We start from the raw sequence: 70137 nt of genomic DNA, 5'->3' as shown, positions 1-70137 counted from the left end.
GATTCTGGCTGTGGAGAAACTACACCATAGAGCACCAGTTCAAAGTATTTCCCTCATCCTCTAAGACAGAACCTCCACCTTTCAGCATATTTTCCCCCAACCGCAGGCCCTGGGAGCCTCACCACTTAGTTGCAGATTCCCTTAACCTTGCTCCCACCTCTGTACAAAAAACAAACCCTCATGCTCTCCTCAGTTCAACCCACTGAGTCTACCATTCGCTTCCCTCTGAGACTCTGACCAATATACCTAGTCATGGACAACTCCCTACGAGGTTACAAGTCAAGGAAAAGGTTGCCATACAGTAGTAGGGCCCCCAGAGATGGGAGCCACTTGCTCGAGCAACTTTCTTATACCTTCCAGACCTGCTTGAGTCTGGTCTCAAATACTCCACTTGCCCTGGATGATCAGTTAGCACCCAATTTATCAGGGACAGCTAAGGTTACATGGTTCCTTGGTGCTCCATGGCAAGGCATTCAGACTTTACCGCAGCTGCTGATCCAAAGGAAAATACTTCTTTTGTGGTAGAATGTATTGTTTGCTTCAAAACGCCGGTGGTCCACTGAATGTTTCTCCTGTTAGGACTGGCCAGAGGCTCCATGTAGCCTGCCAGCGTGTCAAAGGCTCTAGTTATATTGGATCTACGTCATCATAAAGGTCAAGTGGCCCGGACCTGCTACGGAGTCTTTCCTTGCCCTCTGTGCTGCTGAACACACGCAGCCTCACAGATTACTTGTTCAATGCATTGGTGTACAACAGTTTTGCAACTTTTGTTTTTTTTAAGTAAATGCTACCCCCAACATGGGACTCGCATTCACAACCCTGAGATCAAGAGTCTGGCTCTACCGACTGAGCTGGCCAGGCACCCCAGGCGTGGAACAATGAAATGTAGTGTATGTTGCCTACAGAATCCAAAGAACCGCAGCAAATGCTGTGTCTCTTTTTGGGTGGTCGGTAGCATGAGGTGCAGCAACCTGTTGAATACCCAACATGGTCCAGCCCATCTCAAAATGTTACCGAGGGCCAGGCTTTTGAGTTTTCATGGGCTTTATCTCCCGTCCTCTGGCATACATGTTTATTAATAAAGTAACTACTACCTCTTGATCCACCAGGTCCAGTAGGCATAATGTCTTCAATATAATGGACCAGCCTGATGTTCACCATGATCGTTGCAAAAATGGAGTTCCACTCACCCTGGATTAGGGCAGGGAGCCCGAGGAGAGACATAGCCCTGAGGCAAGGCACTAAAGCCGTACTTCTGTTCCCGCCAGATGAAGGCAAACTGCTTCCGACAGCCTCTGCTGATTGCAACAGAGAAAAGAGCATTTTTCAGGCAAATAGGCACTTACCAGGTACCAGGGGCTGTGTTGATTCGCTCTAGAAAAGCAACATCATCTGGAATAGCAGCTGCAAGTCACAACCTGATTAATTTTACAATTACCCGCTACTCATCTCCAGGCTAACCATGTCCATTAAATAAGGGTGTGATATGGACAATCATTCTTGCATCTTTCAGGGGGCACTGTTCTCTCTTCCAGACGAATCAAAATTGCTTCTACAAGGTTATTCCCCCTAAATTTCTAGGGAGAGATGACCTGTTTGTATTGCAACTTTTATTTTCGTTTCATCAAGCCCCTTCCTAGCTTCTTTGCACTCCAGCCTGGGGAGAGGAGATCCATTTGAATAACAAGTGGTTTTCAGCACCTGGATTCCTTAGCGCGGCTTCCCCATTTATTATTTTAAAATAGGTTTGGCTTAGCCTTTCATTAAGTACTATAAATCTTAGAACTAGAAGGATTTGCGAACATAAATATCTACTATTAAGAGTTTTTACTTTAGGGGTGCCTGGGTGGCTCAGTCGTTAAGCGTCTGCCTTAGGCTCAGGTCATGATCCCAGGGTCCTGGGATGGAGCCCCGCATCACATCGGGCTTCCTGCTCAGCAGAGGGAGTCTGCTTCTCCCTCCCCCACTCCCCTTTCTTGTGTTCCCTCTCTCGCTGTCTCTCTCTCTGTCAAATAAATAAATAAAATCTTAAAAAAGAAGAGTTTCTCTTCTAGGGGTGCCTCGGTGGCTCAGTGGGTGAAGCGTCTGCCTTTGGCTCAGGTCATGATCCCAGGGTCCTGGGATCCAGCCCCACGCATGTTGTCCATGTTGTCCGGCTCCCTGCTCAGCGGGGAGCCTGCTTCTCCCTCTGCCTACTGCTTGCTCTCTCTCTCTGACAAATAAAAAAATTAAAATAAATAAATAAATATTTTTAAAAAGAGTTTCTATTTTAATTATGTTATGATGGGCAAAATGGCTGTGAATCTTATTCTCTGTGAAAAGAGAAAATTTGAGGGATGCCTGCGTGGCGCAGTCGGTTGGGTGTTTGCCTTCTGCTCAGGTCACGATCCCAGGGTCCCGGAATCAAGTCCCACATCGGGCTCCCTGCTCAGCAGGGAGTCTGTTTCTCCCTCTGCCTGCCGCTCCCCCTGCTTGTGTGTTCTCTTTCTGACAAATAAATAAACAAAATCTTAAAAAAAAAAAAAAAAAAAAGAAGAGGAAGAAAATTTGAAAAGAAAATGCCTCTCTCGGGGCGCCTGGGTGGCTCAGCCATTAAGCTTCTGCCTTGGGCTCAGGTCATGGTCCCAGGGTCCTGGGATCGAGCCCCGCATCGGGCTCCCTGCTTGGGGGGGAGCCTGCTTCTCCCTCTCCCACTCCCCCTGCTTGTGTTCCGGCTCTCGCTATCTCTCTCTCTCTCTCAAATAAATAAATAAAATCTTAAAAAAAAAAAAAAAGAAAATGCCTCTCTGATTTCTGGATCAGGGACAGCCACGAGGGGGGATGACTGCACATGCATGTTCAAATCATCTATGAAGCACGTGAACTAAAGGCCTGGAGTGCCATGGTACAATTTCAGATACAGAAACTTTCTTTTTTCCTCTATGGACCTCTGTAAAGTGCTTCTCTGAAAGTGAAAGCAACCCAATTTCCACCTAAATTTGAAATTTGACTTTAATATTACCAATGATAGTCTTTTTCATGTCTTACAAAAAAAATCCTGACATCATATCCATTATTGTTATATTTAAAATAGTATGAAATTATCGTTACAAGTCCAAATCAAACACTTCTGAACTCATTCTATGAGGACAGTGTTACTCTGATACCGAAACTGGAAAAAGACAGTAAAACAAAAAAAGAAAAGAAAACTACTGACAAATATGCCTCATGAATCTAGACATACAAATCCTCAGCAAAATACTAGCAAGTAGAATTCACAACTACATTAAAAGGATTATACACCATGACTAGGTGGGGTTTATTCCAGAGATGCAAGGCTCATTCAATATATGAAAGTCAATCAAGGGCCCCTGGCTGGCTCCATCGGTGGAGCGTGTGACTCTTGATCTCAGGGTTGTGAGTTTGAGCCCCACATTGGAGGTAGTGGTTACTTACAAAAACAGAAAAGAAATCAATGCAATCCACCATGTTTGTTTGTTTTTTTTTTTTTAAGATTTATTTATTTATTTATTTGACACAGAGAGAGAGACACAGTGAGAGAGGGAACACAAGCAGGGGCAGAAGGAGAGGGAGAAGCAGGCTCCCCGCGGAGCAGAAAGCCCGATGCAGGGCTCGATCCTAGGACCCCAGGATCATGACCTGAGCCGGAGGCAGACGCTCAACGAGTGAGCCAGCCAGGCGCCCCTGCAATCCACCATGTTAACAAGCAAAAGAAGAGGGGCGTCTGGGTGGCTCAGTCGGTTAAACGTCTGCCTTTGGCTCAGGTCATGATCCCAGGGACCTGGGATGGAGCCCCGCATCGGGCTCCCTGCTTGGCAGGAAGCCTGCTTCTCCCTCTGCCTGCCACTCCCCCTGCTTGTGTTCCCTCTCTCACTGTGTCTCTCTCTGTCAAATAAATAAATAAAATCTTAAAAAAAAAAAAAAAAGCGAAAGAAGAAAAGTCACATGCTTATATTGATTGATGCAGAACAAGCATTTGACAAAACCCAACACCAATCTGTGACAAACACTCTCATAAAACTGGGAATGGCAGGGGAGCTTCTGCAACTTGAAGAACGTGCACAGATGTTCCCTTAAGATTGGGAATAAGGCAAGAATATCTGCTCTCACTGTTCTTATTCAACATAGTGTTGAAACTTGTAGAAACAAAAGGCACACAGATTGAGAAGGAAGGAATAAAACTGTCTCAATTTGCAGATGATATAATTGTCTTCGTAGGAAATCCCAAGATATCCACAGAGAAAAACTCCCATAATTAATAAGTGAGTTTTACAAGGTTGCAGTATACAAGATCAACACACAAATCTCTTTACATGATTTTGAGGCTTATCATATAGTAGCTCCAGTAATCAAGACTGCATGCTATTGGTAGGGGAATAGACACATAGACACATAGGGAATGAAATGGTGAGCCCAGAAACAGACCCACATAAATCTGCCCAGCTGGTTTTTGACAAAGGCACAAAAGCAATTCAATGGAGGAAGGATAGTCTTTTCAACAAACAGTGCTGGAGAAATTGGACATCCATAGGCAAAAAAAAAAAGAACTTTAACCAAAACCTCACACCTTATACAAAAATTAACTCAAAATGAATCATATATTTATATGTAAAATGTAAAACTATAAAACTTTTAGAAGACAACATAGGAGAAAATATTTTTAGATACAATCCATAAAAGAAAAAATTGATAAATGGGACTTCATCAAAATTAACACTTTTGTTAAGAGTATAAAAAGACAAGCTAAAGGGGCACCTGGGTGGCTTAGTCGGTTAAGTGTCTGCCTTCGGCTCAGGTCATGATCCCAGGGTCGTGTTGGGTTCCCTGCTCAGCAAGGAGTCTGCTTCTCCCTCTTCCTCTGCCCCTCTCCCCTGCTCATGTTCCCCCCACCCCCCAAGTAAATAAAATCTTTAGAAAAAAAAAAAAGACAAGCAGCGGACTGGGAGAAAATGTTTGCAAAGCACATATCTGCTAAAGGACTCATATCAAGAATATATAAAGAACTTTCAAAACTCAGTAATTAAAAAACCCCAAATCACTAATAATCCAATCAGAAAATAGATAAAGGATATGAAGAAACAATTCATTGAGGAGGATATACAGATGGTGGCAAACGAGCACTTGGAAAGATATTCAATATCATTAGCCATTAGGGCAATGCATATCAAAATCACAATGAGATTCCACCACATACTTACCAGAATGGCTAAAATTGTTAAAAATCAGCAGAATGCCCACACTGATTCCTGATCCATGGAATGAGGCAATCATGGCAGAAAGGCCCAAGTAGAAATCTCCGGGGCTTTGCCTTTCTATCAAAGTGTAAGTCAAAAGAAATAACATATACTTAGGGGACAATGTCAGAAATTAGTTCAAAGACTTGAGAAATGCAGGGAAGGAAATTCCTATCATATCTCCATTTAATTCACTATTTGGCTTTGCGCAGCAGTTGGTTAAGTCTTCATGAATGTGACAGTTTTAAGCCAGGGCTCCAAAATTCTTTGACACTCCTCTCATTGAAAGGTGGGGTTGATGCCTTCTCCCCTTGAACCTGGATAATCTTGTGACTGCTTGAATCATACAACACAGCAGAACTGATTTATGGGACTTCCAGGGCCAAGTTTCAAAAGGTTATTCTGACAGTTTTATGCCTTATCTACTCCAACACCTGCTTTTGGAGACCTGAGCCACTAAGTCCAGAGTCTGACTACTCTGAGGCTGCCATGCTATAAGGAAGTCCAAGCCACATGGGCAGACTCCTGTTCCAGTTCCAGTTGCACCGGGCCTTCCAGCTGAATTCTCACCATACTTGTAATCTGTCGGCATTATAACATGTTTAAGGACACGGACTTTTGGGATGGCTTGTTATTCAGCTGACACATTATGCTGAGGAAGTCAGACAGGACAAAGTAGAATGTCTTCTCTCTGCTCCATAATGTCTGGGGCCTCAGCTGAGATGACTCAGTGGCTGGGGGTGACCAGATGGCTAGAGGCTATAATCTTCTGGAAGTCTCCTCCCTTACATGCCTGTTACCTGTGTGAGGATGCTTATTCTGGCTATTTCACCTGAGTGGGGTCATATAATATTTGTCCCTCTATGCTTACTTCCTTTAGCATGGTGTTTTCTTCTTTCTTTTTTTAAAAAAGATTTTATTTTTAAGTAATTTTCAGCCCCAACGTAGAGCTCAAACTCACAACCCTGAGATCAAGAGTCACATGCTCTATTGGCTGAGCCAGCCAAGCGCCCCTAGCATGATGTTTTCAAGGTTCATCCATGTTGTAGTACGTATTAGAACTTCACTCCTTTTTATGACTGAATAATACTCCATTGTATGGATAGACATTTTGTCTATCCAGTCATCTGTAGATGGACATTTGGGTTGTTTCAACCTTTAGGCTATTGTCAATAATGCTGCTATGAATATACACGCACAAGCATCTGTTTAAACATCTGTTTTCAAGTCTCTCGGGTATATACACATAGGAATGGAATTGCTGAGTCATATGGCCACTCCGCGTTTAACCTTTTGAGGAACCACCAGACTGTTTTCCCCAGTAGCTGCACCATTATACTTGACAGCAGAGTGTTGCCGCTCACGCCTGACTTTGTGGCTTGCTTGGCCAAACAATGCTCAGTTCATGATGTGCAGCTCAGGTCTTAAGATCACACAGTTATTCAGTTTCAACCTAGGACGAAAGAAAGTCAGGGGCTTTGCCTCCCAGTAAATTGGTGCATGTGTAGGTCCTAGCTTCATTTTTTTTTTTTTCAATTAATCTTTATTAAACATGAGAACTAATGCCTTTCTTGGCCTGTCTGGGGATCAAACCCACAACGTTGGTGTTGTTAGGTCACATTCTACTCAACTGAGCTAACCAGCCACGTGGCCAGTCCTAGCTTTATTTTTATCCCAAATTCCAGAGGCCTGAACTGTGATTCTCTTATCAAGGCGTGGAAAAGGCTCTGTGTAGCAGCCTAATGGGAGATGCCACCTCCAAAAAGAGGCCCACCAAGCACTGTGCTTCTTTCTTAGTGGCAGTGGACTTGAGGTATGGCAACTTGGTTTTCACTTTGGGGAACCATCTCAATATGCCTCAGCCCACTGGATGCCCAGAAACCTCATGGAGGTGGTGGGCCCCTAAATTTTCATGGGGCTTATCTCTCACCCTGAGATGAAATATTTGTTCAGGTTCAGTTGGCAGAATACCATTAATGTAATGGACCAGCATGATGTCTTGGGGGACAGGGAGATGATCAAGTCAGTCCCTGGGGACTTAATTACAATAATCTGCCAGAGAATTGAAGGGACAGTTCCAGGGGCTTCCTTTTGAGTTTTCTTCCCATAATTGTCCTCAGTCCTTGAGTCAAAATTCCCCTGTGGGAATTTTTCCAGCTGCGGATTTTTCCAATTATACAGTTAGGAACTGGGGAAAAAGCCACAGGAGGACCCACAGTGAGAGGGACACAGACTAAGTCTTCATTTCTGACCAGTGGACCACAGTGGCAATCTATGTCCCCCAGGGAAAGAAGGATGAAGGTTTGAAGTATACACTAGTGTTGTATGTACCTGGCCTAGTCTTCACTTGAGGGCTCTGAGCCTGTGGGCGACTGGATCTGGGGATTAGATGAGGGGCCATGTTTTCCACTGTGGCAATTCAAGGCAGACTGCCATTCACCAGACCTAGAGTTTTTGTTGTTGGGGTTATATAGATCATGGTCTATTATAGATGGCTTATTTTTTTTTTTAAAGACTTTGTTTATTTATTTGACAGAGGGAGGGAGAGAGAGTGCGCACAAGCAGGGGGAACGGCAGAGGGAGAGGGAGAAGCAGGGAGCCCGATGGGGGGCTTGATCCCAGGACCCTGGGATCATGACCTGAGCCAAAGGCAGACGCTCAACTGACTGAGCCACCCAGGCGCCCCAGGTGGCTTATTATTAATAGGACATCATGACCAATTAGCCACCACCAAAGATTCTTGCGGATAAACCATTCTGGTTCCAGCTGCCAGTCCTGCTGCCAATCATGATGCCCCCACTTGGCCACTGCTGCTCCAGGCTCCCTGTTTCTATGGCAACACCTCTCACCTCCTTTCCTAGATTAGTTTTCCAGAACCTTCACCAAAGTACTTCTCAATGTTTTGATGAAAGGAATGTCCTTTGAACTTTCTCTGGGGATGTAGTTAAGGGTTGAGCCAGTAGGTTGCACATGACAAGTTCATTCCCACAGTTCCGCCTACCCAAGTCTTAGGATTGGAGACAATGAGGGATGTGAGGAGTTGGGGCACAAGGACAATTGGCATTCTCTTGCTCAGGTGATTTTATCACAAGATCTCCAAGAAAGACAGGATCAGCCTCACCAGATGGGGGTGGGGGGAACCCCTACTTCTGCTGGTAAGGGAAGGTCCGGGGGGTTTCTGGGCTCAAGACACATCCATTAAACAAAAATACTTACTGAACATCTTCTAGGAGCTGGATATATAGCAGTGAACAAAACAGACAAACATTTCCTGGCTCCGTAAGGCTAACATTCTAGTGAAGAGAGACAATAAACAAGATTCATTTAAGGCAGAGGGAAGAGCGGGTGCAAAAGACCTGAGAAGGGGGTGTGCCTGGAGTGGGGTGAGTAACGGTGGAAGGAGTGGACTCAGAAAGAGAATGGGGAGCAGCCATCATAGACACTTTGGCTTCTTTTAAAATATTTTATTTATTTATTTATTTGGCACAGAGAGAGAGCACGCGTGTGAGAGAGCACAAGCAGGGGGAGTGGCAGAGGGAGAGGGAGAAGCAGACTCCCCACTGAGCAGGGAGCCCAACGCGGGACTCGATCCCAGCTCCCTGGGATCATGACCTGGGCCGAAGGCAGACGCTTAACCCACTGAGCCACCCAGGCGCCCCAGATACTTTGGCTTTTACTCTTAGTGAGATGGTGTTTTGGTTTCCTAGGGCTGCCATAACAAATTACCCCAAACTGGGTGGCTTCAAACAATAGAAATGTACTCTCTCCCGGTCTGGAGGCTGGAAGACTGAAATCACTTTAGTCTCTGCCTACATCTTCATTTCTTTTGCTTGTGTGTCTTTTCCCTTCTCTTCCCTCTCTCTTTTTTAAAAATATTATTTATTTATTTATTTGAGAGAGAGAGAGAGAGCAGAGTGAGCAAGAACATGAGTGGAGGGGAGGGGCAAAGGGAGAGGAAGAAGCAGGCCCCTTGCTGAGCAGGGACCCCGATGTGGGGCTCGATCCCAGGACCCTGGGATCATGACCTGAGCTGAAGGCAGACGCTTCACCCACTGAGTCACCCAGGTGCCCTACCTTCTCTTCTAAGGACACCTGTCATTGGATTTGGGGTCCACCTGAGTAAGGCAGGATGATCTCATCTTGAGATCCTTAACTTAATTATATCTACAAAGACTCTTTTCCAAATAAGGGTCCAGGGGTGAGAATATACCTTTTGCGGGGGGGGGGCCCGCTTCATCCCACTACAGATGGGAAGTCATTGGGCTTTGAGCAGAGCAGGGACATGGCCTGATTTACAGTTTAAAAGCACTTGCCAGCTGCTATGTTAAGACAGTATAATTGGACAAAGTAGAAGCAGGGAGATCTGTAGGAGCCCATTGGAAAAATAGAGGAGAGCCATAATGATGGCATGGACTATAGTGACAGCAGTGAGGGTGATAAAAACCATCAGAATCTGGACCTCTTTTGAAAGCAAAGCTGAGAGGTTTTGCTACCAGATTGGATGAAGAGTTTTGGGGAAAGATGAAGCCCATAGGAGAACCATCAGTGAATACCTCAAAGTTATTCAGTGAAATATTTACCAATGAAGCATTATAAAATAAGGGGGGGGGAAGTAGTGAACTACTCATGGACTGGCTGATTCTGGGGACTTTGGTTATCTATAAAAAGTCAATTTACATCATTATTATTATTATTATTATTATTATTTTTAAAGATTTTATTTATTTATTTGAGAGAGAGAGAATGAGAGACAGAGAGCACGAGAGGGAAGAGGGCAGAGGGAGAAGCAGACTCCCGGCCGAGCAGGGAGCCCGATGCGGGACTCGATCCCGGGACTCCAGGATCATGACCTGAGCCGAAGGCAGTCGCCCAACCGACTGAGCCACCCAGGCACCCTACATCATTATTATTATTACCTTGGCTTACACCTAAATAAATTCTAGATAGAATTAAAAGTGAGGAAAAGCCAATCATCAGCTGTTTTTTAAGCCACAGCGAAATAAAATCTTTGTATGGCCGAGGAGAAATGAAAGAAAAGCAGCAACTCATTAGAAAATATAATGGCAAAAGATTCCATTTACAATTGCAATAAGGAATTAAATAAAGAGAGCTTAGTTAAATCCACAGAGGTTAGATTAAGAATCGCCGCTTGAGAGAGAGAAGAGTGAGAGGACACCAAAGAAGGAAGGGAAGACAGTTTGAACCACAATTCGCTACTTCCTGCTGTCAGGTATTGCAGCCATTAAGCGACTTTTGACTATAGAGCACTTTACATGGAGCCCCCGTCCTGGAGTTCAAATGCAGGTGCGCTCTACGTGTACAACACACACTGGAAATTCTTTTTTATCTCACCCCCACACACAAACACAAATGTAAAATATTCCATTCATGAAGTGTATCGCTTATATGTTGAATTGCTAATATGTCGGATCACTGGGTTAAACAAAATTCGTTATTAAAATCGATTTCACGGGGCGCCCGGGTGGCTCAGTTAAGCGTCTGCCTTCAGCTCAGGTCATGGTCCCGGGGTCCTGGGATCGAGCCCCACATCGGGCTCCCTGCTCGGCGGGAAGCCTGCTTCTCCCTCTCCCACTCCCCCTGCTCGTGTTGCCTCTCTCGCTGTGTCTCTCTCTGTCAAATAAATAAATAAAATCTTTAAAAAAAAATCAATTTCATCTTTTTCTTTTTACGTTTTTTTTTTTTTTTTCCCATGCGGCTGCTGGAAAATTTAAAAGTCCACAAGTGGCTCGCACTGTATTCCTATTGGCCAGCACCACTCTAGCTAGATGGGAATTGCAAGCAGCGAAGGACTTTCAACCTCTCTGTGCCTCAACGTCTTCATTTTTCAATCAGGACTGATCCGATACCAACCTTAAAGGGTCGGCGAGAGGAAGCAGATAGCTGCTGTTAACAGTGCTCGCGGTATACCCAGGGCGCCCAAGCCCGCGTCAAACACAGCAAAGGTCAGTGAACTGTGGTCGGGGCCACGCCCATAGGCTATGGGCCGCGGGGGCGGGCTGCGCATGCGTCTCCAACCCGGGCAGCGTAGGGCCGGGCGAGTCCCAAAGCGCACGCGCGGACGCGCTACCTCGGGAGGGGGGCGGGGGCGCGAGCCAGCCAATGAAGTTGCGCAGGCGGCCCGCGCGCGCCTCGGGCTCACCTCCCCGAGCCTGGCCCCGCCCCTCAGTCCCGCGGCGCAGCACGCACCCGGCGTCGCACAGGTGGGCGGGTTTTAGTGGCGCGGCCTGTGGGCGGCGGGAGTCTGTGCTCGCTCCCTCGGTGGTGGCCCACGCGGCTCGCACGCTGTGCGGGGCAACATGGCGGACGCGGAAGGTAAGGGTCGTTTCCTCGTGGGTGACCGGGCTAACTATCAGCTCCGCTGCCCCGAAGAGCTGGGGGTGGGAGGGTGACGGCGTCGGGGGCCGCGTTCTCCGCCGGTTTGCCGCCAGGCCGGTCCCGTCGCAGCCGGGCCTCCTGCTGGCCTTGCCTCTTGGCCTTGGGTCTACGGTTGAGGGCAAGGGATGGAGGGGTCCTCTCAGTGACGTGACTCCGCGAGGCCCGGGCCTCCCGCCGAGGCACAGCCTCTTTAGGGCCCGGGTCCCCGTTGAAAGGCGTCGGCCGTGCCGGCTTCCCCGCCGTGACGGGAGACCTGGCAGTGCCTGCACCACGCGAAAGGGCGGTAGGAACAGACGGGGAAGAATAAGGGCCGAGGGCCTCCGGCGTGTTCGTAGCTCCAAGTCGCAAGAAAGTTCTGTGGGCCACAGAACCGGGTAGGGGGCAGTTGAGTGGTCACTTACGGAACTTCGTGGCCCGTGGGCCGAACACTTGTGCGGCAGGTTTAAGCCCTGCCACGGCCACGTGGTGAACCGGAATGGAAGCCGACATGTGCGACTGCCTGTGGTCGGTTACCGAGCCGTGCAACCCATGCGTTTGGCCTTACACACTTTGTTTTCCCCAGTAATTCTAGACCAAACGTCCATTTTCTACTTGCTCTGATTTCATTCTCTATTTTAAGTTTTGTTACCCTTATTTTCGGGAAAAACTCCCAAATCTCTTGTCTGTTTTAGTATTTATTTTGCCAAAGAAACATAAGAAGAAAAAGGAGCGGAAGTCTTTACCAGAAGAAGATGTAGCAGTGAGTACGAATGTTTTATAGTTTGCTTTAACTAAAGTGAAAGGTTACTTAGGTAACACATTACATAAAAAGACTGTTTTTAAAAGTTTCTAAGGAATGGGTTGGAATTGGGTAGTGGTTGTGTAGTAAACCACACAACCCCAGCCACCTAAATCTCTCCTGTCAAGTTTGCTGAATGGTGTTGACCACATCAGCTCCTCTCCCTGAAATTCTTTTTTATCCCACCAACAGACCCACTATCCCTCTTTCTCTTTAAGTACCTATCCCCATCTTTCTTTTTTTTTTTTTTTTGAAGATTTTCTTTCTTTAGAGAGAGAGAGTGTGTGTTGTGTGTGTGCATAGCCAGACACGGGTCTCCATCTCAGGGCCCTGAGATCATGACCTGAGCTGAAATCAAGAGTCAAACGCTTAACTGAGCGAGCCACCCAGGCGCTCCTAGCTGTCCCCATCTTGGTGGCACTTCACTTACCCTTCTGAGGTCCTGGTTCATTTCTTTTTCACTTGGAAGTCCCAGTGAAGAGGCATAGGGACTACCTTCTTTTCTATTTAAGAGGCTTAGACTTACATGGTAGTAATGGAATTGTACAAAATCAGGTGGGAAGTCTAACAGTGTATTTCTGTCCTGTGTAAGGAGATACAACATGCTGAAGAATTTCTTATCAAACCTGAGTCCAAGGTGGCTCAGTTGGACACATCTCAGTGGCCACTGTTGCTCAAGGTATGTGGCTAGGATTATGTATCGGATCAATGCCTGGCTTTTACGTAATTTAAGTGTTAAGCGGTTCATTAAGAGTGATTAGCACTAGCATCTTTGACTTAGGAAATGCCAGATGATACTGTTTTAGAGCAGTGTTCTTCAGAGTGTCTGACATGAAGGACCAGATTTTGTTTCATTTTTCATTTCCAGTGCACCAGTGCTGTAGTAGGATACAGTTAAAATGTCACAACAATGTCATACTGCCATTAAAGTTTATAAATAATTAGTTCTTGGTTTCTGTATTTAACTCCACCTTACAGACTTTTACTAGTTTGTGGGCCACACTTGGAGTAGGACTGCTTTAGTGCTTGAGGATATGTGCTTTGAAGCCAGACCAATTTGAGTCAGTGTATGACTTTGAGCCAGTTATTTAACCTCCAAGTCTGTTTGCTTATGGTATCTTCTCTTAGGAAGGCAGGCTGAGGGCTGTAGGAGGTAATCCATGAAACGTGTTTAGCCACAGTCCTAGCATGTAGGTCCTCTAGAAATTGCTGACTGTTGTGTTGGATTTTAAATAGAGTGGCTCAGTAATGAGTTGAATTACAAATTTCACAAGCAACTTAGTAGGTGCCAGGTATGAGATTAGGAGAAAGGGTAGGGTAGAGGAAGTTACTGAGGCGCCTCTTGACAAAGTGTTATAATAAATCAATATATATAAAGTAAACAAATGAGATTTGCTTATATAATTCAACACAGTTGAGTTTCTGCTTGGTCAGATAGGTCTACCGTTTAATACATCTGCTTTTCTATTGTAGGCTCTGAGGATATGCTAGTGAACTGGGTAGGCCAAGGTCCCTACTATCTTGGAATTTAAAATCTCGGGGTGGGAGATAGTTAAAATTGCTATTTGTGATAAGTACCATGATGAAACTAAACTGGGCAACATGAAAGATAAGCTTTAATTGAAGGGAGCTTTTTTAGACCTGTGGTCAAGCCTTGGAAAGGAGGAGAATGAAAAGGAGCAGACCTGGGAAAAGCAGAGATGGGAGTATCTGGAGCAGGAACAAGCTGGTTGTGTTTGAGAAACGTTGCCAGTCTTTGTACCCGAAGAAGTCTTTCTAGAGGAGTGATCAAATTTGTCTTAATTCTGTTGATATGGGTAATTTTTCCAGTGTGTAAGGAGGCTTAACAGTCTGTCACACTAGATAATGAAAATATAGGAGCAGAATCCAAGTTTATAAACTTGCGGGTTAACCATAACATGGTTGATGGTGCGGACTCTTGTTTTACATATGTTAATGGTTTATTAAGTTTATTCTGTGTTGTATCATTGCTTTCCAGAATTTCGATAAGCTAAATGTAAGGACTACACACTATACACCTCTTCCCTGTGGTTCAAATCCTCTGAAGAGGGAGATTGGGGACTATATCAGGTAAGTGTTGGGAGCATGTGGTGTTCAGACTTCTGTTCTTTTCAAAATGACCTTTTCAGGGGCGCCTGGCTGGCTCAGTCGGTAGAGCATGGGACCCTTGATCTTGGGGTCATGAATTTGAACCCACATTGGTCATAGAGTGTACTTAAAAAAATGACTTTTTCACATCAGTTGTTCAAGAAGGTAGTGGCATTTTAGAAATGCCTAGAATTGCTGGAAATACATAACCTGTACCTGTGGTGAACTTTTTTACTCTTCAGATTTAGTTTTTATTAGAGGGCCAGAGATGACAGCACAGTGATTTCTTTTCCATTTTAGGACAGGTTTCATTAATCTTGACAAGCCTTCCAACCCCTCTTCCCATGAGGTGGTAGCCTGGATCCGACGAATACTTCGGGTGGAAAAGACAGGACACAGTGGTACTCTGGATCCCAAGGTGACTGGCTGTTTAATCGTGTGCATAGAACGAGCCACTCGCTTGGTGAAATCCCAGCAGAGTGCAGGTATGTGGAAGAGGGAATAAAAAGAGGCAGCTCCTTTGTTATTGGAAGGCTTTCTATGTTTCCCTTCCTTCTACTTTTTGGCCCTTGGTAATGGTTTCTTCATTAGTTAAAAAAAATCCTAAGCAGGGATACTCTGGTTGTGTACCTTCTGTCCCTTGCCAGATCCTAGTGTGTCTGCCTTTCTTGGAGTTCCAGGTACTGGACATGTGCACATCAAGTTGACTAGATCTGTTCCCAGGACTGAGACAGGGCTGTGTCTGGGTCCCGCTCTAGGCTTATTGCTCCAGGCTTCTTGGAGTCTTTGCTGCTGCTTCTGCCTAAAGTGCCCTTCCCTCATTTTCATCAGGGGAAACTCCTACATGACCTTGCGAGGTTTTGTTCTAAGCAGGCTCTACACTGCGTATTCCAGCTGTTCCTGTCAGCACATTGGAAGTTGAACCCCCAGTGAGAGGAAGCATCTTCACTCCTTTCCCATGTCCAAACCATGAAATCTGTCTTCATGGAAACTTTACAGAAAGAAGTCATCAAACTGCATGCTTTTCTTGCTGCACAAAATGGGAATATGAGCATATAAAAACACAGAAAACTCAGTGGCCATACCTGACTACTCTTTTGTCATTTTTCAGGCAAAGAGTATGTGGGAATTGTCCGGCTACACAATGCTATTGAAGGGGGGACTCAACTTTCTAGGGTAAGTTTGTGATTACAGGGAGGGCACCTTTTGGTGATGTGGGTGTCTAAGCCCGTAGACATCTGGAGACAGGCCGGCTTTCCTGGCTGTCCTGTCTTGTGCCCTTTTCAGTGGGCTGCTCACGCCGACAGGGGCACTTCTGGCCATGTCCCTTCTGAGGAAAGGGCTCGCTGATAAGCACTGAATCATTCCTGTGTCACTAATAAAGAAGCAAAAATGGAAAGGACATTTTAGGTCTTAAATGATTGAAAAAAACTTTTTCATTTGTGTCCTGAAACTGCCACAATAGGCTGTTTGCTCTTATTTGAGAGTCTGTACGATGAGAGTCTTCATTTTGGTTTGTGCTTATTCTCAGGCCCTAGAAACTCTGACAGGTGCCTTATTCCAGCGACCCCCACTTATTGCTGCAGTAAAGAGGCAACTCAGAGTGCGGACCATATATGAGAGCAAGATGATCGAGTATGATCCTGAAAGAAGATTAGGTGGGTCATTAGGTCTGTGAGGAACTGAATTGACATTGACCACATGTGGATAGGAACGCGTTCTTGAGAATTAGATTTTCTTGTTAGGAGTAGGTGCCCTTAGTATATGGTATAGTCGGAGCCTGTTTCTATTGTATTTGGTCTTGCTGGCTCAAAGAATAACTCTGGGTTTCTCAGTCAGTGATGTGTTTACTTTGGACAATGTGCTACTTTTGTGTGTGTGTGTGTGTGTCTTAGGAATCTTCTGGGTGAGTTGTGAGGCCGGCACCTATATTCGGACGCTGTGTGTGCACCTTGGTTTGTTATTGGGAGTTGGCGGTCAGATGCAGGAACTTCGGAGGGTTCGTTCTGGAGTCATGAGTGAAAAGGTACACCGTTATGGGGCTAGAAGTTTCAGAGCTGGTACTTAACACCTTCCCGCCCTTGGTGGAATTCCTCACCTGCTTCACATCCTGGAAAAGGCAATTTCCAAAGTGTTGAGTTCAGTTCAGGGCAGCTTCCCTGTTCTGTTAATTAAACTTTGGAACATTGAAACCTGGGCTGTGGGAGATGATTGGATAGAAAGCATTACTCTATTCATTTACTACCTCCCAGCCTACAAAAATGCCTACTTAGATTTCAGTGTATCAGTAGTTACAGGTGTGTAGAAGAGAGGTGATTCTGAAGAGACTGAAGACTAATGAGTTTGGACTAAATTCATTCAGGTTTTGGAAGTTTGGGGTCTGTGTATTTCAGAGACAGTGACACTGAATATAGTTTTCATACATGGCTGCTTTTCAGGACCACATGGTGACAATGCATGACGTGCTTGATGCCCAGTGGCTGTATGACAACCACAAGGATGACAGTTACCTGCGGCGAGTTGTTTACCCTTTGGAAAAGCTGTTGACTTCTCATAAAAGGCTGGTTATGAAAGACAGTGCAGTAAGTTCTGGGTTACAAGTTCACATTTGCACAAAATGTGACTCCACAAAGATGAGATACAGTCAGTGTTCTGAAATCCGCATTCTGTGTGAAGAGATGAAACATGATGTGAGCTTATTATTTTCCTTTATTATTACCCAACGTGGGTCTCAAACTCAGAACTCTGAAATCAAGAGTTGCACGCTCCACCGACTGAGCCAGCCAGGTGCCCCACGAGTAGTTCTCTTAATGATGTAATTATGTCCGGGACAAAGGATAGCCGAGTTGAGGGTGTTTGATGCATTTTTTTGTACGTTATCCTTCATAATAAGAAAAAGAAAAATTAGGTATCCTAAACTCTGCCATTATAATAGTTGAAAAAACATAATTGTGTGAAGCAACAACATAAATGTGATGTAGCCTCCTCATGCTGGGGTCAGACTGGTACCCTCTGGGTGAATTTAAGGGGGAGGTGGAGTGTGGTCAGCAAGAGATACAGGTAAGTGAAGACAAGGTGGCACAAGCCATTGAACTCAGGGAGAGGTAGCCTGAACTTGCATGTGATTGGTTCAACAGGCCTCAGTAATCTTGCTTGCTGGTCATTTTGAGAGCCTGTTAGAGGCCCGATCTCCCAAAAAAAGCAAAAACGCTCCTGATTCTGTCAGGGTTTCTCTCATCAGTGATAAAAAAGAGAGGAGTGATTAAGGAAAAGTAAGGCTGGGTTTTTAAGATGAAAATACCTTTAAGTCCAGTGGAGGAATGAGGAGTAGGTATTTAAATTCCCCTTTAACATTTCTGAGTCAGTGTGTATAAGGTGCCTACGCCCATGGTGGAATGCCATTAGCTCCATTTCGCAGGTCCTGTTCCCCACCCTCCAGCCCCGTTCTCCTTTGTGCTGGTGAGGGGGGGAGGGATGGAGGGCAGGGGCTAGTGCAGCAGCTAGGGCTCTCACATGTAGTGCTGTCTCTGCAGGTGAATGCAATCTGCTATGGGGCAAAAATCATGCTTCCAGGTGTTCTCCGATATGAGGATGGCATCGAAGTCAATCAGGAGATCGTGGTCATCACCACCAAAGGGGAAGCAATCTGCATGGGTAAGAGGGGAAGTTGCCCTAGTTCCTTCTGCACCATCACAGCCAGGCTCACTAAGGGCAGGCCCCCAAGTGCTGGCTCCTCAGGTTCATCTAATCCTTGTGTTGTCTGGGGCCTGTTTGGGGACTGTGTTAGATGGGCATAGGTGAGGAGGAGGTAAATGAGGCTTCCCCTTGCCCCAACTGGCTGCTATTAGAGGTCGTGTCTCAGCAGCCCGGCTCCAGTGGGGAGAGGGAAAATCCTTAACGAAGGGAGTAAATGTCTGTGGTAATCGAGATGAAGTTTAGCTCATTCCTTGTTTGCCTATAGCAGTTAACTTGTGAACCTTTAGCTACTGTTGGATTGTCCTTAAAACTTCAAATGTTCCATTGCCCTGAAGGGGCTGTGCAAGCTGTTCCCCGTGTGTGGCCTGAGCCCTAAGCCTGGTGAGTGTATCTTTAGGGTGCCTTACTAGAGGTGTTCCCTTCTGGCTGCTATCCATAGATCGCTGCTTGCAACCGAGAAGGGACTCTCATGACCTTCACGTGACATGCTTTCTTTCTGGTGGTGCCAATTAAGCACGTTAAATGAATAGCTCTGATTTACTTATTAAGAGGTCTCCTGAGGCTCTGGGAAGCGTTGATTTTTATGTGGTTAGTGTAAATATTTTAACTGACAATCGTAATATGGTTTCAGAGCTTTTTTCCCATAGCAGTGGATTTTCTCCATATGAACATCCTCAGCAAAGGAAACCTCAAGGCAGTAGAGCTTCGAGTTTTAAATGTTTTTTTTTCTTTGTAAAGATTTTATTTATTTATTTGAAAGAGAGAGAGCACAAGCGGGGTGAGGGGCAGAGGGAGAAGCAGACTTTCCGCTGAGCAGGGAGCCCGATGCGGGGCTCGATCCCAGGACTCCGGGATCATGACCTGAGCCGAAGGCAGACACTTAACCGACTGAGCCACCCAGGTGCCCCTTAAATGTTTGTTTGTTTGTTTTTTTAAGATCTTGAGAGAGAGCGTGCGAACACACGCACAAGTGGGGGGAGGGGCAGAGGGGGAGATAATCTCAAGCAGACGCCACGCTGAACACGGAGCTCGACGCAGGGCTCGATCTCATGACCCTAAGATCATGACTTGAGCCGAAATCAAGAGTTGGATGCTTAAGCGACTGAGCCACCCAGGTGCCCCTAAAATGGGGTTTTAAAATTTATATAAAACAGTGGAATTAGGGCTCATAATAACGAAGTTTCTCTCTTCCAAGTCATTCTTTAATCTCTTTCTAACACCTGCAGCTATTGCATTAATGACCACGGCAGTGATATCTACCTGTGACCATGGTATTGTAGCCAAGATCAAGAGAGTAATCATGGAGAGAGACACTTACCCTCGGAAGTGGGGTTTAGGTCCAAAGGTAAGTGGGAGCAGGTGTGTGCTCTGCTGTGAGTTAACTCTTCATTTTTGTGTTGTTGAATACTCCTTGGGTGGCTCTCAGCTATGTCCCTACCACCACAACCTTGCCGTGTACCTGGGCTCTGGGGAGTGATGGTGAGTAGAAATGGGACCATCTCAGAGTTTAGAGATTTTAGTCTAATGGGGAGAAGCAGACGGGCGTCACTCATACTGCACAACGAAAGCCAAGTTGAAGGGATATCAAGGAGTATAGAGAGGTGCCTGGCATCTCGGGAGTTCAAAATGAGGGGTTTGACTTGGCTGGGGGGTCTGGGTGAGGGATCTTCGCTGGAGCCAGGCTAGCACAAAGGACACAGTGTTATGTATTGATGAAGTGAAGAAAGGAAGGGAGAGTCTGGGGAAGCGGGAATCGCATGTGCTGCAAAGGCCCTGTGGTGGAAGAATGGGGTGGGTGGGGGTGCCACAAAATGACATTTTGGAGGTTCTGACTGATAAAGAAGGCTTGATGACTTTTGACAAGTCCCATGTTTGCTCCTGTTGGAGAGCGTGAGTTCTGAGTGCTTTGCAGAGAAGTGTGAGGCCCAGCTGAGAACACACAAGGGAGGAGCCTTACTTGAGCCACCATAATACCTGCTTCATGTGTCACACTGTTCTAATGCTGAAATCCTGACGATCCACCAGGCAAGTCAGAAGAGGCTGATGATCAAGCAGGGTCTTCTGGATAAGCACGGCAAGCCCACAGACAGCACGCCTGCTACCTGGATGCAGGAGTATGTGGACTACAGGTGAGGGCAGGGTGTTTCAGAGCCCCAGGCGGGCAGAGGCGGCACGCTGGCTGCCTGGATGCAGGAGTGCATCCACTACAGGTGAGGACGGGAGGCTGTAGAGCTCAGAGGGGTAGATGCAGCATGGCGGCTGCCTACATGAGCCAAGGCAGGCGGTCACGGAACCTGGGTATGGGGAGCGGGGCAGATTTAGTTCTGGGGAGAGCTGCTAACATGGGGGACTCTAGGAACCTGCGTGGTGCTCACGAGACCTTGGGGGCTGTAGGGACTTGCCCCTTGACTGCTCAGGCCTGCTCAGCAGACAGTTATCCCTTTCTAGTCTGGCTCGTGGGACTCTAGAGGGAGTCAGTCTGCAACAGTAAGTGGTGAGTTCTTCTGTCTGTCGTCAGTATTTTGATGGTGGCTTTAGACTTGCCAGATATCACTGGTTGAGGAGGCAGCACTACCTCCCTGGAAAGCCGTTCAGTGCCTCTCACCAATTGCTGTCTGTCTTCCAGTGACTCTGCTAAAAGAGAGGTGGGGGCCAAAGCAGTGAGAGACCCACAGGAAGTTGCCGAAGTGGTAAAAGCCCCAAAAGTAGTTGCCGAAGTGGTAAAAGCCCCAAAGGTGAGTGACATGCTGTGAGCAGTTGGGAGTGTGCTTTGGGAGATGGTTGCATTTGGCTTATCTCGATGGTTGCGGTCTAGGCACGGGTCGTGGCTCAGTACGGCAAGGCTTCTTGGGGGCGTGATGCGGTGTGGGCTCCAATTCACATTCCCTGTTGTGTCTGCTGGGAGGATTGTGCGCTCAAATCAAATCTGGCTCCGGGGCAGATGAGCCGTACAAAACTCAGCGGGGAGCAGAATCACCAGAGGCTGACAACCTCTAGATCGCCTTAGCTTGTCAGGGTTGGGGGGACCACTGGCATGAGAGCACAGAATGGGTGCGCTGAGTGAGCAGGGAAGAGCTTCTGGCACGCATGGGGCCTGTCACAACTCCTGGGTTGCCCGCCGCCTTTGAAGACCTGCAGTCCAACTTGTCACAGCCCCTGAGCTTTGGTGCTCCGGCTGTGCGCATGGGGATGAGACCGTGTTTGAATTCTCTGTAAATTAAGGTTCTGTTGGGGTTTGTAATTAGAAAACTTACTCTTGGATTTAGTCAGGAACTTTTCTGGTGACTCCCCACCTTCTTACTGAACGTTTCTCATCCATTTTTGCCCAAGGTCTAATATTTGATCGCTTGTCTCCACCTTAGCGGAAGCGAGAGAGTGAAAGTGACGAGACCTCTCCACAGCTGGTCAAGAAGGAAAAGAAGAAGAAGAAGGATAAAAAGGCCAAAGCTGCGCTAGAGAGCGGGGGCGATCCAGGAGATGGGGTATGTACTTGAAGGGGGAGCAGCAGCGTTTCCTAGTAACTGCTCATAGTTGGAATGCTGCTGATGGTGAGGGGGAAATCTGAATGGTCCTGTCCGTAAAAGTAGACCGCTGGGGCATCACTAAAAAGCTCAGGGCTTGTGTTCTGTGCAAAATTTATTTAATCCAGAATATCCTCCCAGATCCTGAAAAGGCTTATTGGGCTCTTGGAACTTCCCTCATTTGGTTGTTAACAGATGCAGTGAGGCTTTCTCTTTCTCCCAGGACAGTGACAGTACCAAGAAGAAGAAGAAGAAGAAGAAAATAAAAGTGGAAGTGGTTTCTGAGTAGTGGACACCACTTTGAGCACTGTGTCCAGGTGGGAGGAGAAATTAAAGCCTTATTGAGAAAACAGAATTCCTTTTGTTCTTGAGGGAATGGAACATAGGTCCCAGAAAGGGTGGAGAGTTCCGGCACATTTTAGCTGCTACGTGAGAACTCAGTGACGTTCCTTGGTGTGGTCATCCCATCCTGTCCTGTTTTAAGGATATGGGTGAAGGAGGCAGGTTTGATGGCACCCACTTGTCTGCTTGGGAGAGTTGGGAATTCTCTCCTTCAGACCCAGCACAGCCCAGGAGCCATCTGCGGCTGGTGCCCTATGGCTGTTTTATCAGCATAGCTCTCTCCTGGTTTGCACCACCCCTCAACCCATTTTAAACGTTTCTAAACATTGCTCAGTGAAATGGTGTAGATCAAGTAAAAGAAGAGAACTGAACCACATTGTTCACTGGGGGGATAAATCTTTTCTCCCATGTCCTGTGAGGACAGTGGTCTGTCAGCTACATCCACTCCATCTCTGGCTTAGCGGTCCTTTCTGTACTCCTTCATAGCCTGTGTGTACAGCCTAATGCACCTGAATCCATCTGCCTACTTGTGTTTGTGACAGAAGCTAAAATACTGTTCCATATTCTCTCTTAATTTTCCTTTACTTTCAAAGGATGCACTCACTCACTGCTGGGAGAAGGTTGTACTTTTTACTTATTAAAGTTTATTTGTTTTTAAGTATTTCTGTTGGGTTTTCTAATTGTTGGGGATGTCAAACTAGTAGAACAAAAGATAGAAACTATTTTAATTAAAAATCTAGGAAACTTTATGTCCTGTTTGGAATTTGATGTTTTCCTTTGGTTATTTTCTCTGGTTCTATGTCGTGCAACATTCATCTTGGGGCCTATTATCTGGTATGGGACCAAATACTCTAGAATCTTCATTCAGGACATTGACTAGATAAAAAGGGGAATCATCACAAATCTAGTGATCTCCCCCAACAGTCGAGGGGAGGAAGGTAGAAGTATTTATGTAGTGGGTCTGGCAGGAGGTACCAGTGTGTGTGGGGAGGGATTCTGAGCATAGGCCTGAGGCTGGGTTTCCCTCTCCTGGAAGGGAGGTCAGAATGAAAGCCTCTGGCAAGTCAAAGCAGGAACCTGCATGTGTGCACCTGATGGGTTCTCGTCCAGGATTAGAGCATCCTGTGTGCATGTCTATGTGGGCACCAGCCTCAGAAGACTTGGGGTGGGGGGGTTTTGAGGGCATGGGTGTTTATAATCTCAGCAGCTAGCTGCTGTGTGAGCAACGGAGTGGAGTAATTCCCTTTGGATACAGATTAATTTGGGCAGCCAGTCGTGGGGTGCTCTGGAAACCAGGTCTTGAGAATGAAGAGAAAGCTGAAAGGAATGGCTGCCAGGAGGAAAATGGGGGAGATACAAGCGGAAGCAAAGCATTCAGAGCACTCTCCCCATGGAGTAGAAATGGGATGATCATCACACCTTTGCTCCCAAACTTGTCTTATAGGTTACACGTCTGTGTGTGTTCAGGTCCACACGTAATGTACCAGATCGTGCCCTGCCCAGCACACACCCCCCTCATGGGAGGGTGGGTTATCTTGACCTGTGTGTGCTTGAGGGAGACTTCTGAACCCAGGAGAGGCAACTGGTATTGATGCTGTCCTAAGGGGTTGACAGGTGCTGCCATTTCCCTCTCCAGAGACTCGTGCAGGTGGAAACCCAGAGAGTTACAAGGTATTGGCATTTCAACACAGCAACGTTTTTATTGCTTTTGAGGGTCTCCCTAGAGCAGACATTCTATTGCACAGCCGCTTCATTTTGGCATTTTAGAAAGTTGAGGTTACAAATAGCTTCAAAGACACATGAGATGCCCAGTGTAATTAAAGGTGAAGGAGCATGGGCTTTAAAGAACAAGGGCCATTGCCTTTTCCTCTCTGTGTGCACCATCTTTGATTAGCAGTTGCATTTTGATAGTACTTTGGGCCTCAGATTTCCAGAGATCCTTCTGAAACCCTGATCAGTGGGGCTCCATCTATCAGGAAAATCGGAGCCCAGCCAAGGAACTTGAACAAGACTGACACCCACTGGCCTAATTAGGATAGATGCAGAGCACTGGAAGCTGACAAACTAGGTGGAGTGTCCCTGTTTGTCTTAAAGCAAGGAGAATGGAATTCAAACTGCTAGAGAAAGGCGTAGAGTAGCTGCCCCTTTTCTGCAAGCTTAGTAAACCCAGGAGACAGGCACCCACTGTGGAGAACTGCATGCCTGGTCAAAGGCTTCTTGCAGTTTCTTAAGGGTTTCGTCAATGCCATTATTGACCAGTGAGAGGTCAAAGTAGTGTGCGTACTGGCTGCGGATGGCTTCGGAGTCCTTTTGCAGCTGCTGCAGGGCTTCCGTCTGCAAAGAAAAGAGAAGCGTGGATGAGGCAGGCCCCACAGCACGGCAGCCCGAGAGGTCAGTGATGGGCTTTAAGTGGACCCTGATTGTGGTGACCACTGCCTGGCTCAGAGTCACCTGCTTAAATGACTCCAGCCCTGAAGACCTTCCTTGAGAATGTTTAATAGAGTTGGGTGTAGAGAGAGACTCGAGCACCGCAATTCTAGAGGATCTCAAACTAACCCTGATGATAAATCATCAGAGCTCAGAAGACCAACAGCTCCGTTGCTGTGGCATGGACGTGAGCAACATCTCCCCACTGCTGCAACCACCACAGCTGCAATCCTGGGACAGGTCTGAGGTTGACTTACAATCCCAGGCCTCTTTCTAGAATCCCAAACAAGTGGCTATGAAAAGACTGATTACTCCGTAAAAGTAAAAATGTTTGCACAGCAATAAGTGCCAAAAGACATGCCAAACTTGGAAAAAGATGTTTACAACTGGTGTCACAAAGGGCTAATTACCCGAATACAGAGCTAGAAAGCAGTAAGAAAAAGGCCAATAACCCAAGAGAAAAATAAGCTAAGGACAGGACCAGGCAGTTTGCAGAAAAGATACAAGTAGCCCTCAATAGTCTGATAAGACACGCAGCCACTTAACTAAGAAAAGTACAGCGAGACTATATTTTTCTAGTAGATTGGTCAACAAATGAAACTTTGGATAACATGCTCCTGGCACAGGGAAACAAGCAATCTCCATTCCCACCGCAAGCATCCTGGGACCTGGCAGTCCTGCCTCCTGGGGTTTCTCCTACAGATCGAGCTGCACATACGTGAAGCGCCACGTGCACAGGCCACGGAGTGCGGCCGTGTCTGTGACGGTCGGAAGGAAACCACCCTGCCGGTGTGCACAGTGGAGGCCGCGCAGCAACTTCTCTGTTGCATTTGGTGAAAGCAGGTGCAGGAACTCGGGTGGTGAGCGGGGAGCGGCTTTTCAGTGTATCCCTGGTCCCCTAGCTCTTCCCCTCTCCCCACAGCCACACCACACCCCTGGCGGTGGGTGTGGTGGGTTCAGTGCCGCCTCTGTCCTTCCCACTTGAGCCCACGTCGCAGCAGTGTCAGGATCTGCCAAATTGCCCATCTCTGCCACCGGACCCCAAGCACTTCTGGAACTATGACGGTCTCTGATTTATTTTGTCCCCGTTACCTAGTGGTTTAATAAATGTCTGCTGAGTAAATCAAATGTGCCCATGCCCTTTGGCTTCTTGGCCTTGCAGGAAGAAGGACAGCAGTAGCCAGGAGGCTCATGGGAGATACGGGCACAAGCTGAGCTCTGGACTGATGTCCCAGTCCGGGCAAACCTGGAGAATGAACCTCCATCCACCCTGTGTAACCCCGTCCTTCCCACCTGAGCGCCCTGGTCAGTAGGTGCGATGAACACAATGAAAGGTGACAGTTCGGCCGTGCGGACAATCTTCAGGGTCTAGAGAAAGAGGAAGGGGAGGAAGGAAGAAAAGAACCAGAGTCAGCTATCATGATGGCTTCCTTCTAATACATATCTTTGAGCATCACCAAGCCCAGTATCATTTCCATCACTTCTGGTACAACTATTGTGGTTTTAGGTGACCCCAGTGAAACTACGTGAACCAAACCTCATCCATGCCTGCCTTGTCAGGCCTACCCACCTGGGGCTCAATGTCAAGGATGGCAATCTTGTCCTGCTCATGAATCTGGTGCACGGTTTCAAATTTGGTGCCAAACATATTGCCCTGGTAGCTGCCAAACTCCAGGAATTCATTGGCAGAGATGTTCCTGGTCATCTCTTCGGTGGAGATGAAGTGGTACTCCTTCCCGTCTTCCTCACTCTTCTTGGGTGGCCGTGTTGTATCTGCACAAGAACCCAAATCCCTGACAAAACTGGGGGTCCTCACCATCTCCTAGGGGCTTGGCCCATGGTATCTGTATGTAAATCCCAGCTGCCTTTGGTGCAGAGAGTTTAATAGGGGAGTTTCTCCCACAGGATCCCGAAGGGCTGACAATAGATGATGCAGAGCAGGAAATGCCCTGTCCATCCAGAATGTGTTTAACTTTCAAGAGGCAAAGCCCAACGTAGAAAATTCCTATCCCTTTCCCTATATGAAGTTACATCTCTTAAATCACCAACCCCAGGAATTAGAGCTCAGAATTGGAGAAATGACAGCTGATTATGTATATATTTCAAAGATTTGATTTGTTAGAGCACAAGCAGGGAGAGCGGCAGGCAGAGGGAGAGGGAGAAGCAGGCTCCCCTATGAGCAAGGAAGCTGACAGAGCTCCATCCCAGGACCCTGGGATCATGACCCGAGCCGAAGGCAGATGCCCAGCTGACTGAGCCACCCAGGCACCCCTGATTATATTTTTTAAACAGATCTATGGGCTATGGTTTGGATTTCTTGAAAGGGTATGTAAAATTTCCTTTTTATAGCTTAGAAAGAAGAGTACTCTGGTTTGGTTTAAACTCATTTTGTTAAATGTTGGAATATTCTTAAGTCACAACATTTACTATCATTCATATAAACTGTCCTCTAAAATGTGCTCCAAAAAATAAATAAATAAAAAATAAAACGTGCTCCAGAAATCACAGCTTGAAACATAACCCCTCACACTCCTCCCCAGTGGACCTCTCCTGCATCCCATGTTTATCGAGCCCCCTATCCCCTTGTCTTGTGCATCCTCTGCTTGTCTCTCAATCCACAACTGCACATGCCTCTCTCTCTTCCCATCTTACAAAACAACAACTCTTCTTTAGTGGCTATTTCTACTTTCGAATTTCCCCACTCATTCCTCAACCCAGGGCCATCTGCTTTCTCCCCCTAGTTGGGTGTCACTTATCCCTAAAGGCAAAATGTAGAAGCAAGGAGTAAAAAAATACTAATACCAGATTCAGAATCCAGTTTTCTACTTTGATAAGCAGGATCTCTTCCTGGGAATATACACAATCATACTATGCAGATTCACTTCTGGGAATGCAGTCATCTGATTCCCTACCTGGCCACTGGCCTGATTGTTCTATTGAGAAGAATCCTACTGCCGAGACTGTGCCTTTCCTGAGCGCTGCTTTGATTCAGAAGACATTTCAGGAAAATTAGAGGCAGCAATAGTGGATAGCTAAGGAAATTACAGTATAGCCACTCAACGGACTGAGATTTAGGCACATGAGAAAATATAAAGATGAAAAAAGTAATTTTTTAAAGATTTTATTTGTAAGTAACATCTCCACCCAATGTAGGGCTTGAATCCCCAACCCAAAGATCAGGAGTTGTACGCTCCACCAACTGAGCCAGCCAGGCGCCCCGGTCATATATGTTTTCAGTAATATTACTTGCTTATTTAAAGCAGCATAAAAGTATTTTCAACTGCTTCTGTTATGCAGGCATACAACACAGAGAAGAATAGCAACATAGTTAGCTGGAGCGATTATATGTACACATTTGCATCTTTCCAAATTGTGTTTTGTTTTTATAATCAAACATTTCAAATAAAGTCACACATAGAAAAGACCACTTTGGTATCTCAGAGTGGTGCTCCCACCTGTCCTCCAAGGACCGCAGAGATACTTACATGGGGCAGGGTATGCGAACTTGTCCGGGTCCTGGCTGAGTAGGGCATTCTTAATGTGGCTGCGACCCACCCCACTGGCTCCTGGGGAGGGAGAAAAGACAGAAACCAGGTTGCTATTATTCTCATGAAGGCTTCCATTTCTTTCCCCAAAGACAAAGGTGGGGATAGGTTTAGAAATGGGACGTGGGTGAGAGTGAGTGAGCAGGTGTGGCTTCCAGACTGGGGTCAGGGAGTGGCAAAGGCCCCCACTGGGAGACAAGGCTCCAAGGGCTAAGGGTCAGGACTCAGAACATAACTGTTGTTTCCAAAGAGGAGCCAGCTGACACATGGGTTTTCTATTTCTTTTCTAAAGAGATTTGCTTTACTGAGCTCTCCAAAATTAATGGAACTGATCTATTTTTTCAATATATATTTTTTTAAGATTTTATTTATTTGACAGACACAGCGAGAGAGGGAACACAAGCAGGGGGAGTAGGAGAGGGAGAAGCAGGCTTCCCGCCGAGCAGGGAGCCCAATGCGGGGCTTGATCCCAGGACCCTGGGATCACGACCTGAGCCGAAGGCAGACGCTTAACCGACTGAGTCACCCAGGTGTCCCCCCCCCTTTTTTAATCATTTCTTTAAAGATTTTATGGAACTGATTTTTTTAAAGATTTTATTTATTTGACAGAGAAAGAGAGAGCACACGCAGGGGGAGGGGCAGAGGGCTTCCTGCGGAGCAGGGAGCCCGATGCGGGGCTCGATTCCAGGACCCTGGGATCATGACCTCAGCCGAAGGGAGATGCTTCACCCACTGAGCCACCCAGGCGTCCCAGTGGAATTGAATTTAAAGCAGTGTTTTTACTGGAAATTTCTCCAGAACCCTAATAATTTCCTCTAAGCAACTAATGTTTTAACTCTAAAGACGAGGTGGTGAGCTGCCCACCTAAAATAACTAGTTGCTGAAAAACTTGTAAGGTTTAGTTGCATTTGTAAGGTAAATCCAGATGGAACACCTGTAAGGATTCAGAGAACCCCAGAGACTGTCCTCACTGCGTTTTTTTTTTTTTTTTTGAGGCAGGGAGGGAGAGGGGGCATCATACGCAACATGGGGAGGGGGGCGGGCACCAAGAAGTTACCGATCAGCACCAGGGTCTTCCTCTTGAATGCAGGGAGCCGAACAACTTCCTCATAGGAAACAACATCCAACTGGTCAAAAACTAGGGACAAAGAAAACCAAGCCATGTTCATTTCCACAGCTGGGAAGAACGTGGTCCAGGGGGTGAGGCAGGAAAGAGCCGAAAGTCTGTCAGCCTGGCGTGAAGGCAGCTGAGGCTGGGGAGAAAGGACTTGGGCCTGGAGTCACTGAAGTGACGTGATCGTATTTTGGTTTCAGAAGACGAACTCTGGTAGACGAAAGGCTACAGGGGCTGGGATGGAAGCAGTGAGACCCTTAACTGCCCCACCGCTCTTTTCAGCCAACCAGACTTCATCTAACCTTACCAGAGGATGATGGGGGCTGGGACACTGCCCAGCACGACCACAGTCGCCAGTGACGGAATGATGGACAGGGCATCCCGAGTACACCACTTCTGGACCATGGATGCCTTTCCTTTGGGTCTATTTCTTGCTTTTCCCAGCCTCCTCCATCTGAACTCATCATGATTCTGTCAGTGAATTCCTTGGACTCACATTCTTTCTAATTTTCTGGACCCCATATTCTCCTTTTTCCTCTCTCTTCTCCATAGTTTCAGTAACATCACGCTGCCCTGCACTCCAGTCCCCCCTGGGGAGGGTGAGCTGAATGGGAGATTATTCAGCTGTTACCTACAGTCTGCTTGAATCCATTTATAATTTTAGTATATTATATTACCTACCACAGTAGGTAAAAAACAAAACCAAAATGAGTTCTCAGGAAAACACGCTGTTTTCTGGGGTTGCTCAGACCATGAGCTGGTCATGCTGAGAAAGGTCTGGAAGGCTGTTCGGTTGGTTACCTGAGGAGTGAGGATAATGAGCGGGTGTGAGCAGACCACTAGCTTTCCTTCACATGTACTGGGAAGATGAATGTTGTAATAAAAGAAAACCAGAAGAAATGGCATGCTTCCTGTGTAACGTATGGTCCACCATGCACGACACCATCTCCCTTTAGCCGGCAGAGAGGAAGCCCAGGAAGCTTACTTGAGCTGTGCTTAGCCAGATACTTGTCTTTGTATTTCTTCTTCTTCCCAAACGGACTGCAGCTGGGGGCTTCACTTGGAGCAGACTGAGCCACACTAGCCACTCGCCTGGCAGGAAAAGATGACCCAGAATGTCAGGGGAACCTCAGCATAAAAGCCCCAGGGTCACCCTTCCCCTTCTCCACCAAACCTCCAGACCAGGGACACGTGGCTGGTTCAGTCGGTAGAGCCTGCGACTCTTGATCTCAGGGCTGTAAGTTCAAGCCCCACGGTAGGTGTAGAGATCACTTAATAATAAAATCTTGAAAAAAAAAAAAAAAGACAACTTCCAGACCAATCTGCTAAAAACTTTGTGCTATCCTTGACCCTCTCATCCTCACCCCTCTCAGTCCTCACTCTCACTCTGAGGCCCCTCCTTGGTCTCTCAGCCTGTCCCTCTCTCCCTCCCTACTTCCCCCATTTCTCTGTGTGTCTGTCTCTCTCGCAGCCTCTGTGTGGATCTCTCATTCTCTCTCCAGTCTCTGTGTCTCTCTCATATTCCCCCCTCAGTCTCTTGCTCTCTGTGTCTCTGCCAGGACCCCCTCAGCTGCCCTCTCTCCCTCCCACTCTCCCACCCCCACGCCCTTCTCTGTGAGCTCTGGGTCTGTGATGAGCAGGGTTTAGACTGGTATGGAGGAGACAACGGGCACACAAAGAAACAAGTGGAAGAAGCCCAGCTGGAATGGTCAGGCTGCACTGAGGGGAGGATGTGATGGCGGGGGGGAGGGGGGGTGTCACTTCGCCTGGACACATTTCCAATGCCAGGTATTTGGAGGCCCACATAAGAACTCTCCAGAAAGGCAAGGGAGGCAACTGCGCCCTGAGAAGCCATCACTGTGTTAGTCTGGATGGCCCCCACCTCTCTGAGGCTCCTGTTCGCAGAGCCAGTGTGGGAGCTGCAGACGATGTCTGCGGAGTGCCTCACAGGCTGCGGGGGGCGCCGTGAATTGTCTGCTGCCTTCACACACGTAAACCTCAGCCGACTCCACACCCAACCCACACTCTGGTTCATTGGTTTTTGAACCTTTATGACCCTACTTCAGTAAAACAAACACATCACATATACAACTAAAACTGCAGCTTCATAAAACAGTACCTTCTCTTAGATACATGAAACATATTCCAATACTTCTACCTGATGCCCTTGTTCAAAAGAAATCCTTGTTGCAACCCACTACACTGACTGCACACCTCATTAAGCTGCAGCCCCGTTTGAATACCGCCGTGCTACTGGGTCTTCCTCAGCCGTCTGCCCCCAATCCCGCAATGCTCTTCACAACGTGTTACCTGGGTCTTCCACCATTATCATGCAGGGTTGGCGCTATATTTCATTTGCTGCTCTAATTCCAAATTTGTTTTAAGATTTTATTTTTAAGTCATCTCTACCCCCAACGTGGGGCTCGAACTCACAACCCTGAGACCAAGAGTCATGTGCTCTACTGACTGAGCTGGCTGGATGCCCCTCATTTGTTCCTCCAATTGTAAGAGTTTATTTCTATATGGCACTTCCTGTGGTTTGGTGCCACGTTTATAACTCCCACTGTGTCATCCCCAGAGATGAGGTCAACCAGAATTCAGGCTTAAATCTAAAAGGACCCCCTCCCTTGAGGCTGTACAGTGTCTTTACACTGGATTTATTTTGCAGGGGGAGGTCCGGCACTCCCAGGGCCAGGTACTGTAACCCAGCACTAAGTGAGCAATCCGACTCGGGCTGGATTTATTTTTTTCTACGTGCTGGGATTTTGCATCAAGGACACACATTTCACATTTGACTGTTTTCTGCGAGTCTCAGAAGCACTAGCCTGGGAGGCAGGAGACCAGGGAGGGCTCCGGTCCCCGTGCTGTCCCTTGCTCTGTAACCAAAGGGAAAGCATTTGAGCAAACAGAGGCCCACAGACAAATGAAGAGCCCTTCACGCGGGCTCCTTTACCTGTATCGGCTTCCGAGCCTAGCCCATCGGCTCATTGTTGCCCCCTCAGCCATGATGCCAGGTAAGGCTGCAGGTTGGCTCGGTCGAGAAACAGAAACTACACATGAGGCGACAGGTTTTTGAAGCTAAGCAATCATGTGTATGTGGCAAACATGGGCCCCTCGCACTGGCGAATTTCACCCATACAAAAGTGGCTCACCATTCCTGCAGCTCAGGAGAAGGGATCAAGCCTGCTGACTCCTTGGAGGAACCTTCCACCCGCCCCTGCCACCAGTTACTGTCATCTTTGTTGATTATCTTGATGATGTCCCCAGTAACAAACTTCAGTCCCGCCTCCTTGCAAGGGATCAGATGGTCCTTTTTGGGATCATAGTCAAACTGTGCTCTCATGAACATCTGAAAAATAAGGCAAAGGTGCTGGTGTCGGGATTCAGGTCGAAAGTTCTGCTATAAGTAAATAGGCTCAGGATTGAGAAGTGACTGAAACTGGGGCTGGACCTGATCCCTCCAACATGTTCGTGGTTACTGGGGCTGATTGTCCGTCTGTCTTGGAGAACAAAGGAGCTACTAGCGGAAAGGCATGTTTCCTTGGGAAATCTTTTCACGGTATGTTAACTAAACAATATGAATGTGCCAAAGGTCTTAAAATGTGGATACCCCTTGTCTCCACAATCCCCTTCTTTGCACAAGTTGTCACTTACGATGTCTGGAAAAGTATGTTCACCATAGCATTATTTACAAGACAGAAATATTGGAATCAAGCTAATTTTCCAAGAATGAGGAATCAGTTAAGTATGCTCATTTGCTGAATACATCATTCCCAGGCCAACTATAAAAATCAATGTGTAGAAGATAGGTAGACATCCTAGAAATGTTTAAAAGGTTCTTTTTTTTTTTTTTAATATTTTATTTATTTATTTGAGAGAGAGAGAGCGAGAGAGGGAACACAAGCAGGGGCAGTGGGAGAGGGAGAAGCAGGCTTCCCGCGGAGCAGGGAGCCCGATGCGGGGCTCGATCCCAGGACCCTGAGACCATGACCTGAGCTGAAGGCAGACGCTTAATGACTGAGCCACTCAGGCGCACCTGTTTAAAAGGTTCTAAGAAGATATGGTGAACAACGTCACATGAATACACTTGACAAATCCCTTACGAAACACAATTTCCCAAAAGCGACACAAGAAATTGAAAATATGAGCACTCATATCTCCACAAGAAAGTACTGAAAGCCGTTACGGAACACCGTCCTCCCCTGCTCCCAAACACACATGCACACATGCACACAGGCCCCACTGGCTTTGATGGCAAAGTTTTCCAAACGTAATTTGAAAAACTAAGGCTAGTCTCATACGGACACAGGACAAGATGCTTATCCAGAATACATAGAGAGCTCCTACAAATCAGTAAGAAAATGCCTTGAATGGGTACTTCATAAAGGAGGGCATCCAAATGGAGAAAAACATAAAAAAAAAAAAGGAGCTTACTCTAATTAGTCCTCGGAGAAACGCAAATCAAAACCACAATGGCCAAAATGAAGAAAAAGTACTGGTGAGGGTCTGGGGCAACTGGGCAAATGAACAAGAAGACATAATACTGAGTGAACGAAATGAGAAATAAAAGAATTCATGGTGTATGATTCAATTTACACCAATTTCAAAAAGGGGCAACACCTGTCTCTGATGTTAGAAGTTAGGGTTATGGTAACTGGAAACAGGTCACAGGGGTTCTTAGCCATGTTCTGTCTCTGGAGCTGGGTGCTGGTTAAATGGGTAGGTTCAGTTTGTGAAAATCATTCTAGTTTTATACTTATGATTTGTGTATTTTATAATATATACATACACCCACATATACCCAAACTTCAATTTAAAAAGTTTGCTTAAAAAGAAAATTTTGCCATAATAACATAAACGACCTGCACTAGAAACTTTTGCATACATTCATCTGCCAAGGCCCTATCCAAACACTTTCTCTCCTGTACCGATGATGAGCTGTCTGTGGACTGGGAATGGACCCATTTCTCTTTATATCACCTCCAGTTTCTAGCGAAGTGATGTGTACAAGGTAAAGTCTCAGTGAATTTTGAATAAGTGCTCTTAAGACTCTTTCTTCCCTTTGGCTATTATTATTGGCTACTATTAATCACTGGGCTATTATTGTTTTAAAAAATAATTGCCAATTTGCTGGTGAAAAATGATACTGCACACATTTTATTTTGTGTTTCTTTGATGACTGGTAAAATTGGCTATTTTTTCATATGTTCGATGTCCAGTTGTATTTTTCCTCCTGTGAATTATCTCTTCATTTGCTTTGCCCATTTTCCTCTTAGAATAAAGAGATTACCCTTTCCTTTCACATCGGTTACAAACAAGCAACTCAGAAAGAAGGACTGCCTGGGGCGCCTGGGTGGCTCAGATGGTTAAGCGTCTGCCTTCGGCTCAGGTCATGATCCCAGAGTCCTGGGATCGAGTCCCGCATGGGGCTCCTTGCTCCTTGGGAGCCTGCTTCTTCCTCTGCCTCTCTCTCTCTCTGTCTCTCTCTGTCTCTCATGAATAAATAAATAATAAAAAAAAAAAAAAAGAAAGAAGGACTGCCTGTTTGTAATGGATGTTGATTTAGTTCAGAGAGCACCAGGCAGCTACACTCGTGATATACTGAGAACTTAAAACTAAAATCATGTCATTTCAATTGAATATCAAAGAACACAACAGAGAAAATGGTGTCACCTACCTGTAGTGCAGGAAGACGATTTTGCTGGTTGGGAATTACTTTTAATGAGATCATTCCTTTGGTTTCTTTCTATTAAAAAAGAAATTATAATGGATATATAATAGATGGATCTGGGGTTTCATAAAGTCTTATTTCCCCTCTCAAAGTCCCCAAAAAGTGTTTTTTTTTCCCCAATACCCATCTTTACTGCACACTTTGAAATTTTTAGGACAATTCCTCCTTCGATATCAAAGTCTCATGTGCCCCATAAACCAGTGTAAGAACATGGAGATGCACAAAGAATAATGAAGAAAAAGCTAATAATTTTCCCTCCTCCCCACACTCAACCCTAAAAGGTCTCCAGATGAACCTAAAGGAACCCTGGCACATATATACCCATACCTTTCTTGACACGAAATAAAACATTTCCAAATATTTACACATATATCCATATTCATATGTATTTTTGTTTGCTTTTAACAAAAATGGGATTATACTCTATAGAACATGTTATTCATGTTCTACCATACTCCTCATTACTGGGCATGTCGACTGTTGCCAATTTTTTTTCACTATCATCTGCTGCAATAGACATCCTTTATTTTTTTTTTTAAAGATTTTATTTATTTATTTGCCAAAGAGAGAGTGCGCATGAGCAGGGTGATGGGCAGAGGGAGAATGGGACACCTGAATTATCTCTTCATTTGCTTTGCCCATTTTCCTCTTAGAATAAAGAGATTACCCTGCTCATTTGGTTGGGCACCTGCCTTCGGCTCAGGTCATGATCCCAGGGTTCTGGGATCAGCCTGCATGGGTCTCCCTGCTCAGCGGGGAGCCTTCTGCTTCCCCTGCTTGTCTCTGTCAAATAAATAAATAAAATCTTTTTTAAGAATTAAAAATAGAACTATCATAGGATCCAGCAATTCTACCTTGGGGAAATGAAGTCCATACCCTGTAACTGGTTGATATATCTTTTAAGACTCTTCTACCTGTTCCTCCTCTTATGACAGTAGCACTGTAGGGTTCTTTGCAGCTTCTATATCCTCACTGATTTTCTTGCTACTTGTTCTGTTGATTATTGAGAGAGAGATTGAAATCTTGGACTATAATTGTGGATTTGTCTTTTTCTCCTTGCAGTTCTACCAGTTTTTGCTTCAAGTATTTTGAAGCTCTTTCATTAGGTACACGGATGTTTGGATTTTGGTTGTTTCAAAAGGCAGGGTAAATCTGGTCCCTGTTACTTCATTTAGCCAGAAGCAGAAGTCCAGCGGGGGCTTTGTTTTTTGTTTTTGTTTGTTTGTTTAGATACACTCTACAACCAACGTGGGGCTTGAACTCACTACCCCAAGATTAAGAGTTGCATGCTTTTCAGACTGAGTCAGCCAGGCACCTCCCAAGGGCTTTTTTTTTTTTTTAAAGATTTTATTTTTAAGTAATCTGCACACCCAAAGTGGGGCTTGAACTCACAACCCTGATATAGAGTCACATGCTCCACCCACTGAGCCAGCCAGGCACCCCACGAGGACTTTTGATTAAAGCAAATCCCAGGTCTATCGTTTAACAGCCATGTGACCATGGGCAAGTTTCAAAACTCTCCAAGGTTCAGTCTCCTTATCTCTGTCTCAAGTGAAAAGCCACATTCTGGCCAACTGCCCCATATGGAGTTTTTTCAGTTTTTTTTTTAAAGTAAGCTCTATGCCCAACGTGGGGCTCAAACTCACAACCCCGAGATCAAGAGTCACATGCTCTTCTGACTGAGCCCGCGGGGCGCCCCTCAACTTTTCATTTATAATATCCCATCCACTCTTCATAACAAATCTATGAATAGGGATTCCTATCTTCATTTTACAGATGACTTAGAGAAATTAATTCACCTGTTCAAAATCATGGCTAGAATGAAGTAGAGCAGGGTTTCAGAGCTGCCATTAAAGACCAACGCTTTCTGACACCCAGTCCAATGTTCTTTCTAGATAGATACTCTGGGTTATTCGCCTTATTTTAGAAATTTGCTAGATGAAAATAGAGAACTGTCATTGCTTGCACAGAATAAAGATTAGCAGTGGTAAGAGTCCCCTCAATGAGGTATAAAGACTTGACAGAAAAATGACATACACTGACACCAATGTGCATCCACACTTCACAAAGATAATGGCATGGAAAATACCCACCATCGCCTTCTGCAGCTGATCTACTGAGTGATTAGTCACATTTGTGCCATTGATTTCTAGGATCTCATCCCCGACGTGAAGGGAGCCTACCACAAAATGATAAATCAGTCCACAAAGAATAAACATTAAAACAAGAGCTGTCAATAGAAATCAAGACACCACAGAAAAGAAAGCATGACCTAGAGCATGTTCATATTCCACGGGAGAAGGGAATGTACCAAGGCCAGCACTTGACAGTTTCGTTGACCAAGCAGAATAAAAGCACCACATCCACAGCAAGTGTAATGTTTCTTTGTTGTTTAGATAAACCCACAAATGCCACCTAATGGTACAGTTAATCAATGGTTAGATTCTATGTGAAAAGTAGTTACAAATATTTGTGCCACCCTAGATACAAAAAAAAAGTCCCAACTAAACATAAAAGGGTAGGGCTCACAGCATGGAATGAATCAGGTGGGCAAATACAGGTTATCGTCAGCTACTAAAAACATGTCATATTTTAATGTTCTCTCACCCCATCTCCCGCCACAAACAGCTCTTACTAAATGATGCATCTGAAAATTGACGGCACCTTCACATTAAGAAGATACAACAGTTACCTGTAATTATTTGTTTAATGTGTATTTTCTCAGTTTAATTGTTAGCTCCAGGGAGTAGAGATGGTCTGTTTCCTTCACTGTAACATATTCAAAGTCTAATGCAGTGGGTTGCATATATCTAATTGCTCAAATATTAACTGTAAAAATATTGGTATAAATAGGTGTGTAAGAACGCTCAGGAGGGAGAGATGGTGGCACTGGGCAATTCATACAAAGAGCCAGTTATTAAGCCCCAGAAAATCTCTTGCCATATACACAAAAATGCTCCTGGGTTTAAGATTGTAAGCTTCCTGACCCTCACCACTGAATAGGAAGTAAATGATTAATCCCTGAGTGAAACACAACCTAGGAGCCCCCCAGAGTACCTTGTCTATGAATCATGCCACCATGAAGAATCCTTGCCACTGTACAGGACTGCTTTTCATTCAGCTTCAGAGTGATTCCCTGCAATGAAGACAAAAGGCACAGTCAGCTGTATTTTCAGCTCTTTCTGCGGTTATCATCTTTAGGATAATTTAAGGTGATTTCTTAGGAGAAAGATTTTTTCATCTGTACCTGGGTGGTACTCAACTAGAATGGGCGTCAAAGCTGCCGGAAGGAGAGACCTGAGGGAGGGATGAGAGCCAGGGACTCAAGGGGTCAGGAGTAAGCAGGAGGTTAGAATATGATAAGGGATTACCATGGGCTCTTCTGTGACCTTCTCGAACTGTATGAGTCGCACCTTCCGTACCTCCTGCCCTTTGGCCGGGGTAGGGCTCCCTGGGGCAGCAGAACCATTGGTGTACATGTCCTCGGTCACGGCATTCACCTGGTGTGACACAGCCTGTCAGGTCAAAACAACAAAGCAATGAATAAGGGAGGCAGCAGAAGCCTGCCGTCAGGCTGTAACCGCAGTTCTAAAATCTAAAAGGCTCTGATGTGAGGCTATTTGTAAACGTTATTATCCAACTTAATAGACATGTTTATCCAGTTTGCTGCAGAAATATTAATGGTGCACACACGCATCCCTTCATTTTTAATTCATTTCTATACAGGCAAATGAAAACCTATTATTCCCAAAAGTGCTACAAAGCACAATGCTTTCTATTCTGGCAAGATAAAATTTGTCCTAAGTGACTGTGATTCAGGTTCAAGTTGGCAGCCTGTGTAAATGAAAGAAAGGGGAAAAGGGGGAAGGGAAGAAGAAACCCACAAAAAAAGAAAACACGAGGAAGTCTTCAGGGATGACAGATATTAATAACTTTCTAGAAGATGGAAAGGAGATAGGGAAATGGTCATAGATCGAGCAGAGTTGGGACAGCAGAGCTGGGAACCTGCTCATAGTAGAATCAGCCATGGAAGACTGTGCCGTCCAGCAGACCACAACGGGCTGGGGCTCAGGAGTCCCTGCACAGAAAATGAAAGAAATGAGGCTTGAGGTGAAAATAGCTCCCCAAACGCTCCACTTTCAAGGCAGGAAGGAGGACCAGGCCAGTGGACATCTATTCATGTCTCCTCAGCCAGAGCTGCACAGCGCAGCTGTCCCGGGCTGCCAAAGGAGCTCAGAAAATAAGAACTGAGGGCGCCTGGGTGGCTCAGTTGGTTAAGCGACTGCCTTCGGCTCAGGTCATGGTCCTGGAGTCCCAGGATCGAGTCCTGCATCGGGCTCCCTGCTCGGCAGGGAGTCTGCTTCTCCCTCTGACCTTCTTCTTCCCTCTCATGCTCTCTGTCTCTCATTCTCTCTCTCTCAAATAAATAAATAAAATCTTAAAAAAAAAAAAAAAGAAAATAAGAACCGAGTTGGGCATCCTGCCATCCCAAACAAGATCAGGGAGAAGTGGGTGGCTCAGTCGGTTAAATGTCTGCCTTCGGCTCAGGCCATGATCCCAGAGTCCTGGGATCGAGCCCCGCATCGGGCTCCCTGCTCCGCGGGAAGCCTGCTTCTCCCTCTGCTGCTCCCCCTGCTTGTGCTCTTTCTCTCTGTCACGCTTTCTCTCTCAAATAAATAAATAAAATCTTAAAAAAAAAAAATCAGGGAGAAATGGGATAAAGCTGTTGGGTCGGCAGTCAGTTATAATAATATAAAAACCATTTACTGACTTCCCCTTTTCAGAATCTACCTATAAACAAGATATGAAGCAGTCATAGTTGAAGAACACATTGTATATGTCAACACCATGACAGAAGTTGACAGGAGAAAGGAAATGAAGGGAAGGGGCCACTGATCTGGTCACCTTACAAAGTGGGGAGGCAAGATGTATTCTCTACAGTGAGTGGGATGCTACATGAATAATGGTATAATTTAAAGCAGAAATTGTAAATGGATAGCTCACAAGTCTGTTTTATTTTGACCACATACTTTAATTTAGTAAAACCCAGAAGATTCTAAGCTCTCTTTAGAAATTTCAGAAGACCTGGCACTGCTCACATGGCTGAGGGTGGCTGTGCCCTGCAGGTGGCCACGTGCTCTCCAGCTCACTTCCTACTCCTGCTGATTCCCCTGTACCTGAGATGTTATTTAACGTGCTATAGCCCTTCTGGGTTCAGCCTCAGGGTCCGGGCGGGGGCGGGTCCGGATAAATAGATGTTATTTTTCTTACACACAACTGGCTTCATGCACCTGATCCATCTGGGCTACGTTAAACGTACCTCTGGATGACTTTTAAAAAAAACCATGTATGTTATAAAAGGCACACGCCCTTGAATAGCCGAAAAATTTTGAAAAGGAAGAAAGTACGAGGAATCAGTCTACACACCTGCACGACTTATATAGTTGCAAGTAATAAAGACTGTGTGGTATAGACAGAATAGAGAACCCAGAGATAGACCCACACAGATACGCCCAGGTGATTTTGACAAAGGTGTAAAAACAATTCGATGGAGGAAGGGTAGTCGTTTCAATAAACGGCGCTACACCGAAACTCCACCGACCTAAACCTCACACCTTTACAATGGGTCACGGACCGACATGTAAAGTGTAAAACTCTTAACACTTTTTAGAAAAACAACATCGCAGACAGTCATCGGGATTTAGGGCTAGACAATGAGTTCTTATACCCGACACCAAATGCAGGATCCATAAGGGGAAAAGTTGATAATTTGGACCTCTTAAAAATTAAAAACTTCTGCTCAGTGAAAGCCTGTGTGAGGAGGATGAAAAGACAAACTACAGAATGAGAGGAAACATTTACAAACCAAACACCCAACAAAAGACTAGAATCTAGAATATATAAAGAATGCTCAGGACGCCTGGTTGGCTCAGTGTCAGTTAGATGAAAATCAATAAAACAACAATAGTAATAATAATTACAACCACAGGGGCGCCTGGGTGGCTCCGTCGTTAAGCGTCTGCCTTCGGCTCGGGTCATGATCCCAGGGTCCTGGGATCGAGCCCCGCATCGGGCTCTCTGCTCTGTGGGAAGCCTGCTTCTCCCTCTCCCACTCCCTCTGCTTGTGTTCCCTCTCTCACTGTGTCTCCCTCTGTCAAATAAATAAAATCTTTAGAAAAAAAAAAAAGATTCTCTCACTCTCTCAGATAAATAAATACAATCTTAAAAAATAAGAAAAAAGAATGCTCAATGCTCAACACTAAAAACCATCTAATTCTATACCTGAAACTAACAGTACACTGTATGTTAACTGGAATTTAAATAGAAAACTTGAAGAAAAGAAAAGCTATAGAGAACGCACTGATGGTTCCCCCAGGGGAAGTGGGTGGGGGATGGGTGAACTAGGTGATGGGGATGAAGGTGATGAGCACCAGGTGATGTATGGAAGTGTTCAATCACTACACTGTATACCTGAAACTAATATTACACTGTATGTTAACTAATTGGAATTAAATAAAAACTTAAAAAAAAAAAACCCATCTAATTTAAAAATGGGCAAAAGACCGGGATCCTGTGGGTGGCTCAGTGGGTTGGGCACTGGGCTCTTGATTTTGGCTCAGGTCATAATTTCGGGGTCCTGGGGTCAGCCCACATAGGGTTCCGAGCTGGAGGTGGAGCCTGCTTGGGATTCTCTCTCTCCCTCTGCCCAACCCAACTCGCATACACCTGCTCACTCTCTCTCAAATGTGTAAGTAAATCTTTTTAAAAAATAGGCAAAAGACCGGAAGAGGTATCACTGAAGAGGATAAGGAAGGAAGGACGGCCATCAGGGAGAAATGCAAACTATAACCACAATGAGATCCCACCACACGCCTATCATAATAGCGAAGATAAAAGCCATGACAACACTAAATGCAGGTGAGGATGCGAAGAAACTGAATCTCTCATCCTTCCTGGTGGGAATGTCAAATGGCATGGCCATTTGGGAAGAGAGTTAGGTACTTTCTACGATTTTATGAGAGACAGACAGGCAAAGGCAGAGGGAGAAGCCGCCTCTCTGCTCCACCAGGAGCCTGCTTCTCCCTCTGCCCTTCCCCTCCCTCTGTTTGTGCTCTCTCTCTCTCTCTCTCTCACTCTCTCCTTCTCTCTGACAAAGAAGTAAATAAAGTCTTTTAAAAAACAACAAGTATCTTACAGCCCAGCAACAGGACCCAGTCCAGCAACAGCACCCTGAGAGAAATGTTCACACAAAACTTCTATGTGGAGGTTCATAACAACTTATTCCCAATAGCTAAAGCTTGGAAACAATCAGAATGGCTATAAAGTTATTGGTGATTAGTTGAACAGATGAAGTCACTTCTCAGCAATAAAAAGGGAACTTGGGATGGATCTCAAAGGCATATTATGAGTCCGTTTCTATCACATTTTTGAGATCACAAAATTATAGAAAGGGAGAACAGATTAGTGGTCGCCAAGGACACATGACAAAATGGCACAGAACTACACTCACACTTTGTACCAATGTCGATTCCATGGTTCTGATACAGCACTATTATTGAACTCCTAGTAGACAGATTTGAACTTATTTGCACAAAATAACTAGCAAAATGGCCGGCAAGTAGCACTTGTTTGCACCCCAACAACTATAACCAAGAGAGCTTGGTACCAAAGAATGGCTACCGACAAGACATCCTTGCGAGCTATGCGGTGTACAGGATCGGTTTTCAGGAAAGTAAGAGGCCACGACACACAGTGTCCAAACAGTTCTTCAAAGTATGGCCCACGGTGACCCGGGACCATGTGGTTAACACTCTTCAAAGCGAAGTAGCTCCTGCCACATTTCATATTCCAAGTGAGTAGACTCAAGAAAACCAGAGGAAAAAGAAAAAGAACGAGGAATTGAAGGACCACTGTCTGTGATTGCTGCAAAAAAATGATGAGCTCAAGTGTCAAATTTCTGGCCTCAGAGTATGAAATAAAACCCAGGACTCTCCTTGACCCTCATTTATGAATTTCTTACCACTACTAACTGTGGGTTTATCAACTACCATTTATGTGCGTTGCTAACCACAGGGGGCCATGTGCTGTAACGTACTGTCAATAAAGTGTTTATGATGATTCACCTGTGTTTCAGACTCAGTGGGAACCTGCATACTGTTCTAAACAGTGACAGATTAGAAAGTCTTAGTCCACAGAATATGGACTGACCTTTGAAATGGGAAGAAGCCTACATGATAGTGTACCTAGAACAGGCAGATAAACCGGCACACTTACCTCATATTCTTCTTATTCAGCTTTATTGCAAAGATTGTTTTTAACATGTCAGCCTTTAAATTAAGGACTCAGCAAAGCTTACCAGAGGCAGAACACATTCCAGTCAGAAAAGTTCAAGAGCTGCTATCCCAAAGGTTGGTCTTTCAAATGTGCTTACCCATCAAGATGTTCTTTGCGATGACTAAGAGTCACTATTACACTCACCCAGAAGTTGCGAACGATGACTAAGATAAACGGAAGTCTTCAATGTGCTAACTAAAGAACCGACGTGTGCCAGTAAGGCTTCTAAAATCAAACCACAATGTTCTCCACTGCAAATTTGTCCTTGAGCAACCCTGTCTTCCTGTATGTCTTAAATGAAACTTCCCTAGACGACTCTTCAATCTCACCTCACAGCAAGTTCCTCCAAGCAGCCCCTGTATCTCCTCACCACAGACAACTGTGGGAACAAGGATGTACAGACATAAACTTCCACTTGATGTCTGTGTACACACACTAAAGGTGAGTCCTTAATTCAATCTGTGGGTCTGTGACCACATGAAGTGCAGGACATCTTCACATAGTTAAGTCATGCTGTCTGCCCTTTGGCAGCTCATTACTATAAGGGGAAGTCATTCATTCATTCATTCATTCATGCAACGTAAATGATAAATGGAAAAGATAGCCTCCATCAAGTTTAAGGTTGTCTTAGAGTGTAAACACTCAAAGGACACAAAACACAGTTTTCAGCTTTCTTCAAAACTAGCAAATGGAGCTTCACAAAGGCGGTCTGTTCTTCAGTGGGAGGCCAAGACAAGCACTGGGATCCAGACACGAGTTTTGCCCCATGAAGTCGCATCCCAGTCTTCAAGCTACATAAGTGGCCCACACTGAACCTAGGAGGAAGGGGAAGGTGTTGTTGGCCTTCCACTCGGGATACTTAACTTGCCCATCTTTTGACCTACTGCGTACCAGACACTTGTCCTGGCCCTCTGATCTGCCCTAACTTGTCTTGTTTCCACAGCTGAGAGATAGAGATTTGATTGTTTCTTCTGTTCGCTTTGTCTCCTTGAGCTGGAACGTAAGTCCCACACGGGCACCCACACCAGGAGCTTGCTCCACATTCACTGATGACATGAATGACTCGCGAGGCACGTGCTGCTGTTTCCTGAGTCATTACTGCCACGTGACTGCCAAGTGACACGAAGCAATGCTGAACAAGTAATAAAGGCAAACGCCCCAGAGTTTGCTTCCAACTGAAAGCTCGCCGCCCTCATCTCCCGGTGGGCGGGGGGAGTGGCTCTGGGTAGGGGTGACCGCTCACCCCTCAGCTCACCGGCCGCAGAAACTGGGGAGCAACCCCCCCACCCCGCCCCACGCCTCCAGTCTTTGGTCTGCAGCCTTTTGGCTGTTAACTACCGGAACTGCAGGACTGGGAGGAAACATCTGCCGCAGGGTTCAAAGGAAGCTGGGACTTAAAAAGAGATGAAAACAAACTTGGCGGGGCTGGGGGGCGGGGTGGGCGGGGGTGCGGGTGAATAAAACAGCGCAACTAAAGCTGGCTTTTTCATCCGAACAATCGCATTAAGAATGAGTGACAGCGAATGCAGGCAAGAACAAACATTTGTTCAGCCTACTGTTAGGCTCTTGGCCAACTGTTTCCACGCGGAGACTTAGGAGAAGGCCAGGCCAAGAAGCCAAGCCATCCCCAGATGGCAGACTGTGGGAGCAGCCCCCCATCAGCCTGGGCAAGATCTACTCCACTTTGGGGAAAAAAGAGAAACTGAGAAAACCAAGAGTACTCTAAGGTATTATTAGAAAGAGATTAGCACTTTTACCACAAATGACAAGAGCTGGGGAGAGGAAAGCCTAGGAGCCAGAAGTTTCTGGCGAGAACTATCTTAAAATCATACATTAACTAGGTGCACTGTTTCTCAGGCACTAAATCCATTTGAGAACACATACATCAATCAATCCAAAGGTCAAGTCTCTAAAGATCCTTTTCCAATGCACTTTATCTACCCAGTGTACTAGGTACAGAGCCAAAACCTACATATGTATGTATGCATGTATATTTCTTGATATGAAGGAAAAGGAAAAAGTGAAGCATCAGAAAAGAAACTTCTGGTTCCCAGGGCGCCTGGGTGGCTCAGTCAGTGAAGCATCTGCCTTTGGCTCAGGTCATGATCCCAGGGTCCTGGGATCGAGCCCCGCATCGGGTTCCCTGCTCTGCGGGAAGCCTGCTTCTCCCTCTCCCACTCCCCCTGCTTGTGTTCCCTCTCTCGCTGTGTCTCTCTGTCAAATAAATAAATAAAATCTTTAAAAAAAAAAAAAAGATTAAAAAAAAAAAGAAGAAACTTCTGGTTCCCTAATTCAGAGTTTTTCTTCCTGTTTTCCCTGCCCTCGGGGTCACTTCCCTTGCCCCGCAGACAAGTTTGGAGCTGCATTTACTCTTGCCTTCCTATACTCCATACTCAGGGTCCTCCAGTTTTAGCAACACTGAAAGGTTTGAGCAATTCACTGCTTAGGGGTGAAATCTCTGCATCCACGAAATGTCTGATTCTGTCTCCCTTGCCCTGGGGAAAATTTGACAGTGTCTCAAGACATTTTTTGATTGTCACAACTGGGGGGGGGGGGGTGTATTACTTTCACAACAAAAAATGATCACACTCAGGGTATCACACTCTGGCAAGAACCTCAATGGTTTCTGGGGCGCCTGGGTGGCTCAGTCGTTAAGCGTCTGCCTTCAGCTCAGGTCATGATCCCAGGGTCCTGGGATCGAGCCCCGCATCGGGCTCCCTGCTCCGCGGGAGGCCTGCTTCTCCCTCTCCCACTCCCCCTGCTTGTGTTCCTGCTCTCGCTATCTCTCTCTCTGTCAAATAAATAAATAAAATCTTTAAAAAAAAAAAAAAAAAAAAAAAGAACCTCAATGGTTTCGCACAAGCAGTAGCCCCGGCCTGGAGCACCATTCACCAATGACATCCTAGATTCGGCAGGACTGAAGGTCTGACAGCTTTACAGCACTCTACCCCTGCCTCTGTGTCCTCCCTTCTGGACTTCTCAGCTCCAGAACCAGGCCTGCATGTAGTAGGCAATCAACAGACTGGTCAGAATGGACGACTACCAGCGTGGGGTAACGCATCTGACTGCCTACGGATCAACAGACAGATCTTAGGGGACAAAGCCCCGCTTTGCAGGGAGCCTGCTTCCCCCCCTCCCTCTGCTTGTACTCTCTCTCTCTCTGTCAAATAAATAAATAAATAAAATCTTAAAAAAAAATAGAATGAAACTTTGGGTTTTGAGTCTTCAGAACTTTTACAGAAAGAATTCCCCTTAAAAGAAGCTTTCAGTGGGGCGCCTGGGTGGCTCAGTTGGTTAAGCAACTGCCTTCAGCTCAGGTCATGATCCTGGAGTCCCAGGATCGAGTCCCATATCAGGCTCCTTGCTCAGTGGGGGGTCTGCTTCTCCCTCTGATCCTCCCCCCTCTCATGTGCTCTCTTTCTCTCATTCTCTCTCTCAAATAAATAAATAAAATCTTTAAAAATAAAAAAATAAAAAAAAAAAAGAAGCTTTCAGCTTCGCCATTTTCTGGATTCCGTCCAAGCCAACAGCTCCATCACAGGTTTGCCTGCTTCTTGCCCGTAGGGGACGATGTGCTGATGCTTCGGGACAGGCAGCTCTGAGGGAGATGTTGGACGGACCAGTGCAGTTCAAAGTGTTTGACAAGCATTACCTCACGTAACCATCCCCACAACTCCCCAAACAGGTCCGTTTGACAGAGAAGAGAAACCGAAGGCACGGAGAGCCCAGAAGCTTGCCCAAGGGTACACGGCAAGTGAGAGGCAAAGCCTAGTGTTGGCAGCAAAGGTAAGAGTCCCAGAGGGAAGATGAACCTCAAGGAACCACTGGAGATTTTCCCTCCGATGTCCGCACAGTGGCTGATCTGGGTGCTATTCCATTCAAGGATTTAGCAAGTTTTCTTTCACCTGCTTCAAATTCTTTAAGAACACCAAAACAAACTGGCTACCCAGTAGACCATGTGCGGTAATTGAGGACTGCCGACTCAGAGGGCGCACTGCAACGTAAGTCTTGTAGTGACAGGGCCTTTCTTCCAGAAGGCCCACAGTGTCTCAAGCCTGTCCCTAAGGAGCCGACAGGTTTACACAAGGGCCAGGTTTACAGAACCGTTTCTGCTGACCCAAACACAAGCATTTCAGTTACATATGGGGCTCTGGGTGTGCTAAGTGGAAGGAGCCTGAGAGAAAAGACTGCATACAGTTGGATTCCACTTCTAAGACACTCCTGAAAAGGCCAAATGCTAGTGTCAAATAGTGTCAAAATGCAGCTCTGTTTCCAGGGTGATTTCCAGGTTTCCGGGGGTGGGGGGAATGAGTGTAAAGGACCACCAGGGAACTTTCTGGTTACATGACTATGAATTTGTGAAATCTTATTGAACAGACTAAATAAATTTATGAATTATATGTATGGTAATTATACCTCAGTAAAGCTGCCAAAAGGAAATTTAATAAAGAGATTTTATTAAAAAGTTAAGGTGCAGCCAAGTGAACTGATTATAGAGAATCCAAGCCTATGGGGAGCCAGGTTGTTTTAGATCCTGATTCCCTCATAGTGCATATTCCACTACATACCTTCCAATTCTGTCTTGCCATCTGAATAACAATACTGTGTTCCCCACCTGCTCATTCCGGCACTTATTCAAGCCTAGAATATTGCGATCATGACTGGAAACAACACACAGGTGTGAACACTGTACTGATGCTTATCAATTGTTTCCTTGAGCTACCAGCCCAAACAGTCTATAGCTCTACTGTTTGCTTTACCTTGTGAATCTTCAGTGTCCTCATCTGTGGAAGTGGAAGGTTATGCTAAATCTCTTCTGTCCACCTCTTCAGTCACTTATTAATTCACAGACATTTCTGAGGACCTCTTTATTAGGCATTTAAAATAAAAGCAGTGAGCATGAAATAGCCCTGCCCTGAAAAATCCTGCAGTCTAGGAAGGAGATTCACACGGACTTCTGTAGACAGTGCAGCTGCTGCTTGGCTCGCACTCTCTCTCTCTCTTTCTCGCTCTGTGGACATTCACTAGTAGTACCTGACCACTAACCTGTGAGGAAGGCCAGGCTACCTGGAGGGGCTGCTGGGCCTGTATTCTGGGCGATGGCTCCAAGTGGGAGCCAGCCTCAGCCTGCAGAGGAGTGAGTGAGCATTCCGGCGGCCGCACCTCTGCGTAAGAGACAACCTTATTTTGCTGGGTGAAATCCACACTCAGAACTATGAGAGAGAACACGGAAATGCTCAACATCCTCTCCGGGCATCCTTGAGGATAGAGGTTAACAGCTATCTGCCACCCATCCCAGGAATCCGGAGGGCACAATTACCTCTGGAATCCGTGCATTCCTTGTCCACCCGAAGATACACACAGGCCACCCCATCTGCACCGCAGCACAAGGGGCCCTCCCTAAATGCAGACGGACGGTGAGTGAGCGCTTTAGAGGCAGAGTTAGGTTTTACAACCGTTTCTGCTGACCCAAACACAAGCATTTCAACAGCAAAGCAAGCAGACCGACTCTTCTGGGATCTGTTCCTTAAAGTCTTTCCCTTAGCCTGACTTCCGTCCACGAAGAAGTTTTCCTTGACCTTAATAAGCGCTCTGTACAGGCCGCGCGGCCTCCCCTCATTTCCACCTACGAGGGCTCCTGGGGGAAACGACCCACCACACCTGAAGCCCTCCACACGAACCCCCGGTAGCCGCCGCGGCCTCCATCCCGAGGGCAGCCCCCCCGGGGCCGGGCCACGGACCAAGCAGGTCCCGCTGCGGGCGGCGCGGCCTGGAGCCGAGTCCCGGCCCCTCACCCTGCGCCCAGGGAACCGCGGGGCCCTCTCACCTCGGGCCGGCTGCGCTTCTGCAGCAAGTGCTCCAGGTAGAGGTCGGAGAGCGCCGTGCGCATGCTGCCCCCGCCCTCGCCCTCGCTCGCCTTGAGCGTCATCTCGCAGGAACCTGGACGCGGGGCCGCGAGCCGCGAGCCGCGCAGAGCCGCGAGTACGAGAACCGAGGCCTGCGGGGCGGCGGAGGCGGCGGAGGTGGCGCGGCCGGACCCGTCACCACCCCGCAGGCAGCGCGCTGGGCGGGCGGAGGCGGAGCACCGCCCGCGCCCCGCCCCCGGACCCGCCCCCGCCCCCGCCCCCGCCCGGACCCTGAGGCTGAACCCAGAAGGGCTCAGAGGTGTAAAGAAAAGGGCGCTCTCGCTGTGGCGGGTCCCCAGCTCGGCCCACACCCTGGGCCTAATGCGTGGGGACAGCGGGGAAGCCATCCCTTCCACTCCAGGCTTTACCCAGAAATCTCTGCGGGCCCAGAACGTTGCGAAAATGCCTTTAAGGCTCCTTGGGCTGCAGGTACCCTGTGATTTACATTGCTGTCTGCAATTCAGTGATGAAAGGCCTGATTGCATCCAAGAGCAAACTCCTTTTCCTTGTCTTGGGCCACATCTCCTACTGTTAATGCCACAAAAATTTTGAGGGATCGCGGAAGCAAAGGGAACCGACATTCCTTAGGAATCCTACAGCAGGATTCCTTACCATCCTAATACCTTGGTGCTGTTAAAGCAGCCGTGCTAATGAGAGAAGGGTTTCTGAACAAAACGAACATTTACTGGGTTTACAGGGCTCAAGCTGTCCCCATCCATAGACCTGATGGAAACCTGGCCTCCTTTACCCCAAGCTAGTAACCTCACAGTATTATCAGCAGTTTAGTACTCTATATAATCTTCTGTGGACCTTCGGGTAGCTCATAGCCAAAGGGAAAAAGTCCGAGGACAAGAGTTTGCAGCCACATCACCCAGCCTTTTCTCTGAGAAGAGGCTGACATCACATGATTGATGGCTCCCTTCCTCGCGATTACCCCAAAGGAACCGTAGAAAGCTGAGAGAGACAGAGCGAGAGCTATCAAAATGAAGAGTCTGATACTGGTGCGGAGATACATTAATTGAGCAATGGAATAGATTACAGACCACAGAAACATACCCCTACATGTGTAGAACTGTGGTATATGATACAGTTGGGATGTTAGGTAACTCAACAAAGACTTGCATTAAGTGTGGAAAAGGTTTACTTATATTGGAAGAGATAAAATGGGAACCCTCTTCCTGCCATATGCAAAAAACCCCCGTCTATTCTAGATGGATTAAAAACTTAAACGTCAAAAACACACTTAAATGTCAAAAAGCTCTTGAAAGAAAACATCAGCAGAGAACTTTTACTTTGGGGAATAGAAAAAGATTTCTTAACAAAACAATGTCTATAAACCACTGACTCTGAAATGGAATGTTGATAAATTTGGCTTTAACATTAAGAACTTTTACTTATCAAAAGACAAAATCAAAAGCAAAAAAGACCACACGTGCTTTGGGAGAAAATATTTTGAGTATACGCAAATGACAAAGGATTCCTGTTATAAATATACAAAGGACTATAAATTACTAATTTTTTTTAAAGATTTTATTTATTTGACAGAGAGAGAGATAGCGAGAGCAGGAACACAAGCAGGGGGAGTGGGAGAGGGAGAAGTAGGCTTCCCGCTGAGCAGGGAGCCCGATGCAGGGCTCGATCCCAGGACCCTGGGACCATGACCTGAGCCGAAGGCAGACGCTTAACCACTGAGCCACCCAGGTGCCCTAAATTACTAATTTTTAAAAATCCAGTAGAGAACTGGGTAAAAAATATGAATAAACATATGAACAGATGTTCAACTTCATTAGTGACCAGGGAAATGCAAATCAAGACTACAATGAAATACTACTGTATACCCACTCAGTTATCAAAAATTAAAAAGACTTAAAATATCACGTGTTAGAGACAGTGTGAGTCCATATGAGTTCATGCATCTACCCTCTTAGCCAGCGATCCCACTCCTAGGTATATATATCTAAGAGAAATTCTTGAATATGCACAACAAGGAACATGTACAACAATGCTCATGAAAATGGTTTCATTCACAGGAAAAGCCTATGAACAACTCAAATGCCCATCAACTGTGGCATATTCACGCAACGCAATGTGATTGAACTAAGAAGAAAACAAATTAGAAATACACAAACATATAAAGTACAGAAAAACCCCTCCTTCATCCCTGCCCACTCCCCAGAGGGAACAACCTTACCCACTTTGGACTAGAACTTTCCAGACCTTCCTCTGTGCACATAGAATATATTCAGAACTTATATATATGAACAGTTGCCTTTTTTGTCTAGGTAGAGAAACCAGAGTATACATGGCCTTGCTTCTTCTGAGCCAAACCATTCTTCCTTTTTCCCACCTCCCCGTGAAGCAGGTGTCCTCTGAGGACTAGCCCAAGACAAGATAAAATCACCCATTTAAAGTAAACAATTCAAGGATGCCTGGGTGGCTGTCGGTGAAGAGTCTGCCTTGGGCTCAGGTCATGATCCCGGAGTCCTGGGATCGAGTCCTCTCCCCGCTCCGCTCCAAACCCATCGGGCTCCCTGCTCAGCGGGAAGTCTGCTTCTCCCTCTCCCTCTGCCCCTCTCCCCTGCTCATGCTCTTTCTCCCTCTATCTCTTTCTCTGACAAATAAAAATAAAATCTTTTTTTAAAAATGAACAATTCAGTGTTTTTTAGTATAATCACAGAGTTGTACAACCATCACCACTCTCATTCCAGGACATTGTCATCACCCCCAAATGAAGCCCTGTCCCCATTAGCAGTCACTCCACAGCCCCCTGGTCCTTAGCCCCTGGCAACCACTCATCTATTTTCTGCAGGACTACTAATTGAGTCTACCACAAAGGGCTAAACAAAAATTCTCCGAGAATTTATAAGCATAGTTCGGCCCTTGCAGCTCACAGTAAAATTAAAAAAAAAAAAGTTACTACATACAAACAAGAAAACGAGGACCCATGGGTGAGATCCAGCAGAAACTACAGATAACCAAATTGGACCAAAACCTTCAGATATTTGAATTCAAGATTAGCTTAACGTTAGAAAATTTATTAATCCAGGGGCACCTGGGTGGCTCAGTCAGTTGGCCGTCTGACTCTTGATTTTGGCTCTGGTCATGATCTTGGGGTCATAAGGTTGAGCCCCCTCTGCTTGAGAGTCCCTCTCCTTCTGCCCCTCCCCCATCTCTCTCTAAATAAATAAAATCTTTTTTAAAAAAGAAAATTTCGGGGTACCTCCCAGGTGGCTCAGTCGGTTAAGTGTCTGCCTTCAGCTGTGGTCATGATCCCAAGGACCTGGGATGGAGCCCTGCATTGGGCTCCCTGCTCAGTGGGGAGCCTGCTTCTCCCTCTGCTGCTCCCCCTGCTTGTGCTTTCTCTCTCTCTCAAGTAAATAAATAAAAAATCTTTAAAAAAAGAAAAAGAAAAACAAAAAAAGAAAATTTATTAATCCAAATTAACCACATTAACATATTAATGGGAAAATCCTATTATCTCAGTAGATGAAAAATATTCGATTTTTTCCCCAAAGATTTTATTTATTTATCTGAGAGAGAGAGAGTGAGCACGAGCAGGAGGGAGAGGGAGAAGCAGACTCCCCGCTGAGCAGAGTCTAACATGGGGCTCGATCCCAGGACCCTGAGATCATGACCTGAATCGAAGGCAGAGGCTTCACCAACTGAGCCACCCAGGCGCCCCTGATAGATTTTTAAATACAGAAATCGATTGCATTTCTATATGCCAACAACACACAGAGAATATAATTTTAAAAGATACCATTCAGTGCAACGTCTAAAACGATCAAATACTTAGGAATAATTGTAACTCTATATACCGTATAGACAGAATTATAAAATTCTGTTGGAATCCACTAAAGAAGAGCTAAAAAATGGAGAGATAAGTGATGGTCATGGTTTGGAAGATTCAACCGGCCTATAGATTTAGTGGTACTGGCCATATTGGAGAAGCATCTTATCAAAATGGAAACTGAGACCAGTTAGAAGTGAAGGCAAACACTTTATCCAAACTGCTGCACTCAGAAGAACTTCAGACAGAGTGACTCCTTGAGCAAAATTTAGTTAAAGTTTTTCTTGAGGCATAGCTCAAGGTGGAGAAGTACTAGCCGAGTGAGTCAGCTGACTCAGAGAAGGGATGATCATACAGCCTTTTTCTGGGCGGCCGGTTCCAGTTCAGGGTGCTCATTGCTCAGAATCTGGGTTTGCTCCTTGGAATTTATTGCTTCTTGGAATTTATTGCAATTATCTGTTTTTCTCAATTCCTAGAACTGCCTTTAGGCATAGAAATTCAGGTCAAAGTTCATGAATGGAAAAGTATAGCTTCTCACAATACTAAAAAAATACAATTGGGGCTGCCTGGGTGGCTCAGTGAGTTGAGCGTCTGCCTTCGGCTCAGGTCATGATCCCGGGGTCCTGGGATCGAGCCCCACATCCCTCTGCCTGCCGCTCCCCCTGCTCGTACTCGCTCTCTGTCAAATAAATGCATAAAATTAAAAAAAATTGGACTCTACCTCACACCATATAAAACTTAGTTTGGTAGCTTAAGGACTTAAAAGTGAAGGCAAAAGGATTTCTTAGAAGAAGGTGATTGCCAAATCTGACCACTTTAAAGTAAGTATGTCCCCTCTTCAAAATACATCTCATCAAGAGTGAAAATGCAATCCTTGAACTGGGAGAAGGTATTTTCCACATCAATAGCATTCAAAACAATGGTATACAGAATATGTAAAGAATTCCTACAGAAGAGTAAATGAAACTACAAATTAGCAAAGTGGGCAAAATTCATTAACAGGAATTTCATAGAAGAGAAAGACAAATGATCCATAAACACATGAAAAGGTCTTCGGTCTCATCAGTTATTAGGGAAATACAAAGTAAGAAAACAACAGGGTATAATTTCTCATGCACCGGACTGGCGAACTACAAAAGGACTGATGATGTTTCATGTTCTCAAGCGGGCGGGGCGCTGGGAACCTACTGCTGGCAGGTGTGTAAATTGGTGCAATCACTGATCGTGGGGTGGGGCGTGCACTTACCCTTAGACCCAGCAAGTCAATCACAGGGTATAGTCTGTAGGGAAAGTCTCCCACGTGTGCACTGTGAGATGGGCAATAATGTTTGTAGAAGCTTTATTGAGAAGAGAAAAGAAAAAACAAAACCCGGAAACAGTAGAAATGTCCTTCTACAGTTGGTCTAAATAAGTAGAGCTCTTTTCAAGTATCAACCTGGGAGAATCTCAGAACATACAGCAAGTAAACAAAGAAAACCACAGAAGAATACATACATATGATTGAGGTTTTATAAAGTTTAAAAAGAGGCAAGGCTATGGTGTTAGAAGACGGGGTTGCTTTGGGGGCAAGGAGGGGCTGGTGATGCCAAGGAGGAGGGGGCGACAGATCTGTTCACTTTGTCCACTTGTCCCCTGTTGGCCTCTAGAGCAGCCCCTGGTCTTTTGGTTTGATCTCACTCTCAGCAGCCTCTGTCGGTCTTAACTAAGTTCACCTTGGCCTGTGGTGTGCCCTGTGGCCGACAGCGCCCTAGATCCCATCTCAGTATCAATTAGAGTATCACTTCCGTCTTTCTTTCTCTTTGCATTTTCCATGTAGCAAATTCCTACCTTCCAGTCTTTTGCCTCAGCTCAATAAATGGTGACTCCATCCCTTCACTTGCTCAGGCCACAAGCCTGGGAGGTACCCTTGAAGCCTTGCTCTCTCCCACACTCATCCAACTTAGATCCTGCCTGCAACTTGGCTGCTCCGCACCCTGGTCCAAGCAAAGTTGTCTCTCACCTGACTAGTCTCCTGGCTTCTGTCTTTGCTCCCCTGTATTCTCAACATGGCAGCTGAGATGACCCTATAAAAACATCTACCAAATTATCTCCCTTCTCTGCTCCAAACGTTCTGTTGGCTCCCTTATCACGCCCACCCAAATCCATTCATTGGCCCACTGGGACCTACTCGGCCCTCACTTTACTCTGGTTTGTTTGTTGCTTTCGAACATACCAGGGGTGCTCTTGTCCCATCACTTGTGCCCCGCTGTGCCTTCTGCTCAGAACACCTCTTGGCTCAATGATCTGGATCCTCCCACGGGCACAGGATTACTGTCTGTGGGGTTACCTGCCAGGCTCGCAGTAGCTGTTCGGTAAGTGTCCACTGAATGCATGCTTTCAACCCCAGAACAGCAAAGGGGAAAAGCAAATTGATAATTTGTAAAACTATTACCAGCATTACATTTATAATAGTATCATTTTATAATATATAAGAGTAAACAAGTAGAAACACCCTAAGTAATTATTGGAAAAAGGGGTGGTTAAATGACTTACATCATATCCACTGCAAGGAATACCAGGCATGATACTGACATGGAAAGATATCCATGATTTGTCATATAGTGAAAAAAACAGTAGGCTACAAAATAGCACGCACCGTGAAAGACTGTCCACGTGAACAAATTTCTGTGCCTGTGTGCACATCAGCATTTCTCAGTGTTTTAAAAGGCGAAAATAAATGCAAAGAGAGTTTAAGATGGAAGACAATTTAATTTTAATTCATGGGTGCTTCCTCATTGTAAGCAAATAGCATACTCTGCCCAACTGAATCTTCTAGTACTTCATTGGACTGGTTCACCTACAAGAAAACTGGGAAAAGAAGAGAAATGGATGAACTAAGTTTAAATTCCTATACAGTGGCCTGGTTTGCACAGAGTTACTTTGTAGTTACATTACATTTCCCAAGATATGATTTTAGACAACGTCTCCTCTTAATATGAACCACGTGATTTCATTCAGACAAAATGCTTTGATGACTTGAGAAAATAAGAGTATGAATGTTTCTAGCATCGTATGGTTGGGATTGGAGGTAGATGTAGAAGTATGGTTAGGTAGCTTTTCAGTTAAGTGTCTGACTCTTGGTTTCAGCTCCGGCCCTAATCTCATGGGTCGTGGGATCAAGCCCCACATTGGGCTCTGTGCTCAGAGTCTGCTTGAAGATTCTTTCTTTCCCTCTCCCTCTGCCCCTTCCCACTTACACTCTCTCTCTCAAATAAACAGACAAATCTTTTAAGAAAATAAAGTATTTGCTAAAAAACTAACTAAACAATACAAGTTGTTCTGAAAAGAGTAGGAAGTGCAGTTAGATGAAAATCAATAAAACAACAATAGTAATAATAATTATGACCACAGGGGCGCCTGGGTGGCTCCATCGTTCAGCGTCTGCCTTCGGCTCAGGTCATGGTCCCAGGGTCCTGGGATCGAGCCCCGCGTCGGGCTCCCCGCTCCGCGGGAAGCCTGCTTCTCCCTCTCCCACTCCCCCTGCTTGTGTCCCCTCTCTCACTGTCTCTCTCTCTGTGTCAAATAAATAAAATCTTTAAAAAAAAATAATTACAACCACCCATTTACCACCACAAGGACATAACCAATGTCTAATACTTTGGTTAGATCCTTAAAAGCTTTTTACCCTGTACATATAGTTTTTTAAATTAATTTTTATTTTTTTTTGTTTTTAAGTAGGCTCCATGATAGCAGAGCCCAACACCGGGCTTGAACTGACGACCCAGAGATCAAGACCCAGACTGTCATCAACAGTCTGGTGCTTAACTGACTGATGCTTAACCAGGTGCCCTTAGTTTCTAATAACAAATTAGTTTAAATTGTATATCCTCTGTTATAATCCGCTTTTTCCAACTTAATATTTCTTGAATATGATTCCATGTAATTATCCTCTACAACAACATTTTGGTGACTATATAGTACTCATGGTATGAACATTTGGTGCTTTCTTTAACCAGCCAATGGACATTTAAGTTGTTTCTATTTTTTCACTATTATAAACCATACTAAAAATTCCTTATACACGTTTCTTTGCATACTTCTTAGCACTGAGAGATGAACAAGGCTTCCATGATGATTTCCTCAGGCAACGAAGCACTTAGTTTAAGGATAAGAGGCACAGAGAAACTCTTTCCAATCCTCACGGTGAAATGTATTTTTTTTAAGATTTTATTTATTTGAGAGACAGAGAAAGAGAGAGCACACTAATGACTGAGCCACCCAGGCGCCCTAGGGAAATGTATTTTTAAAAAATCAGTATTACTGGGGCACTGGGCTGGCTCAGTTGATGGAGAATGCGACTCCTGATCTTGGGGTTGTGAGTTCAAGCCCCACATTGGGGGTAGAGATTACTTAAAAATAAAATCTTTTTTAAAAACTCAGTATTATTGAGAGTCTACTATGTGCCCAGTATCAAGTGCCAATTTTTCCTGGGACTTCATGTGCCTTTATGACGATAGACTCAAAGCTTCCTTTATTACGGCAACATTTAAAAAATTATACCTCGAAGTGTTCTTTTCCTGTTGTATTATTTTGGTCCTCTTCTACAAAGAAGTTAATTATGTGCCCCCTGCATCTATCAGTGTTTCTTTTCATATTAGTTTCACTGAAATATTTCTTAATCACTAAATAAGGTTTTTTATATAAATTACTCATGTCTATTTAATGGTTCTGGCTTTTTAAATCCTGTCTTGCCTATCTCCTTTTATATTTCTTCATCAAAGTCTTCTTTTGTTTTGCTGTATCTTGTCTTCCCTCTTGCCCTCACTGTCCTCACTGGTGTTTCTTTCACGAGCCAGCTTGCTTGTTCCCAGCCAGGCCTTAATGGTTTTTCTCCTCAGGTTGAGGCATCTACTTCAAAGAAGGAAGTATTTCTTCTGGCATGTTGCCTGCTTTATCTCCACAGAAGTCCTTCTGAATATGTATGTTGAACCAATACCTCAGATGCTTCCGATGCAGCTGGCTTGCTGGCCAGAGTTTGAGTAACGATGACTCAGGAGATGGAGAATCAGATATATCTTGACTTGAGTCCTGGTTTCTTTCGTTGGGAAATGCAGCCTTTCTCTGTTTCATTTTTCCTTCCATATGTGGAATACAGCCACCCTGTAGGGCTCACGGAAATATGCCACTCAGGATCCCCCTTGAGAAGAGCCTTATTTCTCTAGCTGCTGAGAGTGTTGTCAACACAGAGCCTCTATAAAATTTCAGCCACTTCAGGGGTGCCTGGGTGGCTCAGTCAGTTAAGCCTCTGACTCTTGATTTCGGCTCAAGTCATGATCTCAGGGTCCTGAGATCGAGCCCCTGCATCGGGCTCTGTGCTGGGCGTGGAGACTGCTTGAGATTCTCTCTCTCCCTTTGCCCCCCATCCCTTGTTCTTTCAAAAAAAAAAAAAAGTTTTAGCCATTTTAGGCTAATGTGGGACAACTCTGATGGGGTCAGTGGAGGCTTTTTTGGGCTTGCAAAGCAGTTTGACTTCTCCCTTCCTCCCCCCACACTCCACAGGTGTTGATCCCTGATAATACCCTGAACACAGAACTCCTGTCTGTCCGCTTCCACGACAACTGACTTGTAGCACAATTTTATCATGAGATGAAAATCCCATTTATCACTGTATCCAGCTCAAAGTCCAAAGTACCTGGGTGATGCTTGGTTCTCTCAAATCTGGGTGCAGCTCCTCTTGGTTTGAGTAACTTATTAAGTAAAACAAGTTATCTGCTCCTGATCTCCACACCCCAAATGCAACGATGGAGCAGGAAGAGTATAACCACCAGAAACATTCCCATTTGGAAAAAGGAATAATGGGAGACACACAGCAGTGTGATTAGGCCTGATCTGCTTTATAGGAGAAGCTCTGTGGCCCACTGCCCACCTTCTCGGAGGTTCTTCCTGTCCATTATTCTCTGTGGCTGTGACTGAAGCAAGTGTTGGGGAGCATGCCATCCTAGGAAACTTCAAAGCCTGTGGCCTTCTCATGGAAGATCAGAGGTCCAAATACTGTTTTAAGGCTCACACAACAGACAGTTCATTTCGTTCTGGCTCACAGTTTCTTCAGCAATAAGGTTCTCTCAAAAACTTAGCTAACATCTGTTTGGCTCCAATCAGTTCTATGTGTCAGTAACCATGTCCAAGGTAGTTTCCTAGACAGGGTTCCTGATCCTGTGATCATTTCAGATTATCAGGAGTCTTAGGTGGCGATGCCACACCCTTACCTGATCTTTGCCCTCAGTCACTTTATTAGATTGTGCAGTTTGAACAATCCTTTAGCATGCTCTCATAGGTTCTCCCACTTGGACTCCGTCTCCCACCATAGCATTGACCCACCAGACAATTATTCAGTTGTCTTATTTCTCTGTCTCACTAGCAACTAGGACAGAGACAGGCAAGTAGTCATCTTCTGGTAAATTCTGATTGGATTAATAAAAATAAGATTTTTCTACCTATATTTATTTTGTTAACTATTTCAGAGATCTCTTTGACTTCATGTGGTTTATATAGATAAATATTGTGGCAAATTTTGAATTTGTGACACTTGAAAACATAGTTAATTGTATATTTTCCATGTATAATTCCTAAACCAAAAGGAAAGATAATTAGGAGTTAATGAAGTTAGTAAGAAAAAAAATCAGTTGGAAATGCTGGTTATTCAATGTTACCTGTAAGTTGCTGGTAATGGATGGAGTGGGTTGGATAAAACAAGAATTACCTTCCTTAAAACTTGCCCGTAATTATAGATGTATAGGCTGGTGGGGAACTTGATTGTTCTTCCTCCCCCTCAGGTCTCCCTCCCTCTCCTCACCCCACAGCAGCTTACGTGAGGCAGCAGAGGGTCCCCACTAGGACTATGGCGAGAAGAAAAGCAAAAATAGCTGCTGGAGGTATGGAGCTCTTGATGAGATCCCACAAGTAATCTCTGAAGTTGCTGAGCCAGAACCTGTGGTTTTCTGCAGAAAAAGCACAGATGTTCAATGAGGAGAGATCAAGTACATGAGAAGGCTGGGATGTGAACCCTGGTTCAAGTTCAAATTAGTGTCCCAGATATCATGCTCTTATAGTTGCCCAGAGCCCATATTCTTTTTTAAAAAATATTTATTTATTTGACAGGGAGAGAGCACATGCACATAAGCAGGGGCAGCAGCAGAGGGAGATGGAGATGCAGGCTCCCCGCTGAGCAAGGAGCCCGATGTGGGGCTCGATCCCAGGACCCTGGGATCATGACCTGAGCCAAAGGCAGACGCCTCACCAACTGAGCCACCCAGGTGCCCCCAGAGCCCATATTCTTAACTACTTTGCTGTGATGCCTCTAAGACTTTCAAGGAATATACATTAAAAAAAAAGGTACCCATAGATGAATATCATCTGTGCCTCCTTGTACGTCAAACAGAAATAATAATCTCTGTCCCAGATATCTCAAGGGTTGTTTTGAGGTCATAGTGAAAAGATCTGAGCACTATATGTGTGCATGTCAGCAGCTGGGCTTTGAGAACAAGTCTTCCCTAACCCCTCCCCCCAAACAACTTTAATTATCCCTTTGTCCTCGGGGAGCCTTTGTCATATTTCACAGAAGATTGGCATCTAGGGGTTTGGCTGCCCATCTGTGAACTCCTAATCCATGTCATTCTGCAAAGGGCTTGGTGCACAGTCGGTGGGTTAGTGCCTGTTGATCTAAATTGACCAAACCAGAATAGTTTGCTTTACTGTGAACACTATTTTTCTTCTCTTTTTTTAAAAGATTTATTTATTGGGGGGCCTGGGTGGCTCAGTAGGTTAAGCGTCTGCCTTTGGCTCAGGTCATGATCCCAGGGTCCTGGGATCGAGCCCCCACATAGGGCTCCCTGCTCAGCGGGGAGCCTGCTTCTTCCCCTCCCTCTGCTGCTCCCTCTGCTTGTGTTCTCTCTGTCAAATAAATAAATAAAATCTTTGAAAAAATAAAGATTTATTTATTTATTTGAGAGAGAGTGAGAGACAGCATAAGCGGGGGGTTGGGGGGCAGAGGGAGAAGGAGAGAGAGAATCCTAAGCAGACTCCCCGCCAAGCAGAGCCCAGTGCAGGGCTTGATCTCAGGACCCTGAGATCAGGACCCGAGCCAAAATCAAGAGTCAGCCGCTTAACTGACTGAGCCACCCAGGTGCCCCTGTGAACACTATTTTTCAATACAAAATCAGCTTTTCCTGACCTGAGACATGAGTCTTATGTCTCACAAAGATAATAGGAACATTGATCCTAACAGCAAACACACCCCTTGAGTGTGGTTTCGATCCTGCTTTGTCTTGTATTCCAAAGACAGATAAAGGTGATGTAGAGGAAGCTGCAGTCTCCAACGAGAGGCAACTCATGGAACACAGCAGAAATCCAATGTTCAGCAGCTTCTGGGGCTCCATGGATTCTCCTTAAGGCCACTCAGCTGTACTCCTAGCTTGTTTGGCCAAAGGGAGATGTCCTTTTACTTGGCTCTTTCCAAAGCAGCTTTGTCTGAAAAGTTAGAAAATGGTGGGGTTTTGTTTTTGTTTTTTAGAGAGAGTGACCAGCGGGGGAGGGACAGCAGGAGAGGGAGAGAGAGAGGATCTCCAGCAGACTCTGCACTGAGCATGGAGCCCAACGCAGGGCTCGATCCCAGGACCCTGGGATCATGACCTGAGCCAAAGGCAGACACTTAACCGACTGAGCCACCCAGGCACCCCAATAAATTGTTTTTGAATGAATGAATGGATAGCAAATTTTGTTTATTGCCTGAGCCAACAGTCCTTCCCATCCCTTATTCACTTACTGGAGGAACTAGAAAAGCTGAAGCCTGCCTTTCCCAGCCATCCTTGCAGCTAGCAATGGTTGGGTAACATAGTCTGGACAATGAGGACTAACAGAAATCTGTTGGGTAGCTTCTGGGAAGACTTTCTCCTGTCTTGATAAAAGAGATGGTGCTACCATTTTCCCTTGGTATGAGAAAAAATAACCCCTATTTGAGCCATTCTAATTTGGACTTTTTTTTTTTTAAGATTTTATTTATTTAGGGGCGCCTGGGTAGCTCAGTCGGTTAAGCGTCTGCCTTCGGCTCAGGTCATGATCCCAGGGTCCTGGGATCGAGCCCTGCGTTGGGCTCACCCGAGCAGGGTGAGGGGCAGAGGGAGAAGCAGGCTCTCCACCGAGCAGGGAGCCCGACACGGGGCTTGATCCCGGGACTCCGGGATAATCACCTGAGCTGAACGCAGACGCTTCACCGACTGAGCCACCCAGGTGTCCCCTAATCTGGACTTTCTATTACTTAAGACATTTATAACTAATACATTCATCTATTGTTTGATAGGGCTTAAAGAGACCCATGTCGGGTGGGAAGCCACTTACCTGAAAATTGACTTAGTGACAAAGGATCCAAAGAAGCCAGTGAATTAGGCTTCAGTCTAATAGAACTAGTTTGCAGAAGACGCTGGTCAGAGTCTTCTCCTAAGGTCTCTAAAATTCCAAATAGAACTCTACCATCCCTTGTGATATCATCTATGCATATGACCCTCCCCCCACCTCTCTCCGACAGCTAAACATAGAGGCATCTTTTTCTGTCTATGTACAAACATCTGTGTTTCCTTTTAGGCTTGAAGAATTCTCAGATATTTTATTTGCCACATGGTATCTACTATACTTTACAATAGTGTACACATGGGACTTTAAATAATGATAAAACTGGCATTTCATATTAGTGGAGAAAAGAGAGCTGGTTTAATATGATCAGCTATTCATTTGGGTGCACTGAAGGAAAGGCCCTACACACAAAAATAAATTCTAGATGGATCAAGGACTAAACAAAAATAAAATTATATACATATTGGAATAAAATATGGGTGAAAGTTTTTATAATCTTGGTGTGGAAAAAGCTACTTTAAGCATGTTATAAAATCCCAAACCATATTTGAAAGTACTGATGATAAATTTATTGCATAAAAAATGTAAAGAAATATTGTAAAGAAATATACATGACGAATGACAAATTAGGTAATACATTTCATAGCATATATGACAAATAGGGTAATATTCTCAACATACAAACAACTCTTACAAATTAATATTTTTAAAGATTTATTTATTTTAGAGAGAGACAGAGACAGAGAGCGCGAGCATGCAGGTGAGTGAGGGGAGGGGCAGTGAGAGAGAATCTCAAGCAGATTCCCTGCCGAGTGCAGAGCTCGACCTAGGGCTTAGTCCCATGACCCCTGAGACCATGATCTGAGCGGAAACCAAGAGCTGGATGTTCAACCGACTGAGCCACCAAGGTGCCCCATCATACAAGTTAATTTTTAAGAAAAGATGATCCCCTCCATGGAAGAACCAGCATAAATGATCTATTAGAGTTCTATCAGAAAAACAATGGATAAATTATGATATATACCAAATAACATAATAGTATACAGCAATTAAAATGAGCAACTAAAGGGGAGCCTGGGTGGCTCAGTCAGTGAAGCGTCTGCCTTCGGCTCACATCATGATCCCGGGGTCCTGGGATTGAGCCTCCACATCGGGCTCCCTGCTCAGCGGGGAGCCTGCTTCTCCCTTTCCCACTCCCCCTGCTTGTGTTCCCTCTCTCGCTGTGTGTGTGTGTCTCTCTCTCTGTCAGATAAACAAATAAAATCTTTAAAAAGAAACGAGCCACTAGGAAACATATGCAAGAGAGCTGGTTTCCAGTTTGGAGCTGTTACGGATGGTGCTCCCCTGTCTCATGGCTTACATGGCAATTCTACTCCTAGGTCATTACCCAAGAGAATTATCGTAGGGCATCCACATGCCCAACTTTGGTAGATAATGCCAGGCTGTTTTCCAGAATGATTATACCACAGCAGAAGAGAGTTCCACCAGCTCCCACATCCATTTGTCAATTGTACATATGCTACAAATATCTTCTCCCGCTCTGTGAATGAACAGAAGATCTGAATCTAAATGTAGTCAAATTTATTCATCTTTTCCTTCATGGTTAGTGGTTTTGGGGATGCTGTTTAAGAAACCTGTCCATGACCCTCCTAGAAGTTTTATTGTTTGTTGTTCAGAGAGCTTTAATTACCTTAAAACTGATTTTATTTTGTATAGTGTGAGGAAGGGGTCAAATTTCTTTTTTTAAAAAAATAGCTTTCTCTTTTTTTTAAGTTTATTTCCTTATTTTTAGTAATCACTACCTCCAAGGTGGGGCTCGAACTCATGACTCCGGGATCAAGAGTCACATGCTCTACTGACTGAGCCAGCTAGGTGCCCCAAATTTCAATTTTTCATATGGATTTCTGATTGACCCTGTACCACTGTTCTGGAGAGCTTTTTTGTCATGAATCAAGTGTCAATACCACGTTGTCTTAATTACTGTGACTTTATTTTTTTTTAAGATTTTATTTATTTATTTGACAGAGAGTGAGAGAGAGAAAGCACAAGCGGGGGAAGCGGCAGAGGGAGAGGGAGAAGCAGGCTCCCCACTGAGCAGGGAGCCCAATGCGGGACTCGATCCCAGGACCCTGGGATCATGACCTGAGCCAAAGGCAGACACTTAACTGACTGAGCCACACAGGCGCCCCAATGACTATAGCTTTAAAATAAATGTTGCTGGGGCACTTGGCTGGCTCAGTCAGGATAACATGTGATTCCTGATCTCAGAGTTGTGAGTTTGAGCCCCATTTGGTTATAGAGATTACTTAAAAATAAATAAAAAATCTTAAAAAATAAAATAAATGTTGCTTTCTGATATTGGGAATATTTTGGCTATTCTTGGCCTTTTACATGTCCACATGCTTGATTCCACAATGAGAAAATGCAGGAAGTTAGATTGAGATTGGTTGAATCTGTAGATCTGTCTGTGAAGAACGGAAATCTTTGTAACATTGAGTCTTCTAATCCCAATTATTTAGGTCTTTTAAGATACCCCTCAATAAAATTTTATAAATAGTCTCAGTCTTGGTTTGCAATATGGATGAAATTGTATCCACAAAGTTTCTAGAAGCACTGTCAGTCATCACCCTGTGATGAGATAGTCGAGGAAGAAGGTTAGAAATTGTTACATTTTATAAGCAATAAAGTGAAGTCTAAATCTGTATCTTGTCATCATAAAGCTCGATTTCTATATAGTCTGTACACTAAACTTTTCTTTTTTAAAAAAATATTTTATTTATGTGAGAGAGAGAGCACGAGCAGGGGAGAGGCAGAGGGAGAGGGAGAAGCAGGTTCCCTGATGAGCTGGGAGCCCGACGTGGGGCTCGATCCCAGGACCCCGGATCACGACCAAGCCGAAGGCAGACGCCCAACCGACTGAGCCACCCAGGCGCCCCTAAACTTCTCTATAACACTGAAAAATAGACTTGTTTTAGTATGTATCTTCCAAAGATTGTTGACTTGTAACCTTGAGATTATGTTTGATAAAATGCTTGTGAGAGAAAATTGTATTTGTTCACTTAGAGACTATATTTGTCATAGGAGAGTGAATTTGCTTCCTGATCTTCTGAAAATTAACTTGCTATGATCTCAGTGATTTTGTAAATAACTCACTTCCCGCGGAGCAGGGAGCCCGATGCGGGGCTCGATCCCAGGACCCTGGGATCATGACTTGAGTTGAAGGCGGACGGTTAACGACTGAGCCACCCAGGTGCCCCTGTTCCGGTCTTTCTTTAATTTTGCTTTGCATTAACAGACTCTGATCTGAAGATTCAAATTTGTTTGATTATTATTGTTATTTTATCCCAAAGTTTTTCCTATTGTTTTATTTGACCACAGGCACAATATTGTACAGCACAGCTCTAGAACTTATTCATCTTGCAACTCCCCTTTCTCTTTCAGTCTCTCTCTATATAAAGTATTCTCCTGGATCAAGGCTCCATTTCTAATTTTTAAAATTTTATTTTACCTCTTGTAAATGATATCACTTTCTACTCTGGGCTCAGTTTAATCTGGTTTTCTAACTCACTAATTTGGTTTTCTAAAGTCTCCATCCTGCTATTCAGTGCCTCTGTTTGTTTTTAATATGAGTGTTCACATTTTTATTTCCAGTGTAGAAATACAGATCTCGAAGGCATTTGTTTGTATGTGCCAAGATTTTATTTAGTTATTGAGGAAATCAGCAGGAAGACAAAAGGCCTGGGTCCAAGAGCATTTGAGAAATAGAGATGTATATAGTCAATAGGAAAAGAATGCCAAAACATGGTCATTAAGTTAGACATAAGAGTGACTAAACTTTTACAGGAAATAAAACCATATCACCTTTGGGGTTAACTTTTCTACCAGGCTATTAAGAAAAACAATTTATTGATTTCTGTAAATTAACCTCTGACCTTACAATCTTACAGAATTATGACCCTTTGTACCTTCATCGTTGTGGTTTGTGCTACATTCCCCCAAAAGGTCGGATCAGCGTCAAGCAGGATTATTAGAAAATGCTCTAGCTTGTGGAAAAAAAGCATTTATTTTCTTACTTCTTCTGAGATTGTAATACATTTTTCTCTTACACTAGGAACTCCTGTTTTTAAATTGCTCTGGATTGCCAACTTTGGATGCTTCCTCCAGCTGCTCTATGGTTTATCCTTGCCTCTAGCCCCCTTTGCCATCTAGGAAATGTTTGTGGAGTCATAGTGAGGGGGGCAAGCAGGTGTAAGAAGCAGGTGGAGGCGCGTCCTGCATGGCGGGTGGGGTGCACTAGAGGTCTTTTCGCTCTGCTTTCGCCAGCTCAGTGTTCTTCTGACTCCTTGAAACTCCAGCTATGTAATTGGGACTCTAGTTTCCCGTCACGGTATAGAATTTCCCCTGCTTCATTTTTGCTGTGTTTCAGCAGGAAATTAGCTGAGGGAGGGAGTAAAATGAGTGTATCACTAGAATTATACAGGTGAAGCTCCTATCCCAGACAGCCATGGATTTTCCTTGTTTCTCTGTGGGAATATTAAAAATATGCTCTTTAGAAATCTATTATGATTATTACCTTTCTTGGTCACCACATATTTCAAGGGGACATTGTCATTTTACTTCTGTGATCCTAACCTATTATTTTACTTGTTGGTTAGAATTAAGACCAAATGGCTTTATTTGTACATCCTTCTGAGATTAAATTGAACTCTTTAAAGCCATTCGCTCCTTTAAAACTCTGATGAAATCTTTGGACACTGTTGTCAGAAAAACGCACATATGCATTCATACATAATGTTGTATATAATGTCAGGGAATTGGGGGGGGCGGTTCTTGAATCCCACCTGTGAGTCTCAGTTTAAAAACACTAGTTTTTGAGGGAAGAGTATGACCAACTAAGATAATTGTATCTATCTATAAGGAGGCAAAAATAGACTTTATGTACTGGTTCTTACATTATCTACATTTTGCAGATTGTTAAGATGACTTGCCTTTGGCTTCAAGGCTGTGGTGATATGATCCCCAAACATGTTTTGCTCCATGCTTCACCAGGATAAGAAACAAATGAGGGTTTTATTTTAAATGTATGAAGCCTAATCTGAAATGCTTACTTCATGAATATCTTCTGCCAACTTTAAACACACTGTTTTTCTACAAAAGAGGAAGTGGTGGCTGTGTGAGAGACCTAATTTGTCAGGAGGAGAATGCTTTCCAGATGAGTTTTCTCCTTTCCTCATTACATGGGAAGGAAAAGCCAATCTGGGAGCAGTTGCAGCAAATGGTGAAGAGTTCAACTGAATGCAACGCTCCCAGGAAACGCAGGATTAATGACAGTTGATTTGGGAGGCTTCAGGGCAGTGTCTGCTAGGACCGTGTAGTCTAACCACATAGAAAAGTCATGGCGCCATGGGCATCGTGGGGCAGGAAATAACCTGGAGGCTGGGCTCGGAGGCAGAAGACAAGTCTGAGGGGTGCTGGACCCTCAGGACAGCTGCTGTGCCTCACAGCCCAGAACCTCCAGCCTCAGGGCAATCTGGCGTGCCCAGCTCTGGGGGTAAATTCGAAGGTAGCGAGTCAGTAGGGGCGGGTCTAGAGAGTTCACCACAGGTGTGAAAGAGTCTTGATTTCCCTGAAAAACCTGAAAGAAGAAAGATAGCATTTATTAGTTGTCTGACAGGAAGAACATTACAATGTTTGTCCCCCTTCCCCCGGCTCCATTGGCCTCCCACTGTGTCAGCCGCAAACCCATACCTCCGCCCCCAACATGGCCCTCCGCCTCACTAGCATCTATCGCAGGGCCCATTGCAATGCACAGACGTTTTTCCACTCCCCATTGGGAGTCCAGGACTGAACCGGGGGGTGGGGGGGTGACTGGATGACTCTGCATCCTATGCATCGGCCTGGGAAAGTGACATCTAGAATTAAGAGCACCTGGCTAGCCTGCCGTGGAGGCCTTTGCTCCAGCTAGGCCTTATATCTGGAATGTTCTCACCCACTTGCCAAAATCTTAGTGAAATTGAATGTTTTGTGCGAGGTTACACCCCACATCTGCCTGCTGAGCCGGGTGGAGGGGGGAGTCAGACTTTTGCCCAGGAAAGTGCACAGTAAGCACTCACTAAATGGTATCTACAGTCCAACCAACGTGACTTGCTTTCATACGTTGGTTTCACACCTCTTGGTACTAACTTTAGATAATAACAAAAGCAACACAATGTCAGTCAGCTCCATGAGGGTCAGAGACCTTGGTCACATAGAATATATAGTATAATGTATATACATGGCAAATACACTATAAACATTTGTTAAAGTTTGTGTGTTTGATGAAACTCTTGAGAAACATTAAAGTCCCTATTCTGGGATTTTTCGACAAATGTTTACGGTATATTTGGAGGCTTGTACGTCTTCTGCTAGACTTATTCCTTGCTTTGTCCCCTCAAGTTTTAATTTTAAAATGTTACCAACCTCAAGAAATTGAAAGAATAATGCAATGAACACTTAAATCCTTCACCTAGATTCAGTAATTGTTAACATATCATCTATTTCTCTACACACATGCTTACACACACACACACACACACATTTTCTGAACTACTTGAAAGGAAGTTGTAAACCTCATGTCATTTTGCTCCTAACTACTTCAGCATGTCAAACCTAAAAATAGGGTATTTATAACCACAGAATAACATTTTCATATCCCCCAATGTAATATTGATATAATATAGCCTAGTATTCTAAAATTTCCAGTTATCAGTATGATACCCTTTATACAATTTTTCCAATCCAGAATCTAATAAAAACCACACATCACATTTACTTATCATATCTCTTTAAATCACCTTTAATCTAGAACAGACTCCTAGTATCTGGACTTTTTTTGTCCTTCATGACATGGACATTTTTAAAAGTGTAGGACTATTGTGTTGTAGAACCCACATTCTAAATTTGTCTGTTTTCTCATTATTAGATTTTGGTTAAATATTTTTTTAACATTGATTGATTGATTGATTTTAGAGACAGAGAGAGAGAGTGAGCACACCCAAGCGGGAGGAGCAGAGGGAATCTCACACGGGACTGCATCTCACAACCCTGAGATCAAGTCCTCAGCCTATACCAAGAGTCTGACGCTTAACCAACTGCGCCACCCAGGTGCCCCTTGGTTAAATATTTTTAGTGAGAAAACCCAGTGCATGATGTGTCCTTCCCATTACATCACATCAGGGGACACATGATGCTAGTTTGTCCCATAAATTGATGATGCAAAGTGTGATCACACGGTAAAGGTGGTGCCCACCAGATCACTCTGTTCTAAAGGTGATCATTTCCCTTCCCGAACAATCTGTGGGATGATACTTTGAGACCGTGTAAATATTCCCCAACAAGCTTTCATCCAATGGTTTCAGCATTCATTAAAGTTCCCTACAAGTATTAAATAGTATATTGATGAATGCAAATTGATTTCCTAATTTTGTCATTTCTTCTACATTTCTTAGCTGGAATTCTTCTATGGAGAAAAGCTCCTCCTCTCCCTTTATATTTTAAGCTATGATTCTGGACTCCTGGATTCTTTCTTTATCGTATGTATTATAATCCATTACCATCATTATTCTTTTTGATGCTCAAATTGTCTCAAATTTGGCCAGCAGGAACCCCTTCAATCCAGCTCTTGTGTCCTTTTTATAAGACCCCATTAGTGTTTGTGCATTCTGGCACACCAAGATGTTCCAAGATACCTGGCAGTTTCTTTGCTCCAGCTTTGGAATCAGTAATTTTTCTAAGGATCCCAGCTTCGGGGCGCCTGGGTGGCTCAGTTGGTTAAGCGACTGCCTTCGGCTC

At 45.1% G+C, this 70137-nt stretch overlaps 4 protein-coding genes, 1 long non-coding RNA gene and 2 other non-coding genes across 15 annotated transcripts in view; 3 read left to right on the top strand and 4 right to left on the bottom strand.

Moving 5' to 3' along the window:
• Positions 1–11416: 11416 nt before the first annotated feature.
• DKC1 (dyskerin pseudouridine synthase 1) lies at positions 11417–22734 on the top strand. The gene is made up of 15 exons (XM_006736920.3): positions 11417–11567; positions 12302–12369; positions 13001–13087; positions 14408–14499; positions 14818–15002; positions 15629–15693; positions 16049–16175; positions 16413–16543; positions 16956–17099; positions 18051–18171; positions 19440–19558; positions 20239–20342; positions 20840–20948; positions 21576–21695; positions 21958–22734. Exons 1-15 carry the CDS (start codon positions 11552–11554, stop codon positions 22021–22023), a joined length of 1554 nt encoding a protein of 517 aa, XP_006736983.1. The 5' UTR covers positions 11417–11551; the 3' UTR covers positions 22024–22734.
• On the top strand, positions 16642–16778 carry LOC115942200 (small nucleolar RNA SNORA36 family). The gene has a single exon (XR_004076815.1). It is a non-coding gene; the product is annotated as a small nucleolar RNA SNORA36 family (small nucleolar RNA).
• LOC115942201 (small nucleolar RNA SNORA56) lies at positions 20638–20766 on the top strand. The gene has a single exon (XR_004076816.1). It is a non-coding gene; the product is annotated as a small nucleolar RNA SNORA56 (small nucleolar RNA).
• A 1016-nt stretch (positions 22735–23750) lies between the features above and the next one.
• Positions 23751–49261, bottom strand: MPP1 (MAGUK p55 scaffold protein 1). Its single transcript, XM_081807996.1, has 12 exons — positions 49055–49261; positions 38265–38408; positions 37951–38029; positions 36987–37072; positions 34840–34908; positions 32315–32511; positions 30148–30254; positions 29106–29186; positions 27989–28069; positions 26074–26276; positions 25797–25871; positions 23751–24410 (listed from the first exon to the last, which is right to left on the bottom strand). Exons 1-12 carry the CDS (start codon positions 49154–49156, stop codon positions 24234–24236), a joined length of 1401 nt encoding a protein of 466 aa, XP_081664122.1. The 5' UTR covers positions 49157–49261; the 3' UTR covers positions 23751–24233.
• Positions 44725–46374, bottom strand: LOC145717748 (uncharacterized). The gene is made up of 2 exons (XR_014141132.1): positions 46072–46374; positions 44725–45842 (listed from the first exon to the last, which is right to left on the bottom strand). It is a non-coding gene; the product is annotated as an uncharacterized LOC145717748 (long non-coding RNA).
• A 10468-nt stretch (positions 49262–59729) lies between the features above and the next one.
• On the bottom strand, positions 59730–61337 carry SMIM9 (small integral membrane protein 9). Its single transcript, XM_006736926.2, has 2 exons — positions 61196–61337; positions 59730–59900 (listed from the first exon to the last, which is right to left on the bottom strand). The coding sequence occupies exons 1-2, from the start codon at positions 61335–61337 to the stop codon at positions 59767–59769; spliced, it is 276 nt and encodes a 91-aa protein (XP_006736989.1). The 3' UTR covers positions 59730–59766.
• Positions 61338–63008: 1671 nt separating this feature from the next.
• Positions 63009–70137, bottom strand: part of F8 (coagulation factor VIII) — a 133697-nt gene continuing 126568 nt past the window's right edge. For all 9 annotated transcript variants that reach the window (XM_081807991.1, XM_031031877.2, XM_031031875.2 and 6 more), the window contains one exon: positions 63009–67942. In XM_081807991.1, the coding sequence (XP_081664117.1) occupies positions 67787–67942 (156 nt within the window). In that variant the 3' untranslated portion in view covers positions 63009–67786. The remainder of the gene's footprint in view (positions 67943–70137) is intronic.

The sequence above is a fragment of the Leptonychotes weddellii genome, chromosome X, assembly GCF_054177405.1.
Source record: "Leptonychotes weddellii isolate Sample4059 chromosome X, ASM5417740v2, whole genome shotgun sequence".
In the NCBI taxonomy this organism is placed as follows: domain Eukaryota; kingdom Metazoa; phylum Chordata; class Mammalia; order Carnivora; family Phocidae; genus Leptonychotes; species Leptonychotes weddellii.
This window is presented reverse-complemented; position numbering and strand designations above follow the sequence as displayed.

Bases quoted from the DNA above. Each gene is read 5' to 3' on its own strand.
- DKC1 (XM_006736920.3), top strand. The intron at 18,172-19,439 runs GTAAGAGGGGAA...TAACACCTGCAG, and splicing joins AGGGGAAGCAATCTGCATGG to CTATTGCATTAATGACCACG. The intron at 20,343-20,839 runs GTGAGGGCAGGG...TCTGTCTTCCAG, and splicing joins CAGGAGTATGTGGACTACAG to TGACTCTGCTAAAAGAGAGG.
- SMIM9 (XM_006736926.2), bottom strand. From the start codon at position 61,337: ATGGAGCCCCAGAAGCTGCTGAACATTGGATTTCTGCTGTGTTCCATG. The intron at 59,901-61,195 runs GTGTGTTTGCTG...CTTTTTCTGCAG, and splicing joins ATCGAAACCACACTCAAGGG to AAAACCACAGGTTCTGGCTC.
- MPP1 (XM_081807996.1), bottom strand. From the start codon at position 49,156: ATGACGCTCAAGGCGAGCGAGGGCGAGGGCGGGGGCAGCATGCGCACG. The intron at 32,512-34,839 runs GTAGGTGACACC...CTTATTTTTCAG, and splicing joins ATCGTCTTCCTGCACTACAG to ATGTTCATGAGAGCACAGTT. The intron at 30,255-32,314 runs GTGAGCCACTTT...TTTTCCTGCCAG, and splicing joins TCTCCTGAGCTGCAGGAATG to GCGAGTGGCTAGTGTGGCTC.